This window comes from Rhipicephalus microplus, unplaced genomic scaffold (assembly GCF_043290135.1).
Source record: "Rhipicephalus microplus isolate Deutch F79 unplaced genomic scaffold, USDA_Rmic scaffold_23, whole genome shotgun sequence".
Taxonomy (NCBI): Eukaryota; Metazoa; Arthropoda; class Arachnida; order Ixodida; family Ixodidae; genus Rhipicephalus; species Rhipicephalus microplus.
In genome coordinates, this window is record NW_027464596.1 from 7,339,270 (window position 1) to 7,411,358 (window position 72,089).

At 45.4% G+C, this 72,089-nt stretch overlaps 1 long non-coding RNA gene across 1 annotated transcript; it reads left to right on the forward strand.

Moving 5' to 3' along the window:
• Positions 1-39,943: 39,943 nt before the first annotated feature.
• LOC119159885 (uncharacterized) lies at positions 39,944-49,199 on the forward strand. Its single transcript, XR_005108149.2, has 3 exons — positions 39,944-40,133; positions 43,968-44,035; positions 48,890-49,199. It is a non-coding gene; the product is annotated as an uncharacterized LOC119159885 (long non-coding RNA).
• The last annotated feature ends 22,890 nt before the right edge of the window (positions 49,200-72,089 follow it).

A 72,089-nucleotide genomic window follows, 5' to 3' on the forward strand; every position in this document is an offset into this window, starting at 1 on the left:
ATCTATGGGCGCCCCCCGTGGTGTTAGAAAATAAGAAGGATGGAACACCACGTTTCTGCGTTGATTATCGCCAAATGAACAAAATCACAAAAAAGGACGTGTATCCTCTCCGACGAATAGACGACGCACTGGATTGGCTCCATAAAGTGAAGTTCTTTTCGTCGATGAGCCTCAAGACTGGCGATTGGCAAATCGAAGTAGACGAAAGAGAATGAGAGAAGACGGCGTTTATAACACCAGACGGCATCTTCGAGTTTAAGGGAATGGCCTTTTGTCTTTGCTCGGCACCTGCCACGTTTCAACGCGTTATGGATACAGTACTGACAGGATTGAAGTGGCAGACTTGGCTTGTGTACTTGGACGACGTCGTCGTATTTTTCTCGAGTTTCAAAGAGTATCTTCGGCGCCCTGAAGTTGTACTTCAAGCCATCAAGACGTCCGGGCGCACCCCGAAGCCAGAAAAGTGCAGATTTGCGGACGAGGAGCTTTTGTTTCTGGCACATGTAATTAGCAAGTCTGGAGTCTATCCCGATCTGCCGAAAACAGCTGCCATCGCCGACTTCCCGCCACCAACTGACAAGAAGGCAGTACGTCGATTTCTGGTCCTGTGCGCCTATTACAGGCGGTTGGTCAAAAACTTCGCCCGCATTGCCGATCAACTCACTAACCTTACCAGGGCGGATGTGAAGTTCTTGTGGGAAACGCCGCAAGAAAACGCTTTCCAGCAACTGAAACAACGCCTTAAGATGCCTCCGTTATTTGCCCATTTTGACGAATTCGCCGAAACAGGATTACGCACTGACGCAAGCAGCGTAGGTCTCGGCGCCGTTCTTGTGCAGACGGCTGACGGACTGGAAATGGTTATTAGTTACGCCAGCCGATTGCTATTCAAGACAAAGCTAATTATTGCACAAGAGAAAATGAGTGTCTCGCCATCATCTGGGCTACGTCGAAATTTCGCCCCTACCCCTACGGCAGGCTCTTCAAAAGTTGTGAGCGACCAACACGCCTTGCGTCGGCTAGCTACCTTGAAGGACCCCTCAGGTCGCCTCGCACGATGGAGCCTGAGACTTCAAAAATATGACATTACCGTCGTTCACAAGTCCGGCAGGAAATACTCCAAAGCCGACTGCCTCTCTCGTGCACCTGCCGACCGACCACCGCCCGACGACCCGGATGCCAACTACTTCTTGGGAACGATAACTGCCGACGACTTCGCTGAATGACAGCGGGCCGACCCGAAACTTGGGGCCCTAATAAATATCTCGAAGGCAGGACCGCCGCAGTTCCGAAGGTATTCCAGCGCGCACTTGTGTCGTTCTGCCTGCGAAACGGTCTTCTCCAAAAGAAGAACTCACCGCTTCGAGTACCCTCTTGTGGTGCCTTCAGCTCTGCGACAAACTCCTGCAGGCCCTGCACGATGATCTGACGGCAGGGCACCTCGGTGTTTCTCGCCCGCTCGCGAGGTTACAAGAAAGGCACTGCTGGCCACGTCTTACCGCCCACGTGACTCGTTATGTGAGGACATGCCGGGACTGCCAGTGTCGCAAGACATCGCCTACAAGGCCAGCGGGATTTCTGCAGCCCATTGAACCACCTCGCCGACCGTTCCAGCAGATCGGTATGAACCTACCGGTCGGCTTTCGGAAACAAGTCGATCGTGGTAGCTACCGACTATCTCACCCGCTACGCCGAGACAAAAGCCCTGCCCAAAGGCACAGCATCCGAGGTAGCCACGTTCTTCGTCGAAAACATCGTCCTACGTCACGGCGCCCCAGAGGTCTTCATCACCGACAGAGGAACGGCATTTACTACCCACCTTACTTAAGTGATCTTGGCATACAGCCAGACAAGCCTCCACCGGATGCCAGCGTACCACCCACAGACGAACGGCCTCACTGAGTGGCTAAACAAGACCATCGTCGACATGCCGGCAATGTACGTCGATGTCGAACACAAGACTTGCGATGCCATTCTTCCGTACGTGACCTTCGCATAAAACACGTCGGTGCAAAAGATGACGCAGATATCTCCATACAAAGTGGTCTACGGAAGGAACCCGGCAACCACGCTCGACGCCATGTTACCTAGTGTCACCGATGAAGAAAACCTCGATGTGAGTGAGTACCTTCAGCGCGCCGAGGAAGCCCGACAACTCACCCACCTCCGTATCAAGAACCAACAGACGACCGACAGCCACTGTTACAATCTCCGACAATGATTCGTGGAATATCAGCCCAGTGAACGTGTTTGGGTGTGGACGCCGATACGCTGACGTGGACTCAGTGAAAAGCTTTTGCGACGGTACTTCGGACCGTACAGGGCGGTTCGACGTCTCGACCCACTCGATTACGAGGTGGTCACCGACGGCTTTACGAACTTTCAACGACACGAATCGCGACCTGAAGTCGTTCATGTCGCGCACGCCAAGCCGTTCCACGCGCGTTAACTAACTCAAACAGTGTATTTTCTTTGCCACGTTTCTTTTCTCAAGTTTTGTTATCAACCCGTTACACAACGTATTCTCAGCGCGAGCCACGCCTGTAGTCTTCGAGAAGCTTCAGGACTGTAGTAGATCATTTCGATAAGATCACGCCCACTCCGCGAACTATACAGATTATTCTGGAAGCAACGTCACCGTTAACGATACCGCTAAGACATTCGAAGGCAAGTGTGTAAATACCGATGCGCTTCACCGCTTGTCAGTTGATCTATGGCCGACACTGCATTCGCCGCTATCAGTGCAAACGTGCTACTGTAACCAGACTTCCTGTTTACCAGGCACATGTTCGCCCAAATGAACAGTTTGATCTGACTTTACAGTCACCTGCCTTCAGTCACGTTACGACCCCGTGAAAATATATAAATGTGTGTATATGTTCATCAAGACCGTTATTGCTACCACGCAGAGAAGGAAAACAGTGCGTGCATACACGTCTGGTGTCCGAAGGTGCAACTTCCTTTTCTGAATACCTGGATTACAAACACAAGTGTAGACCCGGAAGCTATAACAACTCCAGCGCCACAAGATATCTCTGAAAAAGCAAGTAAGTATACCAAATATACATCTGGTCTTTGAGGCTGCTGGTGTGAGGCTGTTCGTGTGAAATAATCGAACCACGCTTGAGCTTAGCCCTAAGAGTGGAGCCGGACAACGTGATCCTGTGTCCAATCTACGTCTCTTTCTGATGCGCTTGCCGTGCGTCACTTGTTAGTGGAAGCCTGAACAGGGCAACTTGTAATGTAACATCCGCGCTGATTACAATGGCTGTTTTACCGCGATAATGTCAACGCAGAAATTCTGGTGTTGGTGTCGGTGACGAAGTCGTTTGTTGGAAGCGAAAAATTATCATGTCCGTTCAGAAAGAGGAAAAATTCAGAAAGAGGAAAACCATATGAAGAATGAGCTGTATACCTCTACTCAGTCATGCCTAAATGCACATAGCAAGAGCTACGATTAATCATTGTTTAGCTTGGTTCTCTGGACGGTATACTCCTCTCTTTTTCTCAAATTTCTATTGTTCTTCCCTGAGTCCCCGATGTAATGGAGGCGGAAATGTTGTAGGCCCGTGTGCTCAGATTTGGGTGCACGTTGAAGAACCCCAGGTGGTCGAAATTTCCGGAGCCCTCCACTACGGCGTCTCTCATAATCATATGGTGGTTTTGGGACGTTAAACCCTACATATCAATGAGTCCCCGGTGCAGGGTAGCCATCTCGAAGACTTGCTGATTAACCTTCCTGTCTTCTTTTCTGTTTGCTTCCTTTCCAGACATGCGGCTCATTCTTCCCTCGTCTCCTCGATTAGCTGCCTCCTTTTTATTTCGTTCGGACAACGAAGCCTGGCTTCTTCCGGTTTCTCCGATTCACTTCAATATCTGTGATGGGGCACAACAAGCCACCCCTTCAATAAATGCGATGGAGCTCCACCTCCTCCTCCGTTGTTGCAGCTCGGTTTCACCGGCTTCTCCTTTCACAGGCTCGTGTGGTATAGCGGCCCGTTTTCTCACAAACACATGATCAGGTCTTGGCGGCTGAGGCAGCTGACGTTTCACCGAGTTCAACAGAGGCATAGCCACACGCCGAGAGATTTCGGTGCTCTTGGTGTAGTTCCGTAGCCGTTCTACTCAGCGTTGTGCAGACGCGGTTAGTTCTGGCGACAAGTGAGGCAACCCCCTATATATTCTGGTTTGTTAGCGCACCTAGTCATTACGCAGGCACCTGCCAATGTCTGTGCTTCTTCTATAAACAGAAAAAAAAACATCAGACTGCACCTGTCACGTTTGACAAGGACGTCTGGGAAAGGTAGCTCGTCACCTCTTTCTACCTCTGCCATCAATTGAATACATTCTTCAACGCTCTTTAAATGGGACTGGAATCAAGAATATCTTTTCGTTGAATTATGCATAACGCATCGTCTGCGTAACCCAGGAAGACCTTGGGTGCAGCATAGAAAGAGTCGAGTGCACCATTTTCGAACCATTTCTTCGTTAAATTTGAAGCTGTTACCAATGTGGATGCTCTCATCGCTGTTTGTGGGCATTGTTTGTGGACTATATAAGGTACAGCTCACCTGTGCTTTCCAGCATGCGGGCGACGTGCCTTCGTACTTTAGAGAGCCTTCAGGCACGAGCACTGAGAATATGCCTTGGCCTGCCACGGTGCACGTCCACCTCTGGCACTATAGAGGAGTCACGCACCTGCCCTATACAGGTTTACACGTCCTGCGAGCATCTTCGAGTGCACCTTCGTCTGCTGACCCGACATGCACAGCACCCGTTGTCTTCGCTACAAGAAGACCGACCAGGCTGTACCTATTCGCGATGCCTCGATACGCATAGGCACATAATCCCTTCAGGCTTTGCACCTGCCGTGATCCCTGCAGTGCCTCCATGGACATTGACTAAACCGCTGGTGTGCCTTCACACACATGGAATTTCGTATAAGTCGCGTGTTTCTTGTATTGCCCTCAAGCAATTCACCTTGGCACATTTAAATGACCGATACAGCGACTCTGTGCACATTTACGCCGATGAATCTGTAACTTCATCCACCTCAGCTGCAGCCTTCGTGATCCCTCAACTCAGTATTTCCCGACAGTACAAATTAGATCATAGGTCATCTTCGACAGCTGCAGAACTTGTTGCTATACAAGAAGCCATTATATTTGTGAGCGACCAAGCACCGCGTAAATGGACGATTCTGTCTGATTCAAAATCAGCGCTTCAAGCTATTCATTCTTGCTCAAGAAGGCCCCGCCGCGGTGGTCTAGTGGCTAAGGTACTCGGCTGCTGACCCGCAGGTCGCGGGTTCGATTCCCGGCTGTGGCGGCTGCATTTCCGATGGAGGCGGAAATGTTGTAGGCCCGTGTACTCAGATCTGGGTGCACGTTAAAGAACCCCAGGTGGTCGAAATTTCCGGAGCCCTCCACTACGGCGTCTCTCATAATCAAATGGTGGTTTTAGGACGGTAAACCCCACAAATCAATCAATCAATTCTTGCTCAAGAAGAGGCCAATTTTACGAGTTAACGTTAGGAATCGTCCAGGCATTTGACCTAACACACAGGAACGGTCACTTGATTACACTCCAATGGATTCCAGGACACTGCGGCCTAGTTGGCAACGAAACCGCCGATAGCGAAGAAAGAGCGGCAATATACAACGCTCCTATGTACGTCAAAGTACCGTACTCGCGAGGTGACGTCAACACATTGTTGAGATCACTCATGCGCGAATGCGCTGCCACTTACTGGTCGCTACCAGATCACCGGAACCAGCGCCTGCGGGAAACAGACCCCGGTATGACTTTTCGTCTTCCAGATAAAATCAGCCGAAGACATGCTAATATACTGCACCGAATTCGCCTGGATGTCGCCTTTACTCGCCACTACACCCACCTAACCGGCCGTGCGGACAGCCCGAATTGTGAACGCTGCCAAGTGCGCGAAACGATAGCTCACATATTTTGTGACTGTGCATTATACGTGGCACGAAGAAAAATGCTAACTGCAACGTTGGCAAGCATTGGACGAACACCATTAAGTGAAAGCCACATATTGTCAGCAATGAACGACCAAACAGTGTCAAAAACTGCTACAAAGGCTGTTCTAGACTTTATAAAAAGCACTGGACAAGAAACTAGACTGTAGGGTACTATGCTAAGTGGCTACTATACATACGCACCACCTCTTTTTGTCCCCATCGTCACCCTTCGTCCCTCTTTCCTTCCCCTTTCCCCTATCTTCTATGTAGAGTAGCAGGCTAGAGTAAACTAGCTCAGGCCGACCTCTCTGCCTTCTAATAAATTCTCACTCACTAACTCATCGCTGTTCTGATCACTTGCTTGCAAAAGGTGCTTTGAACATGTTGTGAGTTTTCTGCAGCTAAAACAGAAGGAGCGTTTTGACGTCGGTAATGTCGACATGAGTCCTTTCTGAAAGAGTCGGGTGATGTTGAAGGACGGTGGCCAATATTTCTGTGACGAGTTGAATGGAACCGCTTGAAAAAGTGACGCGTGACGCCGAAAAAGAGAAGAGAATCCTGATCATCAGGGGAAAATACCAAGCTTGTCTATGAAGTCCCCGGAATGGTGAACGTGAGTGGCACTTCTGCCAACAGGGGAGAAAGAACCTTACGAAGGTAATCGGAAAGTTTGGAAGCAAGGAGAGAAATTTCGCAAATGCTCGGGGAGCATAGAGCCGTTCGCTTTTTTGGTTTTTCAATCAGCACAGCCCCTTGTGCTTGTAGGGCCAATAATATGAACACCTTCGAAAAGAAGCCTCTTACTCGCGCTGTACCTTGGGCGTCAGGCCCTTCTTCATACCACAGAGGGTCAGTTCATCCACAAGCAATGACATCTGGTCAAGGTAGTGATACTGTTCAGTAAAATTATGGTGTTTCCCTTGTGTGCTTGAAGGGTGACAAGGTTTATATTTGAGTGACGGTCTTTCATAGCTTTCATTTTTTCTCTTGAAGGTAGAGAGACGTTTTCGTTCGGGTGTAACCATGAAGGAGGGCCCATTGCTTCATCCAGTCTTATAGGTTTAGCGACAGGGAAAGTTTGGACAGCGGGTTGAACATCGAGTCATTGAAGGCAACAAAAAGTGCCTTTGATTGCTTTGGATGAGCACGCTGAAAACTTGAGCCATCAAACTGATTGGAATGTTGCCATGATCTCGCAAACAGAAAAAAAACCGCTCGCACTGCATGACTTGGAATCTGTCCTGTTTGAAACAACGTGAGGCAACCGAAATGATGGAATTCGCCAATTTATATAAAATAGCTGTTTACGTCAAAATTAAAAGCCCTCACAAACATCGCTCCAGTCGTCCTCGCCGTCACTGTGAACAAGGCGGTGGTTAGAGGAGCCATAACGCCCTTTTCGTATTCTTTTTCATGGTTGGTCTCCGTCTTTTAAACCTATCATGTTGCTTCGTGACCAGATGGGCTTCAGTGAAAACCTGGACTACAGCTCCAATGCCTCGTTGCAATCATTTGTACTGCGCATTTCCACGAAGTCGAATCACCTTCTTGCCTCAGCTGGTGCCATTGCCGATAATCAATTATTGAAGAACGTCATATCCAACGTTGAATGCCTACAAAAGCCTTCACTGTCACTTTGCAATTTACACGCACAAACATCAAGGTGACGCTTTATACTTAGGTGTCATTTGTTTTTGGGCACACTGTTGCTTTGCTTTATTAACTCCTGTTTGGAGTACTAACCGATTATGCTTCTTACCACTATCCTCTATAATTTATTGGCCCTGAGTGCAGAATAATTAAATAAATCAGATCGACTTCTTCGTGTAAAAAACGCATGACTTTCATGACACCAAGCCTGCCTAAGGCCAGTTTGCAAAGGAGTTCCAAGCACCGGCATGGCTCAGTATTTGAATACTGGGCTGGCACGCAGAGGACCCGTATTCGAATCCAACCGTGTCCTTGGTGTTTTTTGTTTACTGAGTTTTTTTTCTTATTTCGTTCGATAGTGGTTACGGACAACTGCGGCTACGTGAATTGAGTTGTGGTCTTATAACAGCTTTCACTGTAAAAAAAGCGACTAAAACTGGTCGAAATGAACTATTTCGACACGAAACGAATGAATAATCATGTCTATGTCTTGTCGCTAGATTCTCGGTTTCGAGAAAGGCGATGACAGCTGCAAAGCTGAAATTTGTTTCCCGCTGGTGCGTCTTTTGCCGGGCTACTGTTAATTGTTATGCGTGGTTGCCCCCAGCGTCTCAGTAACGATGGATGGAGGTGGTAGTGTTACCTGAAGAAGTTTGTCTCTAGTGTGCAGTTATATTACTCCGCACGATATACCTTTTGAAAGGCCACTCATTAGACTCCCAAAATACAAAAAAAGAGCGCAAATTTTTTCCTGACATTTCTCGTCCTTCTTGGCGCACTACTGTGATGCAGACAGCAGTTCCTGTGACGGTTACAGCCTACATGCTCTCGATTCATTGATATACACGAAATATCACATGTGATTTGTCTCCTGCACTGCGTTGCCATGCAGCCGCCCATCCGTTCTTCTTTGTCTCGCATGAGTATTGTGCACAATCAACCGATCAAGCTTCATTTTTTTGTCTTTACAACTGCGCAGGCGGCGATAACAGCGTGCAGCCGAGAAGCGCGAAATCCTGATAGACTCTTGCGCTTAGTGCTGAGATTGTTCACGTGCATTCAAGAACTAAGAGCCGAGGAGAGTGCATCGTGTGTATGAAGGAGAGAAGAAAGTCACCCCCTCGTCTTTAAACGCGGTTAGCGGCCCCTTAATCTTTAAGGTTCGGGTCCAGTCCGTGACTGGGCATAAATATATTTTAGCACTGATGATGCCCCCGCAGGGGCGCCTGCGCAAATAGGCGTTTGGTGTGTAGCGACACCACGGACCCGAGCTAACGGGGGAGTTTCGGCTCCCTCCCACGCCTAGCCGTGCGTGGCTTTGCTGTGTCCGGGGAAAAGGGGATCCTGGGGGTTGAGCTGACGCTGGGTGATTGGACCTTTAAGGCCCCCCGGAAGAGGCAACACACCCCTTTGGCCCCGGCTTCACGTAGACGGCACCCCTGGGCTGACCCACCCAGGGGAAATCGGCAGTCGCCTTTTCCTATCTCTCTCTCCCTACATCTTCGTCTTTATCTCTTACTGTTTATCTGTCCTGTCTTCTACTCTCTTCCGTTTACTTCCAAACTTCCTGGCGGCTAGGGTTAACCCTGTGCAAATAGCCTACCTTGGTCTAGGCGCATTGGGTTATAGTGGCGTTGTACGGCTGGCGTCTGCAGGTTTCAGCATCCGTAAACTTGCAGCGTCCCCTCGTTGGGCTCCGTGGTGGGTGGCCGCCAACGCTACTGAACAACATACAATTAGCATGCACATAGCATTCCCTTTACTAAGTGATCGTGCCTCCTCACATTTCCTCATTCCTCATTTCCTTTCCTCATTTCCACGTTATACAATGTGAAAAAACTAACAAGCAAGCCAGAACAGTATCCCCCTTCGTAGTGGCTAGGTCCTTAACCGAAACTCTCGGTGCCGGGTACAAGGTTACCAAAATGGCCAGTGGAGATCTACTCCTTGAAATACGTGACAAAGACCAATTCGATAAACTGAACACCCTCACAACGTTTGGAGACACACCCATGAGTATTACGCCACACAAGTCCATTCATCTCGCGGGGTCGTATCGGACGCAGATTTGCTTGACCTGACCGAAGCTGAACTTCTTGAAGGATGGAAGAGCCAGAACGTGACAAACGTACAGCGTATTAAGATAAGAAGAGATCAAAAGGAAATACCAACAAAACACTTAGTACTGACCTTTGCTTTGAGCAATTTGCCGGAAACAATTCAGACTGGGTATACAAAGACATCTGTGAGGCCATATATTCCCAACCCCCGCCGTTGCTTCCAATGTCAGAGATATGGCCACGGCTCGCAAAGCTGTCGTGGCCAGAAAACTTGTGCTCTGTGTGGAGCCGTGGGCCATGCGTCCGACAACTGCGAAGCACCTGCACACTGTGTGAATTGTGGCGGTAGTCATGCCGCGTACTCACGTTCCTGTTCTTTCTGGAAAAAAGAAAAAGAGATCATCACTTTGAAAATAAAAGAAAACATTACATTTAAAAAGCAAGAAAAAGAGTCTCGCCATTTTATGGCCCCACATATGCTGATGCGGCGCGCCAGGGGGCAGTGTCGCACCAGCCCTCGCCACTCCTTCGGCCTGCGCCGAGCGAGCCATTGGCTGTGGCGCCTGCCCCCAAGGCGGCAGTAGTTGAGTCTACTCCGCCTACTATCGAACAGAGACCAGGGACTCCAGGGTCCTCCGGTCTCAAGGCCTCACCTCGCCAGGCGAGGCCCAAGCTTCGAAAAACCAGCTCGCATGAGCGGGCATCCAGTGCCTCCGAGGAGGCATTGGATACGGCGGCACCCCTGGTGCCAAAAGAGCGGCGCGGCTCTCTGGAGCGCGCCAAGAAAACTAAAAAGCTCATAACAGGGCCTGATAATAGCTCTGCTACTTCAGCTCGATCTTTCAGCTTAAACAAGTCACTTCCTTAACGTACACACAGCACTACTTTACTTCCAATATGGAAGCACAAATTATACATTGGAACGTCAGAGGCCTGCTTAAAAACCTCGACGACGTCCAAGAGTTTTTATACAAACACTCACCTCAAGTGCTGTGTGTACAGGAAACACATCTGAAATCCTCCAATACAAATTTTTTACGTGCTTACGTCATATATCGAAAGGACCGAGATGATGCTGTAGCGTCATCCGGTGGCGTAGCCATTATTATTAACCAAGGAGTAGCGTGTACACATTTACCACTCCAGACATCCCTTGAGGCGGTGGCTGTTCGAGCGGTACTTTTAAACAAACTCGTCACCATCTGCTCTTTGTATGTACCTCCCCACCACCGTCTTGAAAGACGTGAATTTTAGTCTTTAATAGACGAACTGCCTGAACCCTATTTGCTTCCTGGGGACCTAAATGCACATAGTGGACTGTGGGGCGATTCCCGCTCTTATGCACGAGGTCGTCTCATTGAACAATTTCTCTTCTCTTCCGGTGCCTGTTTGTTGAATAGGAAAGAGCCAAAATACTATAACGTTGCCAACAAAACTTACTCGTCTATAGACCTCAGCATCGTATCACCTTCACTCCTACCCCTACTGAAATAGAAAATCATAAATAATCTATATGGAAGTGACCATTTTCCTGTAGTGTTGAGTTAACAAACAACATATGAATGTCCTCTACATGTTCCCAAATGGCTGATAAACAAAGCAGACTGGGAACAGTTCGACAACACTACACGTTTGAGTTGGACAGACATATGTAGGTTAAACATAGATGAAGCTGTGAAGTACTTCACAGCTTTTCTAACTGACGCAGCAGTCAGGTGCATACCGCAAACATCTGGAATGCCCGGCAAATGACACGTCCCATGGTGGAACATGGAGTGTCGTAATGCGCGAAAGGAACAGAACAGGGCATGGAGATTGCTGCGCAACTCGCCAACAGCGGAAAATCTTGACACCTTCAAAAAAATAAAGTGTCAAGGAAGGAGAACGCGTCGGCAGGCCAGAAGAGAAAGCTGGCAGAAGTTTTTGTCAGGGATCAATTCACACACACAGGAGGCAAAAGTCTGGATCATGGTCGGTAGGATAGCAGGGAAACAAGTACACACACTTCCACTTGTAAACACTCAAGGTGATACCCTGGAAGATCAGGCAAACTTCCTCGGGGCACATTTTGAACGGGTATCCAGCTCGTCCCACTATACTGACACTTTCCAAAAATACAGAACAAGAATAGAAAAGCAGAAACTCGAACACAAATCCACTAGATACGAGGCATATAACCAAGCTTTCAGTCTAGCGGAGCTCCGAACATCTCTAAACTCCTGCAGCACTTCTGCCCCAGGTTCTGACCGTGTGGTGTATGAAATGCTAAAAAACCTAGCAGCCGAAACACGAAAAACCCTACTTTGTGCAATGCTATCTGGTTTTCTGGCACTATCCCTACCTCCTGGAAAGAGGCTATTATTATTCCCATTTTGAAAGAGGGCAAGGACCCTTCTTTAGCTTCAAGTTATAGACCTATCGCACTTACAAGCTGCCTGTGCAAAGTATTCGAAAAAATGATAAACTGCCGACTTGTACATATCCTTGAAACAAACAATTTGCTCGACCCATTTCAGTGCGGGTTTCGAGAAAGTAGATCCACCACAGACCACCTTGTTCGTATCGAGGCACAGATCAGAGACGCCTTCGTCCATAAACAATATTTTCTCTCTGTGTTCCTCGATATCGAAAAGGCGTATGATACAACATGGCGTTTCGGAATTCTAAGAGACCTGTCCCACCTTGGTGTGCGCGGAAGAATGTTTCATATACTCGAAAGTTACCTGTCAAACCGGACATTCCGTGTCCGTCTGGGCAGTGTGCTCTCCCAAACATTTGTCCAGGAAACAGGCGTGCCACAAGGTGGCGTGCTTAGTTGCACACTTTTTATTATCAAAATGAATTCTTTGCACTTGTCCATTCCCCGCAATATGTTCTATTGTACATATGTCGACGACGTTCAGCTTGGCTTCAAGTCATGCAACTTGGCCATGTGTGAGCGGCAGGTTCAGCTGGGTTTAAATAAGGTCTACAAATGGGCAGATGAAAACGGATTTCGACTTAACCCACAAAAAAGCACGTGTGTCTTGTTCTCTCGAAAGAGAGGCGTGCACTCGGAACCTGACATTCGACTGAACGGGCAACGTCTGTCCGTCAAAGCCGAGCATAAATTCTTAGGCTTAATCTTGGACAACAAGTTGACCTTCGTACCGTACATCAAGTATTTAAAAACAAAATGTTTAAAAGCCATGAATGTTATAAAAGTGTTGTCACGTACTACGTGGGGTAGTGATAGGCAATGCCTCATGAACCTCTATAGAAGCCTCATTCGCACCCGCTTAGATTTTGGGGCCGTTGTCTATCAGTCTGCTACTCAAAGTGCGTTGAAGATGCCGGACCCCGTGCACCATTTGGGCATCCGCCTTTCTACGGGTGCTTTTCGCACCAGCCCTTTAGAAAGCCTTTATGTTGAGTCAAATGAGTGGTCGCTTCATCTGCAGAGAACTTACATGTCCTTTGTTTATTTCCTTAAGGTGAAAGCAGACAAGAAGCACCCCTCATACTCTACAATTAATGATTTGTCGAGCTCAACTCTGTTTCAAAACAGGCCTTCGATGAGGCAGCCCTTCTCAGTTCGCCTGAAGTGTCTAGCTGAAGAAACTGCAGTGTCACTTGAACACAGTTTAATGGCTCCTGTAGCATACCCGCCACAGTGGCAGTGGCAGACTATAGACTGCGATGTGTCTTTCCTAGAAGTGACAAAACATGCACCTATTGCCCATATCGGAACATACTTTTTGGAACTTCAACACAAATACACACGTCCTGAGTTCTTTACAGATGCCTCCAAGTCTAACTCCTCTGTGTCCTACACTGCTGTCCGCCCGTCCTTTTGGGATGCTGGCCCTCCACGTCCAGGCACAAGTATCTTACAGCGGAAGCTTATTCGATACTTGTGGCGGCTAAACACATCAAGCAATTACAAATGCAAAAAGCAGTAATTTATACGGACTCCCTCAGTGTGGTAACGGCCCTACACACTCCTAAAAACAAAAACCCTGTCTTCGTCTCACTTTACTTCATTTTATGCACACTCTACCTACTCAAACAACATGCTGTAGTGTGCTGGGTGCCAGGGCACCGTGAGATCCAAGGCGACGTGAGGGCGGATCAGCTTGCTGCATCTGTCCAAGAAAGCACTGCCACTACACCCATATCAATCCCTGCCCTTGATCTTAAGCCGTCTCTCAAACGAAACCTCAGAGACGACTGGCTGATCATGTGGGCTAGACACACACAAAACAAACTACACATTATCAAGCCACACCTTGGCCATTGGCTGCCAGTACCAAAATCGCGTCATACAGAGGTAATACTAACGAGGCTCAGGATAGGACACACATATACGATACACACATATCTTTTGTCCGGTGGCGATCCACCATTGTGTTACAGATGTGGTGAAGCATTAACAGCTCTTCACATTTTAATTCAATGTAAACAGTTAGACACTCTAAGAAGACAACACTTTCCATTATCCTACCGACAACATATACCTCTACACCCTGCAATGTTTGTTGGCAGGGAACCGCTTTTAGTAATAAATCATTGTTAGCGTTTTTAAAGGAAATTCATAATTTTCATATCAAATACCCGGGCATCCCGTAGCACAATCTCTCCAGAGAGGGTTTTGCTGCGCTGGCTACACAGGAAATCACTTGCCTCACGGCCCTTGGACGCAAGGGTACTAACGTGTGAGGTACTTGTGCTATTGCCATACATGTCCACCAACGTTTTTCATTATCACCAACTTTTGTCACCTATTCACACCACACACACCTTTCACGGCATGGTCATGATTTTATTACTTGTATGTTTTTACCCGCCTTACTGCGAGGAATTTTATGGCCCTTATACAGCCGCTTATCACAATCATTGTACACATTCGTTGCCCATGAACTGGCGCTCTTTGGCCATCAAATGGCCCTTGTGCCAAAAAAAACACCATATATCATCAGCACTGATGATGCGACTGAGTTTTTCAAGTGCCTATACACTTGGGATGCAGCTGACGAGTGAGGGTCAATGATATTTCAGTTGTATACATGACATACGCAGCAGTAGCATGTTTTAGCAGATGAAAGCCAACACTATTCAGGCTTCTACACATGTCGTTGTCACGGATCCACTCAAGATTGACGTACTTCATAGGCATCCTTTCAACACAAGGATGTTTTTCATATTATAATTATTTTGAAACGTCATCACCGAAAGTTGGTATTGGGCACGCCCGATTTAAATTTTACTCCTTTGCAACAAAAATATTGCAGAATAGACTACAACAAATCCGATGAGGTAATATACCTATAGTTTCAGTATTTTATTTGTTTCCACACATGTGATCGCAGCGGAACCTTCATCGACCAAACTAGATGACAACGAATAGTATCGAGATGTGACATCCTTGTCCTTCGACAGTGTGGTAAGTGTACACGTGTCGCATGTGTTCACACTGGTTATTCATGGCTAAATGAAGGGGCATATAAATCCTAAAATTTACAAATGTGAAAACCTCTAAATTGAAATTTTCAAATGCTGAGCTCCATGAAACAGGCATGCGCGTGTTTTGAAACAAAAATGAAAAACTATGGAAAGTCGAGGGCACCGCATACACACGAGGACGAAGAAACAACGGGACGGGCCCGGACTCGCAGAGAACTTTATTATAGATCACAAAATTTTATATAAGAAGTCACGTGCACGACAATGCCATAAAACATAACCGGCAGTGAAACCAACATGTGCAAGAATATACCCGTCAACGTGCCTAAATTTCCGTTCTCAAAAAGTTGGGAGACTGCAACGAGAGAGAGAGAAAGAGAGAGAGAGAGAAGGCTATTTATTATGCGGCGGAGTCTGCCACAAAAGATACCCCCACAAAGGAGACACATGAAAAAAAGCGACGGGGGAAATTTTTTGCACCATCATCCTTCCCATTTTTGAGTTCACGTTTTCTGAGCCTGACATTGTGCGTAGTGAATTTACATTGATTCGATCACACTTTTGTGCTTCATATGAAAAGGATGGATGTTACTCGGAAATGTTTACTGTTTTTATTAACTTCTACTTCAACTTTATCATTTGTTCTAGTTCAAACTAGAAACGTGCTCCGGAGCTAAAAGCTGCAGTCAGAAGCTTGACTGGGCTCAGGAAGCGTTGTACATAACCAGCGCGAGAACATATTTTTTTACCAAACAAATTTAACACTCTGAGGCAAGATTAGAGGGTGTTGAATATGATACACACATTTGCATGAATAGCAAAGCACTGAAACCAAACATGATAATATGATTTACATCAAAATACATGGATATGCCGTATACATGCCTAGACATTAGTTAAATACATCTTCAACTCCCTGTGAGATAATTTAGTAGCGTGAACGTGAATGTTTAGTCGGTCAAGCGCATGCGCAGTAAACCACGACTCTCGAATATGAACGACTCTCGCGCTCACTGTTTGAAGCATGGCAGCTTATGATTGCATATTTGCTGCAGTTAAAAAAGAAGCTATTACAAATGTTTCATGGCGTTTTGCACTTTGCCATTCTGTGATCAGAATCACTGACCGGTAAGCTTTTCGTTCCGCTAAGAAAAAAGGCACCATAAAAATTGGTTGTAGGTCTATTGAAATAGCCTTCGAGCTCCTTTTAATTTAAACAGTGCAACTTCAAAGCCAACTTTCAGCGAAAACATGGTGGAAGCACAATACGCACAAGGAACCCGTAACACATAAGCACATGCTCATTAGAAACCACGTCCTGTGAAGGCGCGCGCGCATCACAACGCATTGGGGTACGACATTTGAAGCATGCCATCTCGCTAGTGATGACAAAAACGCGCTGAGGGGACTGGCATGTGAATACCACCAACTGTATATGGTGTATATAAATAGCTCCCCGTTAGAAGGCTGGACAATGTACGCGTGGTGGCCCAGTGGTTTGTCGCTGGGCGCTGCCGAGCAAGAGGTTGTTGAATCCGTTTACGCCCAGCGACGAAACTTTCTCTTTTCGTTTTTCTTTGCGATCTGTTAGCTAAGCGTCTGCTTCTTTGAAGGTCTTCTGCTGCGGTGTCCAGGACGGCAAATTACCCAGCTCCACTACACCAAAGTGACACTTCTTTGCGTGTAAAATGAGACCAGGTTGTTTGACGCAATCTAGAACAACGCTAGGCCGATGGTTGTGCTCGTCAAATGTCTTGCTAAAACAATTACGACATCGAGGTAACACATAGAAACCTTTCACTTGAGACCACGTAGGATGGGGGGCATGAATCGTTCGAATGTAGCTGGGGCATTACATAAACCAAACGGCATAACGTGAAATTCAAATAAACCATCAGGTGTGACAAAAGCAGTCCTCTCTCTCTCTCAGACGAATGCATTGGTATCTGCCAGTATCCAGACCTTAGATCGATCGACGGACGAAAAGTATGCGGCCGAGTGCAGACAATGAACAGCATCGTTGATGCGTGGTTTCGGATACACGTATTTTGTTTTGAAAGCGTTGAGACGGGGGTAGTCGACACAAAAGCAAAGAGTTGTCTTCCTTTTTTACCAGTATGAGAGCAGCTGCCCAGGGACTGCTTGACTACTGAATAACGCCTTTCTGAAGCACGTCGATGACCTGGTCAGCGATCACTTTCCTCTCTGACGGGAATACGCGATAGTGTTTCTGGCGTATCGATGTACCATCTCCCATGTTGATGCGGTGGTGCATACGGTATTCGGGCAACATAAAACAACACTTGTCTTGAGCGAAATCAGACTCCCGCATAGCGGTTCAGCACCTTTTCGAGGATGTCCTGCTTGAAAAAAGCCAACTACTTGTCGATCATGTGTTTCAGCTTGGCTGAATAGTTGAGCGCAGTCTGACTTATCGCTGGAGACTCTGAGACCATTCTGACGTCAACTGTGACCTGCTCCTTCAACGTTCCCAGTTTAAATCTGGCTAGTAGAACAACAGGCTTTCAGGCTGCGAGCGTTCCAAACAAGCATGTCCGTCGATGGCTGTGATGACAGACCACGGGACCAGCACATTCTTCTTGATTACGTTGATATGATCGGGCTCGATTAGTACAGCGCAGGACCCTGAGCAGACGTGAAAAAAGCATACGAAAACAAACACTGCTATCCGACCAGGAATCTTCACATCTTCCGACAATGAAAGCGCGTCGATGGGGAGAGTCGGAGAATCATCAACTGTGGCAGTGGGCAGCGTACTTCTTACAGGAATATCTCCAGTTCTACAATCAAGCGTAGCGCCACATTCACGAAGAAGGTCTATCCCTAAAATGACGTCATGAGTTGCACGAGTCAGTACAGTGAATTCAACTCGAAAACTTTGTCCACCAATCATTAGTATAACTGAGCAAATACCAACAGGGCATAACGCTTCGCCTCCAACTCCATGAAAAGTTTCTTTACGATCCCATGCGAACATGACTTTGTGACCCAAGAAAAGAGGTTTGAAACGAGCACTCGTAAAATAAATAGCCGCACCAGTGTCTACACGAGCAAGCGTATCCAAACCGTCTATACACACACGCACCTTGTTCATCAACATAACAACAGAAAAAGGGATTGGCGAAGCTGACCCTTCCGCGACCGCACCTCCATAAGTCGCACCAGCTAGTTTCCCAGCTGATGCGCGGAAGGTGACCGACGACGCGGAAACGGCGACTGGCGGGGACGTGTCGGAGGCAGCGTCAGGCTTCGCTAGGATGCGCAGGACTCGCTGCGCGATTCGTTAGGCCATTGCTGTCGGGGACAGTGATCGGCTGGGTGAGAGGTCCAGGTTTCGTGCATACGAGCCGGGTACGTCGAAAAACGTGGCGGCGCCAGTGTTGGTGCCGTGCTAGTTCAGTATCACGACGGCTGTCAGCACGCCGTGGTGCATGCAAGTCAAACCTTGGCTAAGGCTGCGAGGAAGTACACAGTCACACAACTAGAATGTTTTGTGGTTGTTTTCGCCGTCCAAAAGTTCAGACCCTATTTATATGGCGAGCAATCCAAGATCGTTACAGCTCATTATTCTCTTTGTTGGCTTGTCGGAATACCTGACCCAGCTGGCCGGTTGGCTCATTGGGTCTCGTGGCTTCAAGAATATAATTTTTCTGTGACCTACAAGGGTGGTCGAATCCACACAGATGCCGACTGCTTATCTCGTCTTCTATCTCTGACTGTGGATAGTGATGACGACGATTTTGATAACTACCTCGCTGAACCTTCCAAATTTGGACATTTCCCGTCAACAGCAATAACGTGACCCTTCGCTGAAACCAATGATCGATGTGGCTCGTAGATCTAAACGCGCCATGCTATTCGTAATTTATGACGCCCTACTATATTGCAAGAATTACTCCAGCGATGGTGCCACACTTCTCCTCGTCGTGTCAGAATGCCTCCGTCTTGCGGTATGCCAAACCATGCACGATGACATCACGTCCGTGCACCTTAGATTTGCTCGGATGCTTCCCTGTATCCGACAACGTTTCTACAGGCCTCGACTCTGGAAGACCACCAAGCACTAGTACGCGAATTGTGATGTTCGCCACCGCCACAAACAACCTACTACGCCATTGGCTGGCCCACTGCAACCAGTTAAGCCATCTACATCACCATTCGAAAATGTCAGCATATATTTACCGGGCCTTTTCCCCAAGTCTTCAACCGGCTGCCGCTGGATTATTGTGTGCGTACATTACCTAACGCGGTATACTGAAACGATGGCGGTTGCTCCAGCCACATCATCTGATGTGTCATTGTTTTTTCTGCACTCGATTATACTTCGTCATGGGACCCCTCGTGTGGTGATAAGTGATCGTGGCTGGCAGTTAACCGCTGACGTTGTCGAAGAGGTTCTACGGCTTTGTGGGTGCCAGTATCGGCATTCTACGCCATACCACCCTCAGACCAACAGCCTCACTGAGCGCACCAATCGTACTATCATCAACATGCTTCCAATGTATGTACGTCGCAGCGGATCCCAAGAACTGAGATGCCGTATTACCTTTCGTTACATACGCCTTTGATACCGCGAAACGCGAGGTCACAGGCTATACGCCTGTATTTCTTCTCTATGCTCGTCATCCCCAAAGTTTCTTCGACACCATACTTCCTTTCTCGATGAACGAAAACGCCAGTGTCACACAGACTTTGAGCCGCGTTGAAGAAGCTCATCTACTGGCTCAGTTCCGAACTCTTTTCATCTACGCTCGCACGAAAGACCGTTACGACGCAAAACACCCGCCTGTGACTTTTGCTAAGGGTTATTTCGTCTGACTGTGGACGCCTGTTAGAAAGAAGGGACTTTGCCAGAAGCTTCTTTCCGAGTACTCAGGACTATTCGTCATTACTCAGTGCTTGAGTGACGTCGCTTACGTCGTTGCGAAAGTGGCAGCTCAGAACCGCCGTTGGCGTAAGACACAAATTTGCATATTGCCTGATTGAAGCCCTATAACTGATCGCTTCTACAGAGCGAGTAGAAGCCTGGAGGAAAATATATTGCCTGGAGAAAAATGTAACGTTGACTGAAGGAGCGCAAAAAAAAGGAAGAAGGACGGCCTCGAGCTAACGCTCTTCGGCAGTGTCGGTTGAGCGCTGGCTTTTCAGTGTAAATAAACCAGTCTCATTCGTAACAATATCATATCAGTATCGGTGCGTGCCTGCTATCATCAGCTGCAGGGGTGTAATGTGCCTTGTTTTCTTTTCACTGTTCACATTTAGCTTCCTTTTTGTACGGCCGTATATGTTCGTATTAACAGAAATAAACCAAATATTTTGTGCCCTGATCTTCCGCCAGTCGTTATTTCGATTGAAAAATGACACAATTAGCATCATTCTGAGATGGCAACATGCACTCGTGGGCGCTGAATCGAGACATCGTAATATTTTAGACTTAGCTCTTTAGTAGGAGTTGATGGTGCTATAGGAGCTGATAAAGCTTAGCATGAACTTTACAAGAGGCACAATACAAGCAATACATTACATAATAAAATACACTACACAATACATTACACAATACAATACATAATCTTCTTCCTCTCTATACATTCAACAAATATTTTGTTTCGAAACGGCTACAAATGTGTGCCCTACACACGCAAAGGCGTGAATAAAATTACGAATGAACACTTGCACTCTGTGACGTAGTGTCAGTTTTGGGCCCAGCACCACACAGCAAGGAACTGAATTGAACCACGAGCGCACAGACACACACACAAGAATATATTTACAGAGAACGTAACTGTGAACGAGTAACACCTAAAATAATAGAAACACGCAGTCTATAGCTGTACTCAATGTCTCTCTAAATTGGAAAAGTCTCGCCGTGTTTTTATGTGGCTTGCGGGTCGCCGGCGCCGATCGCTCATGGGCTGTGCGCCGTCTGGCTCGTTGCCGCCTCAACGTGCGTCGGACCACGCCATGACTCGGCCTTCTGCCACAGCAGCAGCAGTAGGTAGATGATTGGTAGCTCCGCAGCAGCTCTTCGGCACCACTCTCGTCTCAGCAGCGCACCGGGGTCGCGCCAGCCACCCGGAACGGCAGCAGGAACATCAGACCCGCAGCAACCAAAATCCACAGCCACTCTGGACGGCAGCCAGCACCGCGGAACCTCGCCTGGTCCCTGGGCCAGTCGCCCAGCCGGAGTACAGGACCCGTTCACAGGATGTCTAGCTGCCCAGAACGGCAACCAGAACAGCCGTGGATCGCCTGGTCCCTGGGCCAGTCGCCCAGCCGGAGTCCAGGAACGGTAGAGCGCCTAGATGCCGTTGTCTAGTTTCCCGGACCGGACGTCCAGCCGAGAACCGACTCTTTGCACATGCTGCCTCGAACAACCACATGCACCACGCGCTCCCTTCGTTTTCCGCTTCACCCTCGCACAGCGAACACTGAATTTTTTTCCGCGCCTATGTATCATGACACACTCAATATAAGATTAGGAGAATAATTTTTGTTTTCGTATCGAGCTCTCAATTACTTACGGTGGACTTCATGCCTCATTAAAAGTTATTGAAGCAGAAACGTGAACTTTTGAGTGATTGATGTGACATATTTATGAGATGAAAAGGTGGAAATTGTCAATAAATGCCTATGCCGGCGAAAGGACCGTTGGAATTGTAGGAAAGGCCCTGCAGTAACAATTGAGTCTAACAGACACAGACAATCAAAGTCGGAAGAGTAAGTCACCCGCATATACAGTGAGGTGAGTAAACCCTTTTATGCCCTGCCCCATAGAAGCTTTGTATTGGGTATGACTCAGTTGCAGTAAATGATACAGAGCAGAAGCCGGACGCATGCCTGCGCGGCAGGCTGAGAAATCAATTCGCGCACCTGAATCTCAGGGACCCGGAATACCAGAGCCGCGTAAATGTTTTTAATGGGGCTGTTGAATCCATTCGGTATAATACATACCTTGCGAAAACAAGTGAAAAGTAAAGCTCCCTATGAATCTCAAGCTCACCATGTTACACGGTGTTTCTTCTGACAACCGTATTTCAGAGACAAGTACTACTCCCCCGTTCTTCTTTTGTTTTTATTCATAAAATATCTCTTAAATTTTACTGACGAAATCCATTACGGCGGCCCCCTTCCACACCCCTGCATCCAAAGATGCCCTCTTTCTCTTTTGTGTTCGGTTTTGAGTATAGCATACGAAGCATAAACACGCTAGTTCTAAAGACGAAGTAAGTCTCTTCTATCTATGTCGAAGACAAGTCCACTCGACGAAACGTCAACCTGAGCACACCAATTCCTGACATTTTCTGATAAAGCGTAGCTATGTGAGCACGCGCGCTCGCCAAAGGAAAGCCTGCTTCGTCATGTTCTTCGAGTACCTTGCTGATGATAAAAATAAAATAACATAAAGAGGAGAAGGTACAGAAAAAGCTAGAAGAGAGAAAAAGAAAGAAAGAGCAAACTGAAGAGATACAAGTAAGTCTACCCACATCCGCACTGTCTTCAGACTTGGCACCACAAGTGCAAGCTGCTTTTCCTCATTAGCGAGGGCAGCATCTGCGAGTGCTTTCGCCTGCTTTGTTCTTCTCTGTAACCGCAGTGCGATAGTACTCAGTTGGTTGTTGATACACAACACTGCGCTTTGAAAGTGCTATAAAATGGTATAAATGCGTATGCCAACAAACAAAAGGCTAAAAGGGTTAAGGGGAGGAGGAGAGGCTGGGTGCAATGAAGGTTGTTTGCGCGGTACTTTATTTCCAGTCTCCGACGAATGCAGAACGACATCGATGAAGACAAGAAGACACATGGAACACTATCAAGCGCCGGATGCCAAGGCCGGAGCACTTCGGGAAATATCCGAATAGAAAGGAGGCCACTGCAGAATAAATCTGTTGTAATAACACATCGACTTAAGCGAGTTGTTTGCACACCCCGAAGATAGCGCCGTGACCTAGACAAATAGAAAGAGACACATGGAGCACAAACGAGCGCCGTGTCTCAATGTCTTCGTCTAAGTGGCACTACATTCACCGGAGTATGTACCAACTCGCGCTAGTCAAGGTGTAATTAGAAGAGATTTATTTGCAGGTCTAGTTTGTATGATTTGGCCTTCGCGTTGATTCACGCTGAATCTATAGATATATAGAGCTCCCCAAGATCTTTTTTTTTCACTTCGCTTAATATTTACAATATGTTCACAGGGAGGCTGGGACATCGGCTGTTATAATATAAACACACATAAAGGAATGGTATATCTCCTATTTTACTGGAGTGTAAGTATCAACAAAGCCATCTGGTACACTCAATCACGTACTTTTAGCCTTATCAGCGTAAATAGCTGCGCCCTGCGGGGGCGCACTTTTATTACGCAAGAATAATTGCCTTCTGCAGTCGACAGAAATGTTTAGAGACAATGTGAGTGATCTTATGTGAAAATGCTTGTCTGGGTCTATTAGCGATAGGTCGCGTCCTTCGAAGCCTAGTGCTGGGTCTCTGGGCCACGCGAGTGGCTCAGTGGTTAAGCTTGATACAGGCTTAAGTTTGATTAATAAAGCTTGATTTAATTTGAATAAGCTTGATTAAGTGGTTAAGTTCGATTCAGGTTGATGCAACAGCACATTTATGGAGCCTAAATTGTCGAGACCTGTGTGCTGAGCAAAGTTAGCGCACGCTGAAAATTCTTAGGGATATAGTACATTATTCAAAGCCGTCTTCGACAGTGTCACTCGTACAGACTTGTACGTTACGAGTTACAATTAATTGACAATCGCAAAAAACAAGGTAAACTAAGAGCTGCCATGGCCAGGCTGTTCTAAAGTTGACCTTTTGTCGGGGGATGATTGATTACTTGCAACGTGCTTCGTAGTCAGATGATAACCAACATAGGTTTTAGCACTTAAAACATACCCGTTATAACTTTCGAGCTTGACGGAAAGTAGATTTTTTCGTTCGCTAGCATGTCACTTTTGTACAACCGCTAAGCACACTTTTGATTAGTCTTATTTTTAAAAAAACTGACCGAACGGTATACACCTTTCAGAAAATCTTTTTGCTCGTCTAGTTCGCGCACGTCTTGGCTGGAGTGATTCGCCAACGAGACGGAGACAGGAAGTGGCACGGATCAACACCTACTGACAACTGATTGTTTATTGATGGAAAAGCACATATATTGGCTCGATTTTGCCAGCACTTATTGCATTTTCACAATCACACTGTGCACGCAAAAGCAATAACAGATGTATGAATGAAAAGTGCATGTACAGTTTTGATCGCCAATATGTACACCATAAATGTGTCGAATACAAGTCATAAGCACTGCTGAACTGGAGTGTTATTTTAGTAAATATATACGTGCTTTTACATCAGTCAAGAATGAGTTATCACCAAGCTCTTCTATCTAAAAACGGTGTTTACTGACACATTGTGAAGAGGCAAATTGATACGACCCGTGAAGAAGGAGTATGTATAACCATAGCTACCGAATATGGCGCACTGTCAAGAGTAGAATAGAAATTCCGCACAGAAGCTCGTTTGGAGTCGTCGACATGATGCGTTAGCTCAAGAATTTTGCTGCAGGACATTGTGCAGTTGTAACCATCCTTGTGTTTCTCTTTTCATGCACTATTGGCACTGCTTCTTGCTTATTTCGGAGCATTCGCGACCAGTTTTAATGGCCCAGTGAAACAGCCATCCTGCGGTAATAAAAAAGCATACTGGTCATTATGCCATCCCAAACTCGGCATTTCGTAGATGCGTCAAATGCTCTAGATTGTCCTTGTATAAGAAATAGCAAGTAAGCTTACTGCAGCATCACTTTTCGAAAAAAAAATGAAACATATGCTACGTATCTTAAAAGAACACCAGTAGAAAATGAAACCAATGAAGGTGTAAGGAACGTTAAAGAGTCAGTGAACAGGCTCTGATTTTTTATATCTCCCAAGGAAGGTCAGCAACGCGTAAAGTAGACCACGGTGATCCCGTTTTCTGAACATTACAGCGCTACGCGCCGCGCAGAGAATCCATTTCGAAAAACTGCTATTGCGCTTTCTTTTCCTACACCGAACCATTTCCCCTTTTACGCACAGTGATGCAAAGTCACCAATCGGCGACATGACGTAGCACGCAGTTCGTCGATTGTTCTAAACCAGTCACGACGACGAGTGACGTCTTCCCCACCGTGTGAAGAAGGGTGGCGAGGCCGCACGAAAGTAATAAACAGGCTTAAACCGATGTTCTAAGCCCTGTCTCTTCCTTAATATAGGACGTATTCGCAGGATTTTCGCGGCAGCATTTCCACACAGTAAAGGTGCACGTATTTCTCGTTAGAACAATTTTCGGACCTTGACGTTGTTTCCTGGCCCTTTAAATATACTATTTAGGTGTACTGTATGTATCGATGTGAAGAATGATGTGAGGAAAGTAAAGTGAGCGATATGACAACTTTCCATTGGCAGGCGCCAAACTTGTGAGCTTCGGATATCAACTAGAAAGCTATACCATAGCAAATATTATAGAAATATATATTCAACAAAAAAGCAGACATTGTGCCACAACTTTAAAACGTGTATTTAGGCTCCTTTCAAGGGTACACAGCCGCAATATAATTTATTACACTATTCATAAACAAAAGTTGTAAGACAACCTATTAATCACATAAAGATTCAATAGAAAATTCATAAACATAAATTAAAGATATCTTACTCAGCCGTACATCTATGAAGTCTGGCTTTAATGTTCGACTAGGAAAGAGAGCAACCTGCGCAAAAACTTTTGCAAGGAAGTGATTCCAAGTAAAATGTCTAGTTGTAAAAGTTGTAAAACCGACTTGAATTGAACACTTACTTCACATTGAAAAGCAAGAAATGTGAACATCACAATAAATAATTCCTTCCCTAGCCTTAAAGTTGATAAGCAATGCTTCAATTATTGTAGTGTACTATATGTACGTATAGGTGTCTTTTACAGTGGAAGCTGTTAAGCGATCACAATAAGGGTCGCGTGCAGCACCGTTTTACTCGCCGCCGCTGCTGTCCATAACAACTATATCACGAACAAAGAAAACAAGTTTGCAGATCCAACGTAGATTGGAAATCGGTGTTATATGAAGCATGTGCAGGCAACGTGAATGTGTTCAATTTTTTTCATTGAGTGACACGTTGTTAAGAGGCGCTCAGTATATGTACAACTCCACACACACACACACACACACACACACACACACACACACACACACACACACACACACACACACACACACACACACACACACACACACACACACACACACACACACACACACACACACACACACACACACACACACACACACACACACACACACACACACACACACACACACACACACACACACACACACACACACACACACACACACACACACACACACACACACACACACACACACACACACACACACACACACACACACACACACACACACACACACACACACACACACACACACACACACACACACATGTTAAACTGCCGCATATGTTTTATATTAGCAGTTGTTTGCAGTTGCTTAACGATGCCAACAGCAACATGGATATTAGAAACACCAGAAGCGGTTACCTGACATGAAGTGCTGGTGTTTGCAATGGGGCTCAGGAGCATGCATCCCTCCACACTGCTACACAAATCAACCTCAGCGGATGACGCCTAACTACAATTGACGTTAACGCGATGTGATGGCTGTATCATCATATGTGCAATGTTTATGAAACTTGATAGCCAGTTCTGCAACCAGAATGGACATTTCATGAACAATAGGGCCTATTTGAAAATATTTGCGAGACCTGGCGAGGCTTAGCGGTAGAATATTTGATTGTTACGCAGAATGCTAGGGCTTGATTTCTGCTGGGACACTGACATTTATTCTTTGCATTCGTGCGGTCACAAGCTGCTCGTGTCAGCTTCGTCTCAACACTCAAGCGTTTAAAATATCCCTGTGTGCTGTCACCGCACCTGGGTAGATATAAAATGTCCATTACCTGTAGCACATAACCGCATACCGTGGTACATACCCACCTCTAGGTAAGTGCCACAGTTTTGTGGAAAATGTTTGACGACGTACGCGACGAGATTGTGACATTATTGATGTCATCACCAGGACATCGTATTCGTGAAACCATTTTACTTTCTCGAACTAATTCTGGTGTACCCCACCCCGCCGTGGTGGTCTAGTGGCTAAGGTACTCGGCTGCAGACCCGCAGGCCCGCAGGATTGAATGCAGACCCGCAGGATTGAATCGCGGTGGTGGCGGCTGCACTTTCGGTGTAGGTGAAAATTCTGTAGGCCCGTGTGCTCAGATTAGGGTGCACGTTAAAGTACCTCAGGTGGTCGAAATTTGCGGAGCCCTCCACTACGGCGTCTCTCACATTCGTATGGTGGTTTTTGCACGTTAAACCCCTTATATCAGTCGATATTGGTTTACCCAAGTGGGGATGGGGGGTGAGCATGAGAGCACCCAGACGTAGACGTAGACGGCTATATATATATATATATATATATATATATATATATATATATATATATATATATATATATATATATATATATATATATATATATATATATATATATATATATATATATATATATATATATATATATATATATATATATATATATATATATATATATATATATATATATATATATATATATATATATATATATATATATATATATATATATATATATATATATATGGTTTTGACAAAATGCTTGAAATTTCAACAATAAGTAAAAACGCCAAGCACACAGCGGGATTCAAACCCGGGTCCTCTGCGTGCCAGTCCAGTATTCTACTGTAGAGCAACGCCAGTACTTGAAACTCCGTTAGAAACTTGCCTTAGCCAGGCCTAATGTCGCGAAAGGAATCCTGGTAGTATGAGTGATAAAGCGTTTAAGAAAAGCAAAGCACCAACCAGGCGTCACACAGTGCGGATTGCGTAACGAGTGGGTCGTCCAATGTTACAACCCAGTACAAAAGCTTGTTGTTGAGCACCTGGTAACTGTGGAACATTCCCACGTCAGGATCTTCATCGTCGTCAGCCACTGCATAAAACGTTTGCTCGAAATCCCTTGCAAGGGTATAGCGGACACCACGCTTCTCCGAAGAATGATGCAGGACAGCATAGTGAATGCTGGCCTACTACACAAAAATAGTGACTATTTATGGTGGAGTGGATACCCAGGAAGTGTGCTTGTAGCAGTTACCGAAATTGTGTTAAGAGAGTCTCTCTAGCTAGCCTACTCCTGAGCATTCGCTGTAACTGAGCTGCCCGTTCTGCGCAGGCCTGGCGGCTTTTGTCCCCTGTACAATACGATACAACCTTGGATTGATTGAGAAGCATGGACTGCTGGGAGAGTTGGTAATTCACCTTGACTGAGTTTCACAAAAAATCTGAAATACAAAAGAAAAACACATGGACACAGCACTGTGTCCAGGTGTGCTGTGTCCAGGTGCCTTTCTTTTGTATTTTAAACTTTTTCGTGCAACTCAGTTAAGATAGGATTGATTGTAAAATTTACCTAAATTCTTCCAGTGTCACCATAATCCACATAAAACTTCTTAAGCATATGTGCGAGTAGAACTGTCCATGCGCTTGGAATACACAGAATGCTCTGAATGTCCATGAATGCAGAAATTCGCGAATAGTAAAATGTAAAATTACTCAAATATTGTGTGTGTGTGTGTGTTTTTTTTTTTTGGCACGTCAGCTTATGTAGGCTTCATGATTGATGAGATGGCCAATACCTCATTTTGCTTCTCGCCTTTGGTCAGTGAATCCCAAAGGAAACATTCACGTTTTTTTAAAGAAATAAATAATCGCCAAAGCGCATGCAAAAGCACAAAGCCGATAAGACTAAGCACCCTTATACAGTTTGAGATGTACTCATCAGCATTGAGGCGCCCTTCAGGTGAGACTAACTTCGTTGTGTACATTTTACTATTACAGAAAGGTGGATGCACTCGCTCGTGCATGGTTGGAAAGTGCGTATAAGGGAACGATGCGTTCCTCATTGTCTTGCCGAGTGTGCTACATCATAATATACAAAACAGCACAGTTCATAATAAAATATCTTTTATAACCTATCTCTCGCAAAACTCTCGCCATTTGTCACTTCCGATCCAGCAATCTGCAATGTAAGGTTTCGTAATGTGACAACCTGCACTACACTTCTCTCTCTTCTCCACAATTCAGTGAATTACAAATATCCTCAATACCTGGTTGGGCATTTCCTCATCGCCGAGAGGACGGGACAATCATAATTGGAAATCTAGAAATTCAGCAAAGAGTAACAATCTGCTGGATCGTTATGTGTGACGAGTTCGTTTATGATGGACAAATAATTGAATGCCGTACAAAATGGCAACAAAACAGAAAAAAGTCAAGCGTGGCTCGGGTATAACATACCACAAAGCCTGGTGGGGCGGGGGAAAGCCTGCTTAAGCTCTCTATTTCTAGGAAAATATCGTTCCATTAAGCAGGTTTCACTAATTATTAGTATATTATAACAGGTCCTGTTTGATACTATATATAGATATAAAACTAAGTGATGCAGTTTTGAATGATATAACCTTAAAAATTAATAAGGGTTAGGTTGAAGTAATATTTACGAAGAATTCGGCAGATATCCACGCCTTCTGCGGATCAGTGTCAGCTGAAGCGGTCGGCGAGTAATTCCACACAAGTAAGACATCACAAAGTTCTTTGACATGTATTTGTAAGTGTAATTTTGTGAAGGAAAAGCAGCGGAAAAATATGACAGATAAATAAGACATGACCCAGGCACTGAACTCGCAACTTTTTTAGTTGGGAGTTCAGCGCCTGTGTCGTGCCTCCCTCTCGTCTGTTTCTTTAGCGCTGTTTTCTCTTCACAGCGATCAACCGCCCTGGCTGTTTTATGCTGTGATTGTAAACTGTCGTCGTCGATTGACTTAGCGAGAGAAGAGGGGATAGAGAGAGTGATTTGAGGAAAAGAAAAACAGAAAAAAATGGCAGCATATCTACGGAGTGAATGATGGATAGTGGGGCGAAGCATCCGTCCGTCCATTCGTTCTTGCTTCCGTCCATCCATGCGTGCGTCTGTGTGGCCGCCCACGCTCCATCCGCCCATCCGTGCGTGCGTCTGTTCGTGCATCTGCACGTTCATCTGTGCATCCGTCCCTGGGTGATTCCACGAGAGATCGACACGGGTCCAAAAGTTGATAATATAGATTTCGTTGAGTATTTTATATTTCGTGTACCTCTCACCAGGTAGCCCGAAAGTCAACTTTGTTTTATCATTAACGGCATAACTTACGAGAAAAAAATATCAAACTTCACCAACACGGAGGCACCAACTTCGTCACCTGTCATTTTCGAAAATTGCAGATGCTATAAAAAGACAAATATTTTTGTTTCAAGGAAGATATTTTTTACCTCAAATGCATGTCTAATGAATAATGAATTCATACGGTTTCAAGTTTGTATACCTTGAGAAAATAGCTTTTAAATATGTCTAATTTTGCGACAGTTTAAAATGAGTTACGTATTCCCAATTTTTTTCTCCAAAAGTAATGCAAGCAGCGTTTAACTACTTGACACGTTTTAAGAATATAGTGTGCTCATTAGGTACATAAATTAATGCCGCCGTAGGGCAAATGTAATTTTTTATATATTGCCTCAAAGGTCTCATATTGGCAAAAGTGTACTCCAGGGAAATTGTAATAATAAAAAACCCATCTTCACTTTTTCTTAAAATCTCGTAAATATACAAACGAAGACCATCATACAGTAATATAGAAAAACATGTTGCACTATTTTGTTTTAGCGACAATATTCGTGGTACAAATCAGAGCTTTTCGAGAATGCGCTGATAAGTTGAGAAATCTAGAAATCGGAACGGAAAAGCGGCAATAAGCTTCAAACGCGAGTAAACGTGACCGCATTTGGTGAAGAAAGGCTGTTTTAGCAGATAGAAGTAACTATTTTGAACACGATATTCTACAGTATCTGAATACACTCTTATACGTAGAGCACTGACACTTCTAATATGTTGTGCCTCTCCATTACTGACACAGAGATGGAGCTGCTGTGACGGCCATGTGTTTGCAACAAGTTGGGTAAGAAAATTGAATGTTGAATGAGTTCATAAACGATGCATAACAAATTTTTATCATTTGGGGCACGAAGACTACCACATTAGACTGAAGAACACGCTTTAGGGCAAGTTGTCATCCGTGGTCTGCTCTACAGATGAATTGCTGTGCGCCGCATCTCGGAGGCAATGCTTTAGATCTTATGGTTCAAAGTAGGGACAAAGATCACGCCTCCCGTAACATTATCGACAAAACATTGTGAAATTCATTTTAACGTACTATACTTCAGTTTTGCATAAGCACTGTGGATACTTGCGCACGCTGTTTTAAGTCAGCTCTCATTAAAGGTGAGAGACATAGGAACAGACTACAGATAGATCACTTTCGTGCTGCTGGTTTCACGCATAGTTGTATTGCCAGTAATTTGAGCCTCAAGGAGCGTGGCGATGGTTGATCACTTCAGACGAGATGGAGTTGTTTGTTCAGATTACCTCATGTTGCATAAAAAGAAAATACCTTATCAAAGAAACTTCCGCAAGGTCGAAGACATCGGCCTGTTTGCCCTCCAGAAGCTTTTGCCGAAAGCTGCCCGCCATGCACATAACAACGACCACGTCGGCCAGAACTGCTTCAGACGCCTCAGAGATATGCTGTCTTCGTCTAATGGCTTCTCAGCTGAAACAGCTGATGAGTTTTTGCCGGTAGAAGAAAAGGCAGAAGTCAAGAGCGGTGCGTAAACACGCCTGAAGCATTGTCAAATATGCGACTGGAGAAGCTGCATGCGCAAAATAGCAAAGTTCATGCAGAGCCAAGACAACTTAGCAGCAATTCTACAGTAACCGTGAAATGCCACCGTAACGTGTGTAACCACCACTTTCAACCATCAGATCTAAAATGCAGTGCGTGTGCCCAGTGGTTCAAGAACTTCAAGCAAGCCTATAAATCGTGTTTTTCGTATCAAGAGCGCATGCGTTTGTTGACACTGTTGCCGAGCGATATAGAGCGCCGACAACTCCCAGCGCTTATACAAAGCTTGTCAGCTTACATGATATACAGATCCCGACGCTGGCGCGCAAAACGCGGATATGGTTAGCACCAAATGCGATAAAAAGGACACGGCTGAACCCAATGGACGTCCGGGCAGCTATGGCTTACGACTCCAAAGATGAGTATAGCTACTCTCGGCAGAGTCCCAACAAAAAAGATGTAGTATCTGTTATCATTGACGGAAAAAAGGAGCTTGTTCCGAAAAGGTTTATGACCCGTTCGGTGCGAGAGGCTTACCGTCTCTTTAGAGAAGCTAATTCGAACACGTCTATTGGGCTCTCGAAGTTTTATTCACTGAGGCCGAAGTGGGTTCTTCTTGCACCACACCAAGAAGTGTGCCTTTGTATATACTGTGCTAATGCCACGGAGGGTGTTTCTGCCCTACAAGACGTCACCGATGGTGCCTACACGGCGTACTTCTTGAAAGAACTATGTCTTTGCAGCTCCCCTACAAGTGATTGTTTTTTAGGCCATTGTGACTAATGTGCTAAGGAGGACGCTTTGACAGCCACATGTTTACGACTCCCTGAATATATTGAGGTAGCCTATGCAGTATGGGAAAATGGCGATCTAGTAAAGAAAAAACAGCCGAGGCAAGTGCTTTTCTGCGAGACCTAAGTCTATGGTTCGTGAAGTGGATTACCCATGATTACATAAGATACATTCAAGAATCAGCAATACGCCAGGCGAAAGAGAACCAAGAAAAAGAATCTTGCATTTTTTACTTTGATTTCACCGAAAATTGGACAGCCCTTTCACCGAATGAGGTACAGTCGTATCACTGGCACAAAAGACAGGTGTCTATATTCACGTGTGTCGTCACAAGGAAGCAATCGATTCAAAGTTTTGCCGTCATCAGTGATGACACATGCCATGATGCTGCACATGCCTGTTTTGCACTACAAATAATCCACAACTATATGAAGAAACAACTTAAGCCTGACACGCATGTTACTTATGTTTCTGATGGTGCATGCAGTCACTTCAAAAACAAGTACCATTTGTTCGAGTTATGTCAGAAAGATCATATATCAACAAAGTGGATTTTTTCGGCCACAGGACATGGCAAGAACTCTTGTGACGGCGTTGGTGGCCTACTAAAGCATCAAGCTATGCTCTACAACCTCAGAGTGGCAAGCTCAGCTGTGATTATGTCATCATCCCAAGTGGTGGTGCAAATTAGCGCGAAGCTGAAGAATGTCAAGCTGCTGTGTGCAAATGCAGACGAGCTGGAAACAATACGTCAGTTTAAGAAGAGCCAGTGGAAATTGTTGCCACGTGTTCTAGGCATACGTTCTTGGCATGTTTAGCTAAGCACATCTGAGGGCACTGATCGTGGTCGTGTTTTGTTAGCGTCACCTACTGCTAAATGTGATCTGCAAAAGAGGCAGCCATTTTGAGCGCATTTCTTGTTTCACGCAGTCACCACCAAAATACCAGCGAGGGTACTTCAAGCGCATATACTTTTTCTAGCGAGACCCAACACTTGCGTTGGAACATTTTCATGTTTGAGTTCATCTGCAAATATAGACAGATGTTTTGCCACTGAGTTACAGTGTCGAAGAATTCCTCCATTAGAGCTGTCTTATCAGGAGCATAAATGCGCCTTCATGGGTAAGTATTTGTCACAGTGCTAAAATAGCCTTTCTTCACCAAATGCGTCACGTTTACTCGCATTTGAAGCTCATTGCCACTTTTCCGTTCCAATTTCTAGATTTCTCAACTTATCAGCGCATTCTCGAAAATCTCTGATTTGTACCACGAATATTGTCGCTAAAAACAAAATATTGCAACATGTTTTTCTATATTACTGTATGATGGCCTTCAGTCGTCTATTTACAAGATTTTAAGAAAAATCGAAGATGGGGTTTTTTTTGCTATTCAAATTTCACTGCAGTACACTTTTGCCAATATGAGAATTTTGAGGCAATATATAAAAAATTACATTTGCCCTACGGCAGCAATAGTTTATGTACCTGATGAACACACTATATCCTTAAAACGTGTCAAGTTTTCAAACGGTGCTTGCATTACTTTCGGAGAAAAAAATAGGGAATACATAACTTAATTTAAACTTTCGCAAAATTAGACATTTATAAAAGCTATTTTCTTAAGGTCTACAAACTTGAAACCCTATGAATTCATTCTTCATTAGAGATGCATTTCAGGTAAATAATATCTTCTTTGAAACAAAAATATTTGTCTTTTTATAGCATCTGCAATTTTCGAAAATGACAGGTGACGAAGTTGGTGCCCCCGTGTTGGTGAAATTTGACATTTTTTTTCTCGTAAGTTATGCCGTTAATGATAAAACAAAGTTGACTTTAGGGCTACCTGGTGAGAGGTACACGAAATGTAAAATACTCAACGGAATCTATATTATCAACTTTTGGACCTGTGTCGGTCTCTCGTGGAATCGCCCCCCTGCTTTCGTCCATGCATCCGCTCCTGCGGCCGTCCATGCGTCCGTCCGTCCGTGCAGCCATTCATGCGTCCGTCCATGTATCTGTCTGTATGTCCGTTCGTCCACCTATTCAACACTCCAAGTACCACCCTCTCGCATCTTTTCATCATAAATTCCTCATATAGAAGCTTTGCCTACCAGCGGACATTACAAGGACAGAACAAGAGGAGGCACACGCACACTTTCTTACGGCTTGCGCTTCGTGTCGACTTCCCACCTTTAACCACCTCGAGTTCATGGTATATACTAGTTCACTGTATTCATGGCACTGCGGCCCAACGCTCGCTAAACCTTTCTAAAACCTAGGAGGTTACGCACAGCGAGTATAACGTAGCAACCCTTCCATGTCTTCTGTGCGTTGTTGAACAATTAAAAATTTGCAGCGTGCGCGTTCACTAAAAGCCGAAATCTCCAGTCTCTCATTCCCCCTTAGCATCCATTGGCATGTACATTGAGAACTATCTTTTATTGTTCAACAACGCACAGAAGAAATCTCTCACCGGCACCACCTTGGAGGTCAGAATGTTATACTTGTTGCACACTACTACAACGGCTACGAGGGACAAACGGGTGCCGCTATAAGAAGCTGCGCCCTTAAAAGGGTGCTATTTTTTGGTTCCTGTTGTCGGGCGCACTGCTCAGCTTGTTTGGAGATGGGAAAGGAGAAGCAAAGACTCTAGGAAATAAATAAAAAGAGAGTGAGATAGTGCTTTGTCATCGCTGAGGTCAGCACAAGACAAAGCGTTCAGCTACAGGTGGGGCGAGGTCTGCAGAAACCGTAAACTGGGCGGACGCTCGTAGGGCCGGTATACCTTCGATAGTGCGTGAAAAAAGGAAGCCCTCTGACATTCTCGATAGAGGCCCGATCCTGTGGTAGCGGCTCGTCATCACGCGTCATTTAGTAGCAACAACAGGGCAGGAGCGAATGATGCCCTCCATCGTTTACAGTAGGCTAAACCATGCTTTGCATCGCCATCTGCAGCTTACTGTGTGGGCTTTCGTGGAATAGAGGGGTCTTTATCGGCTAGGTGTTTGAGCGCCCCGATGATGATAGTAAGTGAGGAACCCTTGAGGTGGCCGGGCTGTCGCACGTTGTCGTCACTTGGTCTAGTGCAGGCAAGCCCACATATCAGAATATAAAAAAAGAGGGAGCAAGCGCCAAATAGAAAGGAAAAAAATAGTAAGGAAAGTATAGAAAATCAAGGAAGAGAAATATAAATGTAAAGGAAGAAATAAATAGAAATGGATAGTGTAGACAGAAGAAACAGAAACGAGAAAAAGAAAGAAGAACGATAGGAGAAAAAGAAAGGGAAGCAGAACAGAAACAGGAAAGGCTGACCAGCTCCGTTATTTATTCAGGCTTCCCTATGAACAAATTCCACCGGACTTACACCACGAAAATTCGGTTGCGCTGTCTTGGTAAGCATAAGACGCCCTGCCTACCGCAGTTTCTATTCGGTTTTCACCGGTGCATGTGGTGTTTTCAGTCAAGCAACGAGAAAAAAAAATGGCAGCATATCCATGGAGTGAATGATGGAGAGTGGGGAGAAGTATTGGTCCGTCCATTCGTTCTTGCTTCCATCGTCCATGCGTCCGTCTATGTGACCGTGCATGCGCCCATCCGCTTGTCCGTGCGTGCGTCTGCTCGTGCGTTCATCCCTGCGTTCGTCCATGCATCCGCCCCTGCGTCCGTTCATGCGTACATCCATGCATCTGTCTGTGTGTCCATTCGTCCATCTATTCAACACTCCAAGTACCACCATCTCGCATCTTTTCATCATATATTCCCCATATATAGAAGCACCGCCATCCAGCGGACATTCCAAGGACTAAACGAGAGGTGGCAAAAGCACACTTTCTTACGGCTTGTGCTTCGTGCCTACTTCCCACCTTTAACCACCCCGCGTTCATGGTATATACTAGTTCACTGTATTCTTGGCACTGCGGCCAAACGCTCGCTAAACCTTTCTAAATCCAAGGAGGCTACGCCCAGCGAGTATAATGTAGCAACCTTTTCCTGTCAGATAGTGATCAGTGTACCATACGAGCGCGCACCGACGGCAACGATCATCGGCAACTACAAACCTGTATCGATATGGTTTTGATTATAAAACCATTGCTTTAGAAAACACCTTGCGTCTTTCGTTAAGCAGCTGGCGTCTTCTTTTTGGTTTGCTTTAGAAACAACTGACGTCTTCTCGTTTTGCTTTGAGAAAACATCTGGCGTCTTTCATTGGTTTATTTCTACAAAGAACGGCGTTTTGAACAAAAATTTTTTTATTGTTTAATCCCGCACAGGAGAAATCTCACCAGGCACTACCTTGGAGGTAAACAATGGCTGCTACTGGGAATGAGAGACAGAAGAAGTCATCTTTTAACACTTCTACTTCTACTAACGTTTTCTACTGGAACATGCCAATGGCTGCTAATGGGGAATGAGAGACATGAGCATTCGGCTGTTAGTTAACGCGCACGCCGCGAACTTTTAGGGGTGAAGCTCCTTATAGCGGCACCCGTTTGCCCTCGTAGTCGTATTAGTAGTGTGTAACCAGTCTTACATTTTGACCTCCAAGTTGGTACCAGTGGGAGATTTCTTCTGTGCGTTGTTGAACAATAAAACATTCGCAGAGTGCGCGTTAACTAAAAGCCGAATTCTCCTGTCTCTCATTCCCCCTTAGCAGCCATTGGCATGTACATTGAGCACTATCTGACAAGAAAGCGTTGCTACGTTTACTCACTGGGCGTAACCTCCTTGGTTTTAGAAAGGTTTAGCGAGCGTTGGGCCGCAGTTTTATGAATACAGTGAACTAGTATAAACCATGAGCTCGAGATGGTTAAAGGTGGGAAGCGGACACGAAGCGCAAGCTGTAAGAAAGTGTGCGTGTGCCTCCTCTCGTTCAGTCCATTGAACGTCCGCTGGATGGCGGTGCTTCTATATGAGGAATATATGATGAAAAGATGCGAGATGGTGGTACTTGGAGTGTTGAATAGGTGGACGAACGAACACACAGACAGATGCATGGACGGATGCACGGATTGCTGCATGGCAGATGGACGCATGGACGGACGCAGGAGTGGATGCATGGACGAACACAGGGACGGACGCACAGATGAACGTGCGGACACACGAACAGACGCAAGCACGGACGGGCGGATGAACGCACGGGCGGCCACACAGACGCACGCATGGACAGACGGAAGCAAGAACGAATGGACGGACGGATGCTTCGTCCCACTCTCCATCATTCAGTTCGTGAATATGCTGCCTTTTTGGCTCAACAATGCACAGGAGAAATCTCCCACTGGCACCACCTTGCAGGTCAAAATGTAACACTTGTTAAACACTACGACTAATACTACGAGGGATGAACGGGTGCCGCTTTAAGGAGCTTCGCCCCTAAAACGGTATGCCGATGAACTGCGTCGCGATTGGATGTGAGTCGCGTTTGACAACTTAGTTTTGTATGTTGGCGCACATCACAGCCCTCAGCGCTAATGGCTTTCATAACGCTTATGGCGTCTCACAACGTCGGTTTGTTGGCGCACATCACATTCCTCTGCGCTTATGACGGAAGTTGCGTGCGGATGTCGCTGTAATTTTATCCGTAATGTCGACGTCGGCCTACCTGTGTTTACAAAGATGAAATGTGTCTATAGTGTGAAGCTGCCTTAATTTTTTCCAATAAGAAGTGTGGACCGTTAGCGCTTAGTCCTGTTTTTTCTTCAATCTGGCCGTCGTTTACGCTGTTTGTCTAATTCTCACGCGCCTGGTTCTTTATTTCCATGTGAGCGGGCTTTGTTCACAAAAACTGTTAAACGCTTACGACCGTATGCCGCAGGGTGCTCTGAAATAGTTGGGCGCCTACGTCATTGTTTTAGAACGTTGTGTTAAATTTGCTGGCATTACACTTGATGTTGAACTTATTCAAGAGGCAACGTGAGCGCCAGCGATAACGTGGGAATGTTCGGTCACACATGCATCCGACAGTCTTAAGGGGGCTTGTTTCGCTGTATCTCAAGATTGCCTGAATCAGCTCCCCAGTAAAGTCCGCGCCTCTGTCGGTAATCAAGATTTCTAGGGCGCCAAGCTTAAGCTCAACCCGACTAGAGCGCACCACCTCGAACCCTGGCGTGGCCTTATGGCCGGAACTTCAAACCCGAGGTCGGACCGGACCCACCGTGAAATATAGTTTGTACGGCCCACGGGCTGGGCTGGGCCCGGCTTATTGGGTAGGCCCGAGCCCGTGTAGTGCTTTAGCTCAAACTACGACTCATGCCGTCAAAAGCATTCCTATTATGGCTTTTAAACGCTCACTCAAGCGTGCCCAATTCCATATTTGTGTTTCTAGTTAATCAAAACAGTACACTTGGAAGCTTTACCTTCAGTAAACACGTGCAAAGTCCAATATATACGCTTACAACTCCGCATGCATTAATAATTGGCACTTGCAATAGGTGAAGTGGGACTCTCTAATTCAGCTCCAGCTCTTCAAAAACGAAGAAAAGTGCTTTCCTCTTCAAAACAACTTTCCGCTCTGTTTACTGACATCCCGTGTTCTTTTTTTTTCTTTTTTAGAAGCGTTGAACCACTGTCCAGCGACCTTTTCTCGTCACACGTTGCTAACATCCGGTTATTGGGACTGACGACAGACCTGCCTGTCTGCTTGTTTGATGTATTCCATAGACGAACAATATCAAATTAAAACTACAGTAGTTTCCATTCAGTGGTGGTTTTATCATGAGTTATCAAACCTGCGTTTTGTGGGAAATTCGTGCATTTTGTGACGGAATGTCATGAAAAGTTTCGTTTAGGGAACGTGCCGCTGTGTGCCGTGATATTCCGCTGGCTTAATTGCTTGTATATATACAGTTATGCATCTCAGCACTCAGTTTCTCAGACTGCGATGAAGCTGTAAAACATAAAAAATAGAAAGGTATTTGAAACTAGCGGCTTTTTAATCTGGTGCCTCCTATCATTGGCGAGCGCAATTTATTAACTGTATGGTATACATAAAATTCCTCATAAACGTGGTCTGTTATTTGACTAAACGGGTGTTTACCATATCTATATAGAGCGATTTGTATTAACTCTTTCATTTATGAGTCTTTTCGTTGTTGATATTTTGACCATTACAGTGGTTCTTCCTTTTCCAGATGAGCACTGCCATTGCGAAAAATTCCGAACATCCGTCCGCAAGTGCGGCGTGCGGTGCATGACCTCGAACCTTTAGCGCCATGCTGACGACATGAATAGATGAATTTCCGGTGTGGTATTTTGTTTTTACGAAAATGTACAGCCTTTAAATAAAGGCGAAGTAAAGCTGCTATATGCACTCTGCGGCACTACGCTCTACCTAAAGTGAGTTGACATGTCCGCTTTAAAATTGATCACAACATTTTATGCAGCTATCTCCGTATTGCCTGCATGCCTTCACAAAATATGTGATGCAGTATGACATGTCTTTACCAAGAAAGCATGAATAATTCTTGATATCAGAAGGTGCAACTAACGCGTCAGACAACAATATAAGGAGGCAGGATGACATTCAACCAGCTACTAGCGTGCTTTATAGTGAAAAAAAAAACATAGCTTTAGAATGTAGTTAATCTTGATAAAACAAATGAGGTGATATTACAAGGTAAAACTACATTAGCACATAGCACAACTATTTCTCGTGTCGTACGACAAAGGCCACCTCAGCTTCCTGCAGATTAAGCAAAAAATAACTTACGCAACTAGTCCCCTGCCACCCTATGGGAGAGGCCCGACAATCACATTTGTAGATAGTTGCCAATAGACCATGCCCGTCGTCGGACAGGCATAATGGATCTGGCCGAAATATAGTCACCTTGTATTTCTTCAACAGCATTATTACCGAATGTAGCGAGTGGTTTTAAACCATATTATGATATTCTGAAAAAATGTGGTTCGACTTCCATGAAAATGATTAATTGATCGGGTGTAAAGTCCTTAGAGCGCTCAACATATGATTATGACACACGCCGCACTGGAAGGCTCCGAAAAATTTGAATGCCTGGGCTTCTTTAAAATGCACCTAAATAGAAGTTCATGGGCCTCAAGCTTTTTTGCGTCCTTTGAAAATGCAGTCGCCGTGGCCGCGATTCAATCACGTCATCTTCCGGTCAGTGGTCGGTAATTAAAACCACTGAACCACCTTGTCGGTTTCCATGAAAATCAATTGCGAAGACGAATTGCTCATATATACCTCATTATTAATTTACAAGTAATTGTTTCAGAGCAAAAAGACGTTCTTCCAATATTCTTAGCGTGTCTTTAGTGGGAGTCATACTCGTTGAGGGATGATTTCAATTTATACAATGAAGTAAAGTAGGCTGCACGACGGCTGTAAGTCGGCCTAAGTTCGCAAGGTGAGAGGTTTAAAGCCGTGCTTTTTTTATTGAAATTATGGATTTTCAAACAGCCAATAAAAATCCAGGCGAGCTACCAGTCATTTGCCGTTGAGAGCTGGTAGGCTGTCAGGTGGTATTCTCCAGTGCTAAGAAGAGCAACAGAACCCCATACTTGGTGATAGCGCGGCACCCTAGCGTGCAATGATAAAGATTGATTTGAATGCAGATGTCGCACCATTCCCAATCGTATATATTCTTAAAACGGGTGATAAAACATCGCAAAGAAATAAAAGAAAGAAGAGGTCTGGGGTGCGGCTTCACTGACGACCACCCAGTGATGCATTTCTTCGCCAGAGCAGAATTGGCCAAACTGGGGCGCTACTTGGCCACTATAAAAAAGCCACTTTATAAAAGTACCGAAAAACTCTTGGCCCTCAATCGCCACGGCTGTGAAGCTAATGTACAAAGCGGTGGTCAGACATGCACTGCAGTGGAGCATGCTACGGATCTCTCGGTCTGGACAGGCCGCCATTTGAATCTGAACTTCGCTACGTTCAACGCTAGAAAGCGATCTATTGAGGCTAGTCTTGCTTTCCTATTCGAGGAATTAGAGAGTGTTAAATGCGGCTTATTACGACTCAGCGAAGTTTGGAATGCAAGTGAGGTTTATACATTGCTGAATAGGGGACAAGATATATGCTACTCGGATTAGTTGACAGGAAAGAACTAGGGGGGGGGGGGGGGGTTAGGCACGAGATTAGGCTGGCAGCATAGATGAATACTATAGCACCAGTGAGAGGGTGGCAAGTATCTTTGAACTTTTGAACTTTGAACTTTATTATGAATAAACAACATACAGTAAATAAAAATATGTTAGCAACATCTGGATCCTTAGCAGAATGCTAGTATGGATCCATGCAATTATAACATACATTAATTAGAGGCAGGAGAAAGAGTTGTATAATGAACGACATTTTAGTTTAAGATGCAGATTGTTTTGATAAACATATCACTTATACACAGATACCGAACACATTGAAGAGGAAAAATCCAACTTATACACTATACTTTGAACACGTTTTTGGTTTGCATACTTAACGTAATACATCTAATATTTCTGTACATCTGGTAATAGCATTCCTGGTCAGCATACAAAACATTAGTTTAAAATCATGTCACTTTTCATCATTTCACGAAACTTATCAGTAGTCTAATAGAGCTCTTTGTAATGACGTTTGAGCTATAATGTGAAAGCATTATGTTGTTTCACTTCCACTGGTAGGTTATTCCACAATGACGTTCCAACACTATAAAGTCATAATTAGGTTTAACATAATTAGGTTTAACAAAAAGGTACAAGATGAAGGTGACACAAGCCTCCACACCTACATCGAGCCATGGTGACAATTTGGTAGAACGCTTCTATGAACGCATAGAGTCACTAATTAAAAAAAGTAAAGACACAGTTAACTATTCTGATGGGGGCTTTAATTCCAAAGTAGGCAAGAAACAGGCCGCAGTTTATGCAGTGGGGTTTATGGCATCGGCTCTAGAAACGCCAGAGGGAGTTTTTATTAGAGTGATTAGAACGTAGTAATTTACGGAACTTGAGTATTTTCTTCAGAAAACAGGCTAACCGTAAGTGGACGTGGCGATATGGCGAAACTAAAAATGAAATTGAATTCTGTGTGCACACTCATTGTACAGAATGTAGAAGTAGTTGGCAATATCCGATGCAGTGACCGTAAAATGGTAAGAACTCGTATTCACCTAGATAAAAGAAAATCAAAGGCATGAGCTGATACGCAATAAGCCAATGAATTAGCTAGAGGTAAGAGGGAAGTAGTTGTACACATCTATCGCCGTACGGATTGTGTTGCACTAGAATTACGTCAATCAACAGCATTATTGACCCGTGTTATTTAAACTGCCCGATTTCTAACTTTTTGTTCTGATATGCACTTTCCTAGGCAGATGTTTTCTTCTTTGATTTTTCTTTTCGTTTTCATTTGTATTGGTTGTTGCGGCAGTGTGACTGCGCAGCTTGCTGATATAGAAACCTGAAAAGCTGGCTTGAATAAAATCAGTGTAGTTAGTGTGTACCTGTTTTCATCTGTTTTTTCCTTGTGTCCTGCCTAGTTGCGCTTCTCTATATTTTCTCTATGACTTAAAGGATGTGAAAAATGCGCAACTGCGCATATCGAAAAAAATAATTTTTGCCGGGAACACATGTAGAGATGGTTCATCAGTTACAGTCGTAATTTTAACAAAATATGCATAATTGTCCAGGGAAATTGATGTTCTTTTATTGTATAGGACATTTACTTGTGCTAATATCTTCATTTTGTACCGCACCTGAACAGCCGCATTTCACTTAGCTTGCGGAATATCATTTATTATTTCACCTCATTGTTATTGCATTCAAACCAACAGATCGTGCAGTACCTCTGTAGAGTTAAACATGAACGGCCAGTAAACAATCACATCATATATCCTATATGCTCAAGTTAGGTGCTCTTATAGACATAACCGTTTCCGAGCGCCACTGTCCGCACCACAGAGATGTCTTGCAAAGACGTCGAATGGCAGTTGCACCGACTTTCGGCTTTTAATAACTTCAACGCATAAATATATATCTGTCGTAATAATCGTCCGAACAGCTTTATCACCCGAAAAGGTTATTTGCATTATAATGCTCATGAACACTTTTTTACCTCGTTGCGTTCTAATCTGTTTTATAAGGTGACTTCATGGTGGCTACGTACGTTTTGGGCTAATGTATGAATGTTTTAACGTTGCATGTTCTTTTCCATTATTGCAGTAGTTGGAATATCATGAAGGCTGTCGTGGCTATGACTATGCTCACCATTTGTGCTCTGCTTTTATTAGGTGAGTTAAGGCCATTTGATTAGAGAGTATTCGAACGTTCGGGCATTTGAATTGTGCTGATTTGGCAGACAACTGGATAAAATTATTCACATAGCAAGCCTTGTGTCTTATTTCAGTTTTCTTGGAGTCATGCATGTTATGCCGTATTGTTTGAGGAAGTATAAGCCTCACGTGGGGCTGCACAGAGCTATGGCAATTCAAAATGTCTAGTTCACTCTAGTTACGGCAAAGTATAAGCAATGTTTCATGACTGTGGTCATATGCGACAATCATGGCGTATGTATTTGTCAGTTGTAGAAAGATAGTTGTTTATATTTATTTAGAAAGCAAGCGTAAGGCTGGAACGAACCATCATAAGTAAGCAAAGAAAAAAAACTGAGCCACTACACAATGCCGGGAACATGCGCTTGATAGCTTGTAGTGTCATGTTGCATTGATACTGTCACGAATGTCGATTCTTCTGCAAGGTATTCAATCTGAAAAAATATATTTCAGTACGATACGTTTTTAGCCTAATAGTACTTGTGAAATACAAACATACGTCATTGATAAAAACCACCAATTTATTTGTGAAGTAAATAGGAGCTGTTTTTTTCCACATCTGGTACATTCAGGACACGACTGTGGAGCTTTCAAGCTTGAATCCAACTTGCAGAGGATATCTTTGCGACTGAAAGGACTGGTACAAACGTGGTGTTTCCTGCAGTGTTTCTTGTTAAGTTTTTTCTTGTTTTCTAAAGGAGCACATCAACATTTTCTGCGAAACTCAATTAGCACAGAAGTGAGACGATCTTCAACCCCAGCGTAACGATACTTTTAAATGCAGCCGCGACGCTTCCACGACAAGTATTCTTCTCTGATAACACGTAATTGAAATAAAAGGGATAGGCCTTCTTCAGTTTTCACTTTATAAGACTGAAATTCTATATGTGAAAAATTCGGGATCATAGCCTGAAAGGCTACAGTATCTCGCTGATTTGACTCTAATGGTAGATCCTAATTGTAGGTAATCATGGTGGTACAGATACTACTATAACACTGCTTTGTCGAAAAAAAGTTTTACACGAAAAAGAATAATACCAGTTCTTGGCAAGACAAGTTCAGTTTCAAAACTTTGCATTTGCTTTTGCGATTTCGTGTTTAATGAAAATTTCTGGTACAAATGTTTGTCACAGCAAGAAGAGCCTATTTCATGCCTTTCCAGGTTAGTATAATATTTTTTTTTGATTACGTGTTGGCTTCGTGTGTTTTTTTGTTTTCTTTACGAGCTGTAAAGAATTTCCAAAAGAGCGGAAGGAGCTCTGCGTACATCAGTAATTTTGTCTTAGTGCTTTTGGTTTACGTCGTCGATCCAATTATTACCTGTGCACAACTTATTGCATATAATAAAATTGTCCCAAAACGCCACTTTTTTATTCTAAAAAAAAACAAACTTAACATTACTGGCCACACAAAATAGATTACTCCTCTTACCGCACGTCTTATCACGGAACTCGTTTGAAACCGCTGCTCCTAATTTATTCTTATTTGTGCTTACGGCAGCATTTGCATGCAAAGACTGGAAATGAGGGGTCACCGCTTTGTCTTTTGTTGTGAAACCATATGATAGCACCCTCTGTGTGTTTCTACGCATGTTCTGGTGCCCATCTGCACAGCAAATGTACCTACTATTGTAAGGGTATTGTTGCTTAATTGTGCTCATTGTGTCAATACTCACAGAATAAAAACAATTACAGCGGACCAATGAAACGCACAAGAAACAACGTGATGCATGACATTGACGACGTGTTTGATCTCTTGTGAAAAGTGACAAAGCACGACTTTGGAGATCAGTTTCAGTTACGCGATAGAGTCTTTAAGTAAATAATGGGTGACCCAAAGGCTGCTGGATTGAATCTTGGCCATGACGGCCACGTGTTCGATGGAGGATGACATGCTAGACTAGTCAGGTTCAGTGTTGTCAGGTGCAGTTAAGGAACCGCAAGTTGTCGAAGTTTCCCGCCTCTACAGTATAGCAACTATCATAGCGTCGTTTTGGGACGTAGTGCGCCAACAATTGCTATTTTTCCCAAATATCTGCGACACCGCAATAGCGGGGGCCGACTTCTGCAAGTGCAATCGCACGTTATTCGTTCCACCGTGAGACACCCTATTGCCAAATAAGGAACTGCCCACTGCGTCATAACTTATCATTTTGCTCAGTATCGAGTCACTCCCCACGCGTCAGTGAGGAAATATGCGCACTTACGTAGCTGCACACTTTGTTGATGGTGTGGCTGCAAGTGATAAATTCTGGCCGAACCAATTGTAACGGCTGGGAAGCTTAAAACCACCCACCCGTTTGGCAGTTTATGGGGTGTGTGTTTTTTTAGGGGCGAAGCCTTATATTGCGACACCCGTTCGTCCCTCGTAGCCGTTGCAGTAGTGTGTAACAAGTATAACATTTTGACCTCCAAGGTGGGGCCGGTGAGAGATTTCTTCTGTGCGTTGTTGAACAATAAAAGATAGTGCTCAATGTACACGCCAATAGATGCTAAGAAAGAATGAGAGACAGGAGAATTCGGCTTTTAGTGAACGCGCACGCTGCGAATTTTTATTTTTCAACAACGCACAGAAGACAATAAAGGGTTGCTACTTTATACTCGCTGGGCGTAACCTCCTAGGTTTTAGAAAGGTTTAGCGAGCGTTGGGCCGCAGTGCCATGAATACAGTGAACTAGTATATACCATGAACTCGAGGTGGTTAAAGGTGGGAAGTCGACACGGAGGGCAAGCCGTAAGAAAGTGTTCGTGTGCCTCCTCTCGTTCAGTCTTTGGAAAATCCGCTGGATGGCGGTGCTTCTGTATGAGGAATATATGATGAAAAGATGCGAGATGGTGGTACTTTGAAAGTTGAATAGGTGGACCAATGTACACACAGACAGATGCATGGACGGACGGATGGATGCATGGACGGACGCAGGAGCAGATGCATGGACGAAAGCAGGGACGGATGCACAGATGAACGTGCGGACGCACGGACACGCATGGACGGGCGAATGGACGCACGGGCGGCCACACAGACGCACGCGTGGATGGACGGAAGCAAGATCGAATGGACGGACGGATGTTTCGCCCCACTACCCATCGTTCACTCCGTGGATATGCTGCCATTTTTTTCTTTCTCCTTTGCCGGCAGTAATGAATTACCGTCTTTTCTGTCTTCTTCATTAGTCGTAATGATTTGCCGAAAGAGATTTGCCGAAAGAGAAAGAAAGAGATTTGCCGAAAAAATCTCGAGTGCGTACACTCGAGATTTTGTCTTACTACTTTATGGTTTACGTTGTCTATCCGCGTGTCTGCGGGAGCTCGGGCGGGGCGCGTGGTTGAGAAGGACCGACCCTCAGGAAGATACCGGGGGCACCATGACCGACGGCACCACCAAACAGCGCTCTGGCAGCCCCGTCAAAAAACAAGAGACGGAAGATGGCGGGTAGTCCATCCTGCTGTCCTGTCGGCTGTTTGCGTTCATCGCAGGCGCAGTGTTCATGGCGCTAGTGGTCCTGTTTGGAGTGTCCAATGGCGACCAGCAGCAGCGCGGACTATCAACAGCCGCACGTCCAGACCTTCCTTCGGCGTTCAACGCCCATCAGCCAGCGCCTGGTCTGATTTTTCGGGAAGCTTCTCTCTGGGAGGCGCACGCAACGCCGCGGACCAACAAGACAAGTTAAACAATCTTGGCACACAAAACGGACAGCCCACACAAGCTCGCCCACTGCGGTGCGTCATGTCTCGCTCACTGAACAACCCGATCCAGTACCCACGCCAGCACTGTGCGCACATCGTCTATCACGACGTGGCGTACGATCCGTCCTCCGGACAGTTCACCCCCGTGAATTCGCCCACTTTTGTGGCTCTTCGGATGCTGATCGAGGATGCTGTTCACATTTTGCAAGAATTTGTGAAGCCTCGGAGTTATCCTCGAATAGAGGCGGCTGCATTTCCGATGGAGGCGGAAATGTTGTAGGCCCGTGTGCTCAGATTTGGGCGCACGTTAAAGAACCCCAGGTGGTCGAAATTTCCGGAGCCCTCCACTACGGCGTCTCTCATAATCATATGTTGGTTTTGGGACGTTAAACCCCACAAATCAATCAATATCCTCGAATAGACTATGATCTGCCACGCAGTGTGCCTTGTTCAAGATATCCCGCTTCAATCCTACTAGTACGTCTTTTTCTGATTGCGAGGGATGCGTGTGAGAAAGAACGGCGGTGGGATTTTCAGCATGTGCGACATTTTCGACATCTACGACACAGAAATCGACTGACTGTTGCAAGCACACAACAGATTTCGCTGGGAAGCTCGCTCAATGAAACTTTCTTTTCAAGCACCTGAGCCCAGGTACACCGACGTCCATACCTTCCGAATACCCTGAAATGCGGGCACCATGGTCAGGAAGGAAACCAGCGTCTTTGAGCCTAGCAGCGCGAGATGATGGCCACGAAGCGCTGCCACGCCCGTTGCTGTATATGTAAAGTTTAACAGAGACACCAGGAAAATTGAATAGTGATTGCCGTCCGAATGCAATCTGCTCATTTTTTATGGGCTCTTAGTGCCAAGTACAACTACGCATCAACCAATCAACTCTAACGTCATGCTTGACTGTCTTGCTGGAGTGGTCACTGTAGTGCTGCTACTATAAAAAAAGAAATATGCTTATAATATTGAAAGAACACTTCTGCAATGAACATTCTTTCCTTCGCACCTATAAACGTTTCTCCTAAGTGTTGTTGTATGAGAAAGGGAGACTAGCATACTTTTCTGTGCTCTGCTCGCGCATGTCAGTGAATTCTAACGTGTCTTTTTCTCACTGCAGGGACTTTAGCGGTTCGTCTTGCTGAATCCGAAGCTAGAGTCATACCTTCAGAAGAGGCCCTGCGGGGTGATCATGCTTCGCACGAGTCAGAGAGAGGTATTGGTGGTGGCTGCGCGGCCTCCCTCTGCGGCTAGGCACTGCAAGTCCTGCACCTACGGCATCAATGTAAACGAGAATAAGCAACGCACTTCTCGCGTTTTCACGGTCAAACATTCTTATAGGTGGTGGCACTATATTTCTAGTTACCTCATTTGGCTACACATTGGTGTGCACTACTGATGAATAAATAAATAATTTTACGCTAATCCTATGAGCAATCGTGGTATTTATTTCCAGACGTTGTGTAAAGAAACGTGCAGTTTCCGGAGCGTGTATCATAGCAGCAGCAACTGACGGCACTTCAGATAATGCAAAACACCTTTCCTTTCCGTTTCAAGTACGGAGTCGTTAAACACTTTCACGACCGCGGAAAAATTGGTTCTTTTTGGGTAGTATAGGAAATAATCTATCTATCTATCTATCTATCTATCTATCTATCTATCTATCTATCTATCTATCTATCTATCTATCTATCTATCTATCTATCTATCTATCTATCTATCTATCTATCTATCTATCTATCTATCTATCTATCTATCTATCTATCTATCTATCTATCTATCTATCTATCCGAAGAAAGTTGACAACTTGCTGATAAGAACTGTACTTTTACATCAACGCGCGGCAGCGGTAAAAGGGCCCAAGGAGATAGCGTGAATTACTTGCGAACACCTGCAGGTTTACAGGGAGGATTGACGTCCTATATCCGTTCGTATTCAAGCCTGACGAATTTAAGTTGTCTTGCGTGTCAGCAAATTGTAGGAACGGGTTAAATGGTATTCTATTTCAAAATTAGTTACAGCACAAGGAACGACACGAGACAGAGGGACCAATAAAAACATGCACTGACTTCCAGCTAAAGATTATTCGGAAGAACAAGCAATTTTAGAAAAAAAACTAAGGTGTTCAATAAAACAAAAACATGGATGACCCTCTTTTTAGAGATTGGTATAACACGAAAGTGAAACGTGTCTTCACCGAGGTAGTTGAGCTCTGCTTTGCGTTTATTTACATGGTATACATTTCGAGAGTGCGTCCTCAAAGGCTCTGGGGGGGGGCTCCTTATATAGAGTACTTTCTCCTCAGATCCATCAATTGGGGAATGATTCCGGACCGCGCTATCCAATAACACGTCTTACAGTCCTTCCTAGTGCCATCATGCCGGTACCGCCCTCAACATACACACCTACACAAAACAAACACGCATATGGTCCCGGCGATGCTGCCTCCTCCAAGCTTGCTTCCAACGAGTGGGATGCTCGGGTGACCACCCATGCATTGTCGGACGGTGGTCACGGGCTCGGCGTCTCCGAGAGCCAAAGCCTAGACATCTGGTGACGATTTAAGCGTCCGTGGCCCATCAGTCAGAGACGCACAGGCGTCTTCGGTGGAAACGCGGTGTTGTGGCCTTGCCTTCCAGTAGATGAAAACCAGCCGTGCGTCTTCGCGCTCCTCCTTATCTTCACAAAGTGAAGTGGCTGCTTTTCTTTGATCCCGGCGCCTGCGTAAAGGTGAAGGGCTCGTCGAATGCAACAGCTCGTCCACCAGCTGGAGACACCACCTGAGGGGGGACCAGCTAAACAGGCTGACCAAAGTGTCCTTGTTAGGTGGCGTTCTCCAATTCTCTGCCAATTACGCATCATGTCATTTTCATACGTTTCGTGGGAGGGTCTTTTTCCTGGGTTCGCACAAACACGCACACCCAAGTCCAAGCACTGGAGAGCACCCTGTCCACTCTAAGACACATCGAGTCCGTATGAAGCGTATAAGACAAAACAGTCCTTATACATTACATTTAAAACACGAGAGAAGCAATCATAATCTTCCTTCGAGTACTTAAGCCGCACATTTGATAAGAGTATAAATGGGCAAACAAAATACGAGACTTCGAGTGAAGAGTTTTCTTGAACGTCTTTATGCTGAAGGCCTACTTAAGCAACCAGCGTTACCGTTAATTTTTCCTTTCCCGTTCAACATCAAAGTTATAATGCTGAAGTGCCAGACTCCACCTGAATAAATGACCATTTTTGGGTGACATGTTTTGCAGCCATTTGAGTGGGCAGTGATCAGTTTGAAAGGTGAATCGGGTGCCTGAAAGATAGCAGGACAGTTTCTGTGCAACCCAAACTAGGCAGGCACACACTTTCTCGGAGGCACTGTACTCCTTTTCTCGAACAGTTTGCTTACGACTAATGTACACAATGGGCTGTTCGCCATGTAAATAATGTACACAATGGGCTGTTAATGTAAACAATGGGCTCGTCGTGTTGACAAAGTACCGCTCCAATGTCACAGTCACTGGCATCTCCTTGCCCCATGAATGGTCGATTATAATCAGGTGCTTGCAAAATCAGACGGCTGATGAGCGCCGACTTCAAATTTTGGAATGATTCCTGCTTTTTTCGATCCCATACCAACGTGGTGGGTCCCTTTTTTTACATTGCATCAGTGAGTGGACTCGCCAATTACGAATAGGTTCTTAGGTAGTGCTGATAGTAGCCCGTAAGCCCCAAGAAAGCGCATACGTCAGATATCGTCTGGGGTCGCGGGTAGGATGCAACGGCCTTCACTTTTACATCAGAGGGCATCCGACGTCCTTGCCCGACTACATGTCCCAGGTAGCTTACTTGAGCGCCACCCAAGTTACATATTTCTGCCTTCATTGTCAAACCAGCCTTACTCAGGCGCTCAAGCACTTTCCTTGAGTAAATCAGATGTACCTCCCAACAGTCTGAAAAAACGGCGATGTCATGAAGGTAAGGCAAGGCAAAGTCATTTAAACCATGAAACACCTTGTCCATGAGTTTAGAAAAACAAAACGGGGCATTCTTGAGCCCGAAACTGAGCATCAGTAGACGGAAGAACCCAAAGGGTGTTTTGAATGCGGCATAGCGACATGCTCGTGCCGTCAACGGCACCGGCCAGTACCCGCGAATGAGATCAAGAGTAGAAATGTACCGCGCCTTATTGACGGTCTCGATCCTTTCCTCGCTGTTAGGGATAGGATAAAGCTGCCCTCTCGTAGTTCAACCACCGATAATCAATGCATGGACGCGGCTTCTTACCGGGAACTTTCACCATCAGCATGAGAGAAGCGTAGTCGCTATCACTCTCCTTTATTATTCCAAACTCAAGCATCCTTTGAACTTCTTTTTGCATTGTATCTCGCTGCTTCGGGGATACGCGGTATAGTTTCGCCTTGACTGGCTGTTCGGATGTCAACTTAATATCGTGGACTATCTCATCTGTTCTTCCCGGTCTATCTGAAAATAAACCCTTGAACCCCTCGATCAGGTTCTCCAAGTTCTGAATTTGGGCACCTGTCAAATTCGTGTGACTAACCATCTTCTTCCCCCGCAGGGGCGCCTGCGCAAGTAGGCGTTTGGTGTGTAGCGACACCACGGACCCGGGCTAACGGGGGAGTTTTGACTCCCTCCCACGTATAGCCGTGCGTGGCTTTGCCATGTCCGGGTAAAAGGGGAACCTGGGGGTTGAGCCGACGCTGGGTGATTGGACCTTTAAGGCCCTCCGGCAGAGGCAACACACGCCTTTGGCCCTGGCTTCACGTAGACGGCACCCCTGGGCTGACCCACCCAAAGGAAATTGGCAGTCATCTTTTCCTATCTCTCTCCCCTACAACTTCGTCTTTATCTCTCTCTTTTTCAGTCTCTCCTGTCTACTTTTCTCTTCTGTTTACTTCCAATTTTCCTGGTGGCAAGGGTTAACCTTGTGTAATTACTCAACCTTGAGTAGTTATATTTGGTTATAGTGGCAATGTACGGCTGGCGTCTGCAGCCTTATGCTATTAAGTGCTTCAGCGTCCCCTGGTTGGACTCCATGGTGGGTGGTCAGCATTGCTGCCGAAAAAAAACACTACTATGGGAACAGCTGCATTTCCCCGTCTCCTAGATCGTCTTCCACTTAAGAGGGGACGCACCGATGAAATATCAGTTTTCAGCCAACCCAGACAATGCTTTCCTAAATTCCATGTTGTGCACAGCGAAAATCCAACAAAACCAGCCAGAGCCATATCTCCATTTCTTACTGCGAAATCTCTGACTAAGGTCTTTGGCCCAGGATACAAGGTTACAAAGATGGCTAGTGGAGACCTTCTCCTTGAGCTGCCTGAAAAACATCACTATGAAAAACTAGGCAGTCTCGTAGCATTTGGTGATATCCCAGTATCTGTTTCACCTCATAGATCAATGAATACCACACGCTGAGTTGTTTCAGAAGCAGACCTTCTTGAAATGTCTGAACAGTAACTGCTTGAAGGGTGGAAAGAGCAAAATGTCACGGATGTGAAACGAATCATCATCAGACGCGACAACAAAGAAATACCTACCAAACATTTAATACTCACTTTCGCATCTAGCACACTGCCTTCATCTACAGACACAGGCTACATCAAACTCTCTGTCCGTCCCTACATTCCCAATCCAAGACGGTGTTATAAATGTCAACGATTTGGTCATGGCTCGCAGAACTGCTGGGGTCAGGAAACTTGTGCAAGATGTGGTAGCCACGGCCACTCATCTAATAAATGTGTTACTACCCCTCACTGCGTGAATTGTGACGGGGAACACGCCGCATATTCACGGTCATGTCCTAACTGGAAAAAAGAAAAAGAAATAATCACTCTTAAAGTCAAAGAAAATATCACATTCAAAGAAGCAAGACGAAGAGTGTCGCCATTTTACGGCACAACATATGCTGAAGCAGCGCGTCAGAGGGCAACGCCGCACCAGCCCTCGCCACCCCTTCGGCCAGCGCAGAGCGAGCCATCGGCTGTGGCGCCTGCCCCAGAGGCGGCAGTAGTTCAGTCTACTCCGCCTCCAAGCAAATCAAGGCCGGAGAATCCAGGGTTCTCTGGTCTCAAGACTTCACCTCACCAGGCGAGGCCTAAAATTTAAACCACCTGCTCGCATGTGCGGGCATCCAGTGCCTCTGAGGAGGCAATGGACACAACGGCACCCTTGGTACCGAAAGAGCGGCGCGCCTCCTTGGAGCGCGCCAAGAAAAGAAAAAACCAATAACGGGGCCGGACGACCGTCCTGCCACCTGAATTAACGAGCTCACTCCAACACAGGATACTCTTTGTACACACACCAGCATCTCTCTTGTTTAAATATGCAGACAGAAATATTACAGTGGAACATCCGAGGCCTTCTTCGAAACCTCGATGACTTACAAGAACTCCTCCATGAACACAATCCAAGAGTGCTGTGTGTACAAGAGACACATTTAAAACGAACAAACACAAACTTTTTACGTAACTACGTAATCTTCCGTAAGGATAGAGATGATGCCATGCCACCATCCGGTGGTGTAGCGGTCATTGTTAGTCAAGGTATAGCATGCACACAATTACCCCTTAAAACTTCCCTAGAGGCGGTGGCTGTCCGAGCAGTTATTCTAAACGAGCTTGTCACTGTCTGCTCTTTGTACATACCTCCGCACCACCATCTTGAAAAACTTCAATTTCAGTCTTTAATAGATGAACTACATGAACCTTATCTGGTCCTTGGGGACCTAAGCGCACATAATGGTCTGTGGGGTGACTCCCGCTGTGATGCACGAGGTCGTCTCATTGAACAATTATTTCATCAGGTGCTTGTCTGTTGAATAGGAAAGAGGCAACATACTATAACCTTGCCAACAAAACTTACTCTTCCATAGACCTCAGTATCGCATCTCCTTCACTTGTACCATTACTTCAGTGGGAAGTCATAAATAATCCATACGGAAGTGACCATTTTCCTTTAGTTTTGAGTACACCAAAAATATATGAATGTCCTCCACATGTTCCTAAATGGCTGGTAAACAAAGCCGACTGGGAACAATTTGAAAAGCTTACTCACTTAAATTGGACTGACATATGCGGTTCAGGCATAGATGAAGCTGTGCAGTACTTCACGGCATTTCTTACTGACGCAGCAGCCAAGTGCATTCAACAAACATCTGGACTGCCCGGCAAACGACACGTCCCGTGGTGAAACACTGAGTGTCAGAATGCGCGAAAGGAACAAAACAGGGCATGGAGGTTGCTGCGGAACTCGCCGACAGCGGAAAACCTTGAGAGCTTTAAGAAAATAAAATCTCGAGGCAGGAGAACGCGTCAGCAGGCCAGAAGAGAAAGTTGACACAAGATTTTATCAGGGATAAATTCATGTACACAAGAGGCCAAAGTCTGGAACATGGTTCGTAGGGTAGCAAGAAGAAACGTACACTCACTCCCACTCGTAAACACTCAGGGTGATACCTTGGAAGATCAGGCAAACTTCCTCGGTGCACACTTTGAACGGGTATCCAGCTCGTCCCACTATACTGACACTTTCCAAAAATACAGAACAAGAATAGAAAAGCGGAAACTCGAACACAAATCCACTAGATACGAGGCATATAACCAAGCTTTCAGTCTAGCTGAGCTCCGAACATCTCTAAACTCCTGCAGTACTTCTGCCCCAGGTTCTGACTGTGTGGTGTATGAACTGTTGAAAAACCTACCAGCAGAATTACGAAAAACCTTACTTTGTACAATGCTATCTGGTTTTCTGGCACTATCCCTACCTCCTGGAAAGAGGCTATTATTATTCCCATTTTGAAAGAGGGCAAGGACCCTTCTTTAGCTTCAAGTTGTAGGCCTATTGCACTTACAAGCTGCTTGTGCAAAGTCATCGAAAAAATGATAAACTGCCGACTTGTACATATCCTTGAAACAAACAATTTGCTCGACCCATTTCAGTGCGGGTTTCGAGAAAGTAGGTCCACCACAGACCACCTTGTTCGTATCGAGGCACAGATCAGAGACGCCTTCGTCCATAAACAATATTTTCTCTCTGTGTTCCTCGATATCGAAAAGGCTTATTAATACAACATGGCGTTTTGGAATTCTAAGAGACCTGTCCCACTTTGGTGTTCGCGGAAGAATGTTTCACATAATCCAAAGTTACCTGTCAAACCAGACATTCCGTGTCCGTGTGGGCAGTGTTCTCTCCCAAACATTTGTCCAGGAAACAGGGGTGCCACAAGGTGGTGTACTTAGTTGCAGTGTTTTTAATTTTAAAATGAAATCCTTGTACTTGTCAATCCCCCGCAATATGTTCTATTGCACATATGTCGATGACGTTCAGCTTGGCTTCAAGTCATGCAACTTGGCAATGTGTGAGTGGCAGGTTCACCTGGGTTTAAACAAGGTCTTCAAATGGGCAGATGAAAACGGATTTCGACTTAACCCACAAAAAAGCACGTGTGTCTCGTTCTCTCGAAGGAGAGGCATGCACTCCGAACCTGGCATTCGACTCAATGGGCAACGTCTGTCTGTCAAAGCCGAGCATAAATTCTTAGGCTTAATCTTGGACAACAAGTTGACCTTCGTACCGCATATCAAGTATTTAAAAACAAAATGTTTAAAAGCCATGAATGTTATAAAAGTGTTGTCACGTACCACTTGGGGTAGTGATAGGCAATGCCTCGTGAATCTGTATCGAAGCCTCATTCGCACCCGCTTAGATTATGGGGCATTTGTTTATCAGTCTGCAACTCATAGTGCTTTGAAGATGCTGAACCCCGTGCACCATTTGGGCATCCGCCTTTCTTCGGATGCTTTTTGCACCAGCCCTGTAGAAAGCCTTTGCGTTGAGTCAAATGAATGGTCGCATCATCTACAGAGAACTTACATGTCCTTTGTATATTTTCTTAAGGTGAAAGCAGACAAGAAGCACCCCTCGTACTCTACTATTAATGATCTGTCGAGCTGCATTCTGTTTCTAAACAGGCTTTCGATGAGGCAGCCCTTTTCAGTTCGCCTGAAGGGTCTAGCTGAAGAAACTGGAGTGTCACTTAAACACAATTTAATGGCTCCTGTAGCATACCCGCCACCGTGGCAGTGGCAGACTATAGACTGCGATGTGTCTTTCCTAGAAGTTACAAAACATGCACCTATTGCCCATATCCGAACATACTTTCTGGAGCTTCAACACAAATACACACGTCCTGAGTTCTTCACAGATGCCTCCAAGACTAACCCCTCTGTGTCCTACGCTGCTGTCGGCCCATCCTTTTCGGATGCTGGCCCTCTACATCCAGGCACAAGTATCTTCACAGCGGAAGCTTACGCGATACTTGTGGCAGCTAAACACATCAAACAATTACAAATACAAAAAGCAGTAATTTTTACAGACTCTCTCAGTGTGGTAATGGCTCTGCACAGTCTTAAAAAAAACCCGGTCCTTGTCTGACTTTACTCCATTTTGTGCACACTCTACACACTCAAACATCATGTTGTAGTGTGCTGGGTGCCAGGGCACCGTGAGATCCAATGCAACGTGAGGGCAGATCAGCTCGCTGCATCCGTCCACAAAAGCACTGCCCCTACACCCATATAAATCCCGGCCCTTGATCTTAAACCGTCTCTCAAACGAAACCTCGGGGACTACTGGCAGAGCAAGTGGATACACACACACAAAACAAACTACACATTATTAAGCCACACCTTGGTCATTGGCTGCCAGTATCAAAATCGCGTCATAAAGAGGTAATACTAACGAGACTCAGGATAGGACACACATACACGACACACACATATCTTTTGTTCGGTGGCGATCCACCATTGTGTGACAGATGTGGCATTAACAGTCCTTCACATGTTAATTAAGTGCAAACACTTAGAAACTCAAAGAAAACAGCATTTTCCATTACTCTACGGACAACATATACCTTTAGACTCTGCAATGTTTGTTGGTCGGGAACCGCTTTTTAGTCATAAATCTTTGTTAGCGTTTTTAAAAGATATTATTAATTTTCATATCATATACCGGGGCATCCCGTAGCATGACCTCTCCAGGGAGGTGTTTGCTGCGGTGGCTACACAGGAAAGCACTTGCCTCACGGCCCTTGGACGCAAGGGTATGAACGAGTGAGGTACTTGTGCTAATGCTGTACATGTCTACCATCGTTTTACATTATCCCCAACTTTTGTCACCTATTCGCACCACAGACACCTTTCACGGCATGGTCATGATTTTATTACTTGTATGTTTTTACCCGCCTTACCGCGAGGAATTTTATGGCCCTTATACAGCCGCTAATAACAATCATTGTCCACATTCCTTGTCCTATGAACTGGCGCTCTTTGGCCATCAAATGGCCCTCGCGCCAAAAAACACCATATGTCATCATCAACCATCTTCTTCGATTACGCATTCGCGGCTTCTGACCGATCTAGTTCTCCGAAACTGGGAGGACACCCAATGGACATCTCTTTGTAGCTATTGAGTGAAAGGCACACGATGGCCTGTCTCTCCACGTACGGTTTCATCAAGTCTACATGATATATTTTCACGCCCTTCCGATGCCCTTTTAACTCCACTGCGTAGTTGGTGTCTGACAGTTTTTGCACGACATCGGCCGGGCCCTCCCACTGCACTTCAAGTTTGTTAGCCTTCGAAGATTAGAGCAGCATCACACGGCCGTTCACTTTGAAAACTCTCTTTCTGGCGGTTCGGTCATAGTACGCTTTCGCTTTCAGCTGTGACGAGCTAATACAAGCCTCCGCCATCTCCCGTGCTATGCGAATTCTTTTGAGCAAGCGGAGAACGTGATAGACCCTGTCGTCTCTTCATCGCTTCCTGACCAAATTTCCTTAAGCATGCGGAGAAGGGATCGCAGTTCGCGGCCATATACCAATTCCGCCGGACTGAACCCTGTCGACTCGTGTGGAACTGTACGCAACGCAAGCATAGTTGCGGGGAGACAGCGTTCCCAATCGCGAGAGTTCTCTTTACACAGAGTGTTTAGCACCCGTTTAAGCGCCGTATTCCACCTCTCTACACTGTTTGTTTGGTGATGATGTGTAAAGCTGTGTATTACTTTTATTCCACATCGCTCCCAAAAAGTTGTCGCTAAGGCACTTGTGAAGACACTGCCATGATAACTTTGGAGTTGTGCCGGAAACCCCACGCGAGAGAAAATGCTCAGGAACCCGTCAGCTATTTCAGACGAACTAAGCTATCTCAGCGGAATAGCTTCCGGGAATCTAGTGGCGGGACAGAGCAAAGCCAGTAGGTATTTATGTCCCGACGATGTCACTGGCAAGGGTCCAACCATGTCTTTGACAACCCGCCAAAATGGCTCAGTTATTATGGGAACCAGTTTAAGTGGTGCTTTCTACTTGTCATTCGGTTTCCCCACACGCTGGCACACAGCACACGACTTAACAAACTGTTTTGCGTCGCGAAAACATCCGGCTAGTAAAACTACTGCAAAACTCTTGCTTTTCTTTTCTTTATCCCCAAGTGTCCTGACCACGAGTTATCGTGGGCCATGCGAAGGATATCTTCTCTGTGTTTAGTGGGAACAACCAGGTGTTTAAAGAATCTCTGACGCCTATCTTGATACTCACGATACAAAATTCCCTCCTTCCAAAAAACTTCACGTTCTTTCGCGCCACACCTTTCTGCGGATGGATATCGAGCCACTTAATGGTTTGTTTGGCTGCCTGTTCTTTGCGCAATGTAGTGACACTGACAGCTCACAACTTTTGAAACACGAGCCAGCTCGGTTCAACTACTCCTGCCACTTCAGAACTTGCAGCTGCATTTTCTGCCAATGCCTTTGTGTTTCTTTCCTCATAAAGAATTTCTACGACACCTATTATGCTGTCATCGAGCGCACTCGTCTCTGCAATCTGCTCGTGCGTGAGCTTATCTGCAATTTCTCAGGCCTTGAATCGCGTGAGAGCCAAGACCCTCGGAGAAGTTTAAACCCTTGTCTTTTAATAGTTGGTCCTATTTGTTGGAAAACAGGTATGGGTACGGAAGAGGCAGGTTCTTTGGCACTACCGCTTCAATCTCCAACCTACCAAAAGGGCCCTCGACAATTACTTTAGGAACTGGCAGACAGACACTTTGCGTCTCAACCACTTGCCTTATCCACGCGCATTCACCGGTGTAATCGTCCGCGCTTGCTAGGGATGTATGAATACCATCTAGTGTCGCCGCACAATCCCTCAGTACTCTGCATTCTTTCCAATTGACTGTCAAAGTATGCATATAGGGTGCTAACAGTTTAACGTTCTCTTCAGTGTCACTAACGTACGAAAAGAAGTTGCTGCGTTTTTTACAAACAGCTGCAAAGTGTCCTGGGTGGTTGCAGATTTAGCAAATCATAGGTTGCCTTTCCTCTAAATGACTTCTGTCCTGTTCCTTTTGTGCCCCCGCTCTTGGTTCATTAGTCTGTTTTCTCCTCTTCGCGGACACGTACTCCTCTTTACCCCACTCTTCTTGCGCGCCTTCCCCGACGGCGCCGCTTTTGTATCCTTTCTTCTCGCTCCACCCAGCGGGTCCCTTGGACTTTGTACGTTCACGCTCGGTTCGCCTACGCGAGGCCTATTCTTCTGCTAGCCTGGCAGCTGCCTGAATGGTCACAAGAGTCCTATCTTTGACCCAAAATTTCGAGGAATCTGGCACTACTTTATAAAACTGTTCCAGCCCTAATAACTCAATGACCCGATCATGGTTGCCAGATGCTTCAGAACTTTTCAACCACTCTACCAAGTTTGCTCTCAGCTTGTAGGCATAGTCCGTGTAGGACTCGGCTCTCCCATCTGATGCACTGCGAAATCGCTGCCGATAGGCTTCAGCGGACAAGCGGATTCTTTCTAACAGCACCTGCTTGACGTTTTGTAGTCGTTAGCATCTTCGGCATTCAATCGTGCAATGATGTAAGCCGCCTCGCATGGAAGCAACGTCTACAAAAGCTGAGGCCAGGCATCACTAGAACAACCCATTTTTTTCACAACGCCTTTTAAAAGGGACGAGAAAGAGTCATTTGTCCTCACCAATTTCGTAAGATTGCTATATTGTCTTTATTTTAAAAGGGGCAATTTTACTGTGGTGTGTTGCACTTGCTGACCTTCTCATATCCATGCGCTTCATTTCTAGCTCGCGATCCTCTGCTTGTTTCTTTCACTCATTCTATTCTTTCACTTTCTGCTTATTTTCTTCAACCAACTGCCAGCACTCCCGTAACTCATCTTAGTTAGCGTCTAAAACTTCTATAGCCTAAATAAGCTGAGGCTTTCTGCATAATTCACTTGCATCTAGACCTAACTCTTTGCACATTAGTATAAGGTGTGACTTATTTATCCTATTCAGGTCCATGATGAAAGCTGCTTTCTATTGAGAAAATAACCACAATTGCTAGGCACTAATATATTATCGAGCTCTAACAGGTCTGGGCCAAGAGACTCGATATACCCCAGAGCAAAGCATGGTGCTCAATGTACACTGCAGTCTTGTGTTGCGTTGATCTCACCAAATTCCGGGTCTATGGCTTTCGGCTGACCGCCGGTGCACGTCGCTTTTCGTCGCCGAGTTTCATCCCACCGTCTGCCTTCCAGTTGTAGCGACTGGCGCTTGCGGCACCGGAGATCCGGGTTGAGGACGCCGAGGCAGGAGGAAGGAAGACTTGAAGGGAGTTTATTTACATGGCATACATTTCAACAGCGTGTCCTCAAAGGCGCTGGGGGGCTCATTATATAGAGTACTTTCTCCCCAGATCTCTAAATCGGGGAATGGGTGTGGACCGCGCTGTCCAATAACACGTCTTACAGTCCTTCCTAGTGCCATCATGCAGACACCACCCTCAACATACACATACACAAAAAAAAAACACGCATATGGTCCTGGCGATGCTGCCTTTTCCAAGCTTGCTTCCAACGAGCGGGGTGCTCGGGTCGACCACCCATGCTTTGTCGGACGGCGGTCACGGGCTCGGCGTCTCCGAGGGCCAATGCCTAGACATCTAGTGATGATTTGAACGTTGGCGGCCCGTCAGTCAGAGACGCGCAGCCTGGTGGTCCAACTTCCATCTTCGGCGGAAACGTGGCGTTGTGGCCTTGAATTCCAGTAGATGAAAAGCAGCCGGGCATCTTCGCGCTGCTCCTTATCTTCACAAAGTGAAGCGGCTGCTTTTCTTAGATCCCGGCGCCCGAGTAAAGGCGGAGGGCTCGTCGAACGCAACGATACACAGAATGAGGGCGGAAAAACAACTGTCTCACCTCAGCACTTAAAGCACGCTGCTCAAACACAAAGAGAGACGTACGACCAAAAAATGAGTGCTGGACGAGGGACGAGCGCGAACAACTGTCACTATTCATACTTTGAAAATGTTACACAACATGTACCCTGACCTATACCCAGGTAATCTTTGTCCACATTGTGGGGAAATAGCTTCATTAGAACACATGCTATGGCAGTGCACCAAATTCGCTCATATATTGAACGTCACCTCTGCCAGATGGGAGGCGGCAATCCGCAGCTCATCCTTCGCAGATCAGCTCTGGGCTGTCCACCAAGTCCGCGAGGCGGCTGAGGAGCTTGGCATCTCAGTCCCCACGTGGAAGCTGCCCGCAACACAGTGATCTGTGTTTTGGAGGGCCAAATAAAAGTTTGTCCAATCCAATCCAATCGAGTATGAGCACCGTGCTCCTTCGTGCTTTCCTGAATCACGAGTCTGATCTGATCAGCGCGATTGCATATCGAGAGACTATGCCCCGTGAAGGCGGATGCTCAGAAATGCGAGAGGCACCCAACGCGAGCCCGTTGCACCATTTTGCTATTGATACGATCAAGTTCAGCAGCTCGGTGGACCGGAATTGTATATGGTGTATATAAACGGCTTGCCGTTAGCCACCCTCTCAACGTACGCTTCGTGGCTCAGTGGCTTGCGTCGCACATCACACCTATAGGTCGCCGGATCGACGCATCACTACGGAGCCTTCTCGTCTGGTTTTTTTAACAGCGAAAGCTATTATGAGATCAAAACATGGGTCATGGGCGGCGCTGAAGTTGCCTGCCACCGCCGCTGATCTCCGTAACCACTATCGCAAAAATAGAAAAACTCAGTAAAACTCAGTAAATAAAAACACCAAGGGCACAATAGGATTCTAAGCCGGGTCTGCCCCATGCCAGCCCTGTATTCTACCGCTGCGCCGCACCATTTTTGTCTTTATTTCTGGTTAAACTTTATACATGGAAGCAGCAGATGTTATGTTATGTTGGAATGCACAACAAACATGACAGAAAAATAACAACGACAATCAAGCACTACTATAACACATCGCGTCTTAAAATTCCTTCAAGATCAGTAGGGCACCCACTTTTTAAACTGTGAAGGTACACATTTATTTATTCTTACTACCTCAGGAAACCTTGAGATATTTTTTAAAATACTGTCTTGCTGGTCTCCTGTCAGGATAACAGTGAAATACAGCCATTCTAGAGCGTCATATACTGTGCAAGGCAGTCATCATGATTAAATCAAAAGCTAATCCATCATCACTCTCAATTGCTAAATGCCTGCTTTCATGAGGTTCTAACGAAAATTCGTTTTTATTTGACCTTTGTAATACGTCTCAAAAGTATACTCCTTCCCAAAAGTGTAGGAAAATGTGGTCAATTGTTTCCTGTTTGTTGCAGATTAGACCGTGAGATCCCCATTGCACATAACAACCATGCTCCTCGAGCAAGATTCTTTTAGGTAGTGTCCTGGTGTTTAATTTGAAAAAGAGAATTTTTGCACTGAGAGCTCCCTGCATTTCTTTAACCTATTTAAGTACATTCTGACCCTTAGTGCTGTATATAGCGCTCTGTACATTGGGATGATGAGGACAATGTCACACAAATAATTGAACAGTTTTTTTTCCAACACATCACAGGTATTCAGTCGAAAAACTGACACACAAAAATCACACGCTAGCCGCATGTTCCTTCATGCATCCTTGCACAGCCCCTTTGGGAAAATGAGTGCTCACAACAAACTCGGGCAGCAGTCTACTTAGTCTTAATTGACACATTGTTAGTTGGAAAGTATTGTCTCGCGAAAAAAGAAAAAACATATTTACTAACTGCTTGATAAACAGATGTCCTAGCCCAAGGCCTCCACACTTCACCCGTCTAAACAAATTCGTGCGACTGCACCTTTCCCAGTTAGACCCCCACACAAATATTGCAAACACCTGATGTAATTTTTGCACATTCACCCGGGAACAGTACAGCACTTGCATCACATACCACAGCTTAGACACAAAAAACCAGTTGCATGCAGTAGCCCTAGCAAACATGGACAGATAAGTTGCATTCCACCTATTCGCTTCTTCTTTAATTTATTTTGTTTGCTGTTTCCAATAATCATCAGTATTTTTGTATGACTCGAGCCGGAAGTGCGAGATATTTAACCGGCGTTTTTGTCTATTTAATGGCTGCAAAAAATTCTGGAGTTAGAGGCCAAGATTCATGCCTAAGGCCGAGGCATTTACTCCAGTTTATGCAAATTCCTGTTAATTTGGCTAATGATTCAGAAAGTCTTAGTGATTCTTCAATATCTTCAAAGAAGCACTACCTATCGCAACACCATCAGCGTATGCGAGTAGTTTGACCTCTCAGGATCGTAATCTACACCGACTTATGATATCGTTCTGCAGTATTGACAGACATAATGTTTCAATGTAGATGCAAAACAACAGAGGGGTAACAGGGCAACCTTGACGCCCTGAGTGCTCAATTATAATGAGGGGGTCCAACGTCTTGTTGATTTTTAGTCTTGTATTACCACGCCCCACCAATGCTTGCAACTTGTTTCCAAACTCACCTTAGGCGGCTTGATATCAGGAAAATAATCGCGTTAGTATGAATAATAAAGCGTTTTACAGAACCTGAAAGGGACCACAAAATGTGTGAGGGTGCTAACGCTTTCTCTAAAGTTGTTTGCGCTGCGTGATGCCCGTGTGCTGCGCAGAAGCCGCATTTCAAAGTCACAAGTATTGAGTGGTAGGTGGCGTTCTGCTTGTGAGCGTTTATCGGTTCGGTTAGGACTTTCACGGTGGATGGACGTGTTTTTTGAGCGCTCCCAATTGACTGCGCAGATAAGTGGTTTTGCATGCTTTGAGCTTGTCTTTATAATTATAAGGCAGCAGTTAAAATCTTTGTAGAACTTATTTTATTGTACGGCTTTTTCGAGGATCAGTCAGCAGGTATTTATTAGTTTGTGTGTTTGATTTTTTGTTGTTTTGTTGTTTTGCCACCTCATGGGGAGGTGCACGTACATTCAACACGCAAATTTTTGTAGTAGAGCTTAGACTTTCTCTTTTTCGTAGGGCAAGGCTCGAGCTTTGTAATCATCGAGTGAGAGAAGTCTTAGAGACAAATGGTGTCAGAAAGACATGGTTAAAAAGACTGTGAAGTGTTCAGTATGTGGGGTGGGTTTGAAAGTGGACCAAAGTGTAGAAGTGGATGGAGAAGAGGCTGACGTGAAGTGTAGGCAATGTGAGGTCGAGGAAAAAATGGAGAAAGTGATGGTTGCCCAGAGTGAACTGCTGGTGAGAATCACCGAGCTCGAGAGTGCGTTGGCGACAGCAAGACGAAACGAGGTCAATAGGAGAAAGGCTGAAGTCCGCCGAGGAAACACTAGCCAAGCTGAACAGAGGAGCGGCCTGCGGAGAGAACCGTAGGGAACCGGTAACCAGAACGGCGGAAAAGAAAGAGCAAGCAAGTTTGGAAAAAACAGGTTCAGCCGGTTCAATTGTCGCAAGGCCCAGCTTCAGCGAAGTAGTGGTGGGGCTGGGAAGGGACAAAGCGGCGGGTGTCATAGGTGTAAGTAACCCCCAGGTGCAGGATGCGCCAGCTAAAAAGTCACAGCATGTGATAATCGCCGGGGACTCGAATTTAAATCGATGCACAGAAGCCATCAAAGAGAGGGTAAGAGGTGACAAGAGGGTTGCAGTAGGGGCATTCCCTGGACGCAAGCTGGAAGCAGTCATGAGGCAAGCGAGCGCAAAACTCAAAACTGCAGCTGATAGACCAAACCTCGTGATAATTTCAGGTGGTTTGAACGATGTCTTAAATGAAGATACAGCAGGACTAACAACCACGCTGGCGAAAGGCATCGATCACATGCGCACCACTTCTCCTCAGGTACAGGTAGTGATATGCACCATACCGGAGGTACCAGTGCGTGATAGCAACCTGCAAAGAGCGGTTGTCAGCGCAAACCAAGAGATATGGCGGATGAGTCGAGAGAAAGGCTTTGAGGTGGTGGAAATAAACAGAGAGGTGCGTAGGTGGGGTGGTTTTCAACGAGATAGAATTCACTTCGATGGGCGGCTAGGTCATGAGCTGGGTTGGCGACTTGCAGGACGTGCAGTAGCTTTTTCGGGGGGCAAGCGGGCCCTTCGGGGTGCAGGATAGCTAGCAACGAGGAAAACAATCAGGGAGACTTTTTGACAGGTGATATGGACAGATACGATTGCAGAGTGGCATCAGTATCTAAGATAGGTAGAGTCCGGGGCAGAAATAGACGTAGCCACGAGCGCCGAGCCAATTCAGACATAGGGTATATTAACATGCAGGGTGGCAGGAACAGGCTGAAGTGGGAAGAGATAGAAGAACAGCTAAGGTAGGAGAGGCCGATGGTATACGTTTTTGTCGAAACACATCTCAGGGACATGCAACAACCTCCTAACAATCCGGAGTACGCGGGGAAATATCGTAATAGAACAGAAGGCAGCAGAAAGGGGGTGGTATTGGGGCATTCATTCATAAAAGTACAGACTAGCAAAGGGTCAAGCAGGAGTGCAAGGAACAATTATGGCTGAAAGGGAAAGCGGCAGGGCAAATGACACTCCTTGGTTTCGTGTACTTGTGGACGGGAGCAAAGGCCAGAGAGGAAAACCAGGCATTGGTGGAGTGTATATCAAAGGACATTCAGGAGTTAGGAGGATAGTGCGAGATAATTATACTAGGAGATATAAATGCGCATATGGAAGATATAGATGGGTATACCGACCCGACAGGCAAAATGATCATGGATATGTGTGAAAGGCTTGATTTGATCATTTGCAACAATAACGAGAAGTGTGAAGGGCAAATAACATGGGAGGTAGGAAGGCTGCAGTCGACGATAGACTACGCACTGATGTCACAAAGGAAGTATAATAAGCTCAGGGGAATGCACATAGATGAAGGTGGCTCCAGAAGTCTGGGTAGTGATCACAAACGTACCAAGGTAGGTTTTGGAACAGCAGTGAAAGTGGGAAAAAGACAAGATAAGCAACTACAGGAACAGTTTTATTCAGAAGGGCAAATTGAAATAGCCACTAAACAACGTGAGAAAGTAATCACTGAAGATAATAAAACAGTGTGGACATACACGAATCAAGTTAGATTGTTTGAGCTAGAGCTTGCTGAGGCATGTGACAAGTTACCCCGGAAAAGAAGACACAAACCCAAAAGTTGGTGGGATGAGGAAGTTAAGAGAGCCATAGCAAAACGTCAGGAAGCCTCTAGGGAACTCAGACATGCTAAGCAGCGGGTTGAACCGACAGATGATGTTGAAAGAAAATGGGAAATCTTTCTAAGCTGTAGAAGGGGTGCATCTATTATGATCAATGAAAAGATTAGAAGAAAGGGAGCTCAGTGGCTGGCAGAAATACATATGAAGATAGAAAGGCAGCTGTGAAATTTTGGAACCCTCTAAACTCCCTAAGAAATGAGACGAGCCTTGAGCAGAGCTTCATAACTAGAGCTCAAGGTGCTAGGCTAGAAGGGGACGAAGCTTTTGAATATATAACGAGGGCGACAGAAAGATTTCGACAACGAAGTGCTTTATGCACCACAATAGACAAGGATGAATCAAGTGGCGCAATGGCTCCATTTTCACAACGAGAGTGGGAAAGAGCTGAGAAAAGGGTTCCTAGTTGTACATCAACAGGCCCTGATGGCATTCCAATCATGCTCATAAAGACATTAGGTCCGAAGTCTAAGCAGGCATTGAGAGAGGCGGTGAGCAAAATAATAATCGATGGGGAAGTTCCCGATGGATGGTAACTTAGCAGGTTGAGCATGATCTATAAAGGAAAGGGAGACAAAGCTGACATAAACAACTACTATCCTATAACAGTGAGATGAGTGGTCTACAGGCTGGCGATGCAGATTATAAAGGAAAGACTGCAAACATGAATAGAGGATGAGGGGGTGCTGGGGGAACTGCGGAATGGGTTTCGGAAACACAGGAGGCTGGAAGACAATCTGTTCTCGCTGACGCAGTGCACCGAAATATCAGACAAGGAACATAGACCCCTGTGGCTAGCAATTTTGGATATCAGGGGAGCGTACGATGGCGTGGTTTAAGAGGAACTGTGGGGAATACTGGACACACTACGCGTGGAAGATGTAGTCACTAATCTTTTAAAGGATATCTATATAGGTAACAAGGTTGTTATAAAGAGGGAAAAACAGGTATCGAAGCTTGCAGAGGTAAAACGGGAGCTTAGGCAGGGGTGTCCCCTGCCACCCTTATTATTCATGATGTACCTACAAGAATTAGAGGCCAAATTAGAGGGAAGTGGACTGGGCTTCAACCTCTCTTTCGTCAAACAAGGAAAACTCATTGAAAAGGCACTACCAGCATTGATGTACGCAGATGATATAGTGCTAATGGCTGACAGCAAGGAAGATTTGCAGAGATTGGTGAACATCTGCGGTAATGAGGGAGATAGGTTAGATTTCAGATTCAGTTAAGGAAAAATCAGGAGTCATGATTTTTAATGACAATGAAGGTAGTGAGCTTAGAAAACAGGAGGTCACGCTAGAGATAACAGAATAATAGAAATATCTGGGCGTATGGATAAGCAATGGGGCCGAGTACCTAAGCGAACACGAAATATACGTGACGACTAAAGGTAACATGAATGCAGCGGTAATGAAAAACAGGGCACTGTGGAATTACAATAGGTATGATGTTGTGAGAAGAATATGAAAAGGGGTCATGGTTCCTGGTCTGACGCTCGGCAATGCGGCTTGTGCATGAGATCTGAAGTTCAAGCAAGATTAGAAATTAAGCAACGTGGAATAGGTAGGCTTGCCTTAGGAGCTCACGGGAATACACCAAATCAGGGAGTACAAGGTGATATGTGATGAACATCATTTAAGGGCAAGGAAGCTAGCAGCAAGATAAAATTTGAGAAGGGATGGAGAGAAATGGGGGAGGAGCATTGGGCAAGGAAGGTTTTCAGCTACTTGTACATGAAGAATGTCGATACAAAATGGAGGAAGCGAACCAGAAAATTGACTGGTAAATGCTTAGAAAACAGCAGGGGGCCAAACCAAAAAGAATTATTGGTTAAGAAAGCTGAAAGGTTAAGGAAGCTGAGATCGACATGTGGAGAATTGGCATGATTAAGAAGTCTGCACTAGAGATCCATCGAACTTTTAAGCAGGAAATCGCCTAAGAAAGGATATATGATAATACTCGGGGTAGTTCTTTACTGTTTCAGGCCAGGACGGGAGTATTGCGAACCAAGACATATTGGGCCAAATACGAATGGGTAGACACGGTATGCAGCGCGTGTGGAGAGGAAGAAGAAACTGCCGAACACCTAATAATGTTCTGTAAAGGGATTCACACTATAGTTGATGATGGCGCAGAGTTTTTCAAAGCACTGGGGTTTAGGGACAGGGAGGGCAAAATAGAATTTAAGCGGGTAGAAATAACTAGAAGGAGGTTATCTGATTGGTGGCTAAAGTCAAAGCACGAGAGAAGATTAAACCCTTCACTGGAACGCACGAATCGTCAACGTCACTATTGAAAGGAAAATAAAACAAGTCTAATTTTTGGTTCATTAGGTATTACGGCTTGGTGGCGCTGGCCACCGCCCGATCTAAAGGGTACAGCCATATTCATCCATCCATCCATTCATTCATCGCCACCACCACCACCATCATCATCATCTTGGTTAAACAACGTTGGCGACGCTTGGCGGCAAGCCTTGATGGCGGCGTGCAAGAAATAAGCTGGTCTCTTCTGGCTTGGGGCTGTAGCGTGGGCAGTTGCTTTCGGTGGAGGGTCTGCCGTGGACGGCACCGCGGGCCGTCTGCGGTGGGCCCACGTGTTGAGTCACGCGTTAGCGACACCGCCTTGTGTGGTAGCGACACCGCGAAGTCATCCATAAGGATGACTTAGCGGGTTGATCGCGATTGATGTGATGGTAATTCGGCTGACAATATGGTCGTTCCAAAGCAGTTATATAAATGTATGTGTTGTTGGGTTTGTTCCGACAACCTCTACTGTGTACGTTCACTATAGGAGCGTGTCGCACGCCAATTCGAGATTCCACAGAAGTCACACAATGAGAATTGCATAACGAGTTAGTCGTCCGATGGTCCAACCGACTACGAAAACTTGCTCTTGACCACCTATTAAATGTGGCGCATACCCACAGCAACCATAAATTTTCATCGTCGTCAACCAATATCTAAAAAATATTGGACAAAAATCCTAGCAAGTGTCTACCGAATAGCACGCTTCTCCGAAAAATTATGAAGGATAGCATTGTGAGTGGCGGCTTACTGCACAAAAACTATGATGCTTCAAGGCGTAGTGGTTGCAGAACAAGTCTTCTTGTAGCAGTTACTCAAAGAGTGTTTAGAAAACGCTCTGAGAGGCCGCTCTTCCAGCTTTTGCTGTGACTCTGCTTCGCGTTCCACGCAGGCCTCGCGGCTTCTTTTTTTCTTCGTAATCTATTATAGTTCGTATGACCACGTCATATTCGTGGCGGAGATAAGTCTGCCCTGCCGTGTGGACACCACAACAAAACACTTTCTTGTTAAATAGAAAGCATGTCATGAAATTCCGCTTCAGTGCTGCTACCATAACCAAGATTAATTAGAATACGTCAAATTCCACTTTTCCGTTGAGCACCGTCGAGCTACGTTGATACCACAACTGAAAACACGAGCGCTCGGCTTGCCACTGCGAGGGTCTTTTAAACGTCCCCCTGCTGCCGAAAAAAAAAAACTTGTAGGGCGTTGCGTTTTGCCTTCAGGAGCAGAACGCGATAGCGTAATCGGCTATTCTACTCATCGCCCGCTGAAGTGCTAGCCTAGTTTCGGCTCTCGGTGCATACCTCAACTGTACCGTGAAGAAAAGAACAACTGTGCGGGTGACACACGCCGTTTCAACCTATCCTGGAATGGCTACTGCAAGCATAGCTGTTAAGGGCCCACTGTGCTGTAATGAATCTTTTTGCGAAACATCGAAGGGCCCACTACGCATCTGTAATTCATCATGCGCAGCTGCTCACTCGCTCACTTGGTTGATGCTTTTCCAGATGATGATAATTCAGTATGTGTGGCATGATAATATATGGCAGCGCAGACAAAGGACACGGACAAGAGAATGCACAGTCAAGACAACTCTCTTGTCCGTGTCTATTGTCTGCACTGCCATATATTATCATACTATCATACCAACAAGCCCAAATTGCCACCCTAATCACTATGTGTGGAGCGCTTTTAATCGAAGCACATTTGAAACACCCATTCGTCGTAATTAATATGTTTGGACGGCTGGCGAGATTACATATTTATCCCACAAACTATTAGGACCAAGCTTCGATTATCAATTTCTTGATTTTACACTTACTCTAGCATCACAGAGCACAGCAATACAAAGGGCAAATTACCCTCTGACGGGGTGTTGGAGCTACACTGCCATAAATCCACACGCTAACCCAGTTGATGTGGTGGGCAAGAGGACGTGTTAAATCACTATAGATTAATAATAATAGCTGAACAGATAGCCTATTTCGGTAAAAGTGGTGTTATTAAAATGTCGCTGTCATTGAGTAAGAAGGAATTAGACTACGTGCGCATGTGCCAAGATCTGTCTTGTTGCCCCTTATCCATAGGCGTTCAACTCTTTCTTTGTAAGTTTCCAGCCTTGTCATGTTTTTATGAAGTTTATTCTCTCATAATATGTTTTGGGATGTTTTCTGCAAGTGTTACGTGGTTGTAGTGTGTAAAAATAGCATATATAAGTCGGCTTGGCGATTCAAATTCTCAGTAGCGCCATTAAGTGTGTAGTTTTTCCCCTCTTTTCCTTGTTTTTTTTTCTGCTCATATCCAATGAGCTTTTTAAGGCAAGCAAGTGCTACGCTCATAGTGCGCTCGCGGTCGTTTCGCTAGCTTCACATATACCAATTTTGGTGTTACGTGACTTCAATGAATAACGAAGGTATAGGAGTGGTGCAAACATGCTAATCATG